At 44.8% G+C, this 72,089-nt stretch overlaps 1 protein-coding gene across 3 annotated transcripts; it reads left to right on the top strand.

Annotated features, from left to right (window-relative positions):
• Positions 1–20,495: 20,495 nt before the first annotated feature.
• Positions 20,496–49,431, top strand: LOC311232689 (apoptosis-associated speck-like protein containing a CARD). Of its 3 annotated transcripts, XM_084319559.1 has the most exons (5): positions 20,502–20,648; positions 26,272–26,293; positions 40,177–40,479; positions 47,220–47,285; positions 48,886–49,380. In XM_084319559.1, the coding sequence occupies exons 3-5, from the start codon at positions 40,209–40,211 to the stop codon at positions 49,143–49,145; spliced, it is 597 nt and encodes a 198-aa protein (XP_084175685.1). In that variant the 5' UTR covers positions 20,502–20,648; positions 26,272–26,293; positions 40,177–40,208; the 3' UTR covers positions 49,146–49,380. The 3 variants fall into 3 exon arrangements, with proteins under 3 accessions (XP_084175686.1, XP_084175685.1, XP_084175687.1); XM_084319560.1 differs by lacking the exon at positions 26,272–26,293 and having other exon boundaries at positions 20,496–20,674; positions 48,886–49,431; XM_084319561.1 differs by lacking the exons at positions 20,502–20,648; positions 26,272–26,293 and adding an exon at positions 21,327–21,445 and having other exon boundaries at positions 48,886–49,431.
• The last annotated feature ends 22,658 nt before the right edge of the window (positions 49,432–72,089 follow it).

Genomic DNA, 72,089 nt, shown 5'->3' with positions numbered 1-72,089 from the left:
CTTGTCTTATACTGAACATTTTGTTAACTCAATTGTAATAAACAACAAACTTTACATACACCGTTTCCAACTATTACAAAATGCACCGTTTCCAACAACAAAAACAGTAATGGAGAACAGGACCCCTTCTTCTCGTCCCTGTTTTCATCTACCTCCTCTACACCACTTCCTGATCTCTACTTTCTCACCCACTTCTCCTCTTCCTTTCCTTCTGCATTTCTGATTAGTTTCACTATGATGTCTTGAACTGGGCAGAAACAGACATCCTTCTTGCCACATTTGGGCTGAACCTTTTCTGTTGAACCATGGGGATGCAAAAATTCCACTTTCACATCTTGTTGCTCATTATCCACATTGATGGTCTTGGCTAGCCACCAGTGGTCATCATATACTACTGCTAACCAGTCTCCATTACTAAGGCTGCTAACAGTCATTACTGTCACCGTACCCTCAGGACCTGTCAAAGGTTCTTCGTCCAACTCCTCCATTACATCTTCCATCTCCATACCCTCTTCCATCTCATTTTCCATCTCCTCCCACAACATGGCCAGAGGTCTCTTCTTCCTTGCCATCCGTGTATCACTCTGCTGTTCTCCTGGGTTGCCATGGTAATAGGAGGTAGCTGGGCAGAAGCACTGGCAATCCAACATCTCGCTGCAAAAGCAGGATAGTTGTCTGTTGTGGATCCTGTCCTTATGTGCGATGATCTGGTGTATTTGTCTTGTTGAGGGAACCGGTTTGAGAGGATTCATGAGAAGTGTGTCGTATCTTTGCATGTCTTCTTCCACAATGTGATACAGCTGAACACCATTCAGACTGTTTGAGACCTTTTTGAAGAATATGTGTCCATCCGTCACATAATTTCCTCTCAGGACCAGGTTGTCAGCTGTTCTTTTTACTGTTCCGCCAATGCCGTCTGGTGCGCCCTTACCATGAGAAGTGGGGAAGAAGTTCCACGTTGTCCTTTCAAACCCCAGTGTAGGTGGGATACCAGACAGAAGAAAAAAGTTCTTCTTGTTCTTGTTTGCTTGGACCATCAGACCAAAAGTGCACGGTGGTAACCTGTGGATATTTTGTCTTGATATCTTTTAGGACTGGATCCATTTGTGTCCAGATTGCCGCAGCATCCTGTCTCTTTGACTCTGACAGTGTGCAAAACCCTACCTTTCCACCCTTAGTGTAATACATTCCGGTATGGAGTGTTATCTGTGGCAGATTTTGTCCGAAATGGCAGGCCTGAACTTCAGCTTTATATTTGAATTTCCAGGATTCTGAAAAGTCAACGTGGACGATTGCTGTACTCTCATCACAGGACTCAATTGTGTTGCTGTATTCTTTTGACTGGTTTCTCACTGAACACACATGTGTTGTGGTTTCCTTTCTGAGTTTTTGGTCATAGAGTTTGATGAGATCTGAAAGGCTGCCTCGGTGTTCGACGAGCTTAGTGTTGATGTCGATTCCATTGCGTGTGTCTTCTTGTACTCTCTCCCACTGCCTCCATTGAATATTTTGTCTTGCTCTTGGGTTGTATCTGTACCTTTGTTTAGACGTCGTGAGCAGGCGCGAAGAAGGCAGGCCTCACTTGCTGGAGAGCAACAAACTAATTGAAAACTGTCATCCAGTTTGTTTGACTTCACAACACCAGACATTTTAAGGACCTCGAGCATTAAGCATGCATTTTCATGTATTTGACACAGACATGTCTTCCGATCAGATGCTTTTGGTGCTGTGACATAGAAGGGCCTCAGAGCACAGAATGAAGAATAGCTCAGCTTTACAGTGGGGTTCTTAATCGGGAATTCAGTGTGGAGGTTGAGCATGGAGTCTAGCAGGATCATTATGTGCCGCTTGATCTTGTTCCTGGTGATTGTGTCAGTCTTATCCGTCGTCACACGTGCAGAGTTCAGGAAGAAATCCTGAACAGTCTGCGTTATACCCTGTATTAATGTTGGCTTTTTCTGAGGCTGCTCATTTTCTCTCATTAACTTGTAGGTTAACCCAAACTCTTTCATTTGTTGAAGAAGACGATACTTTTTAAGAATCGTGCCTGATGACACACTCAGTGCTGGTTTTTGGCGCCGTGGGCCAGGAGTTTGTTTGTCTTCAGCTCTCTTCTGGGGATGTTGTGGAATAGAAGGGCCTTTTGGATTTTCGGATTTCCTTACTTTGCTTCCTGATAGCATCTTCTTTGTTTCCGTGCCTGGTGAGTCCAGTGGTGATGTATTTGTAGCCTTTTTTCTGCGCATTATTGTTTTTATCAGGTTGTTTCGTTGCTTTGTTACATTTGTAATATTCTTTCATCGTTTTTATTTCTCTTGAATGCCTTTTTCGCATTTTACTTCGTTGCTTTTTCCTGTCTGGGAGACTCCCTGCACTTTCTGGCATTGTTATCTAGAATATCCTGATCTGATTTTTATCTGATCCTGATTTTTCTTGAACTCTACACTTGTGACAACTGATAAGATTGAGACAACTGACTAGCAAAATATGATCCTGTTGATCACTCCATACCATAATGTATTACACTATGGATGGAAAGAGTCAGATAAAGGATGATGTAGCAATCTACAGTAGACACACATGGACCAGTCCTATATTAAGAATTATTTTAAAGATATTAAGATGAAATATCCACAGTTTACCACCGTTCACCTTTGCTCTGATGATCTAAGTAAACAGTATAATAACAAGAATAACTGTTTTCTTCTGTCTTGTATCCCTTCTGGGATATGAAAGGGCAACATGGAACTCCTTCCCTGCTCTATAAGAGGCAAGAGTGTAAATGTTTGGTAGTGAAAACTACACACTGCACCATTATGATTTTACATCAATCAATCAACCACGTAGACAAGTGATATATTTATATTTATGTATTAACACATGTGCTGGGAAAGTAAGACAATTATTCAATAAGCAGACCACAGCCTGCACATGCTCTAAAAGTCAGAAGTGTATTGTAATGCATGCTATTATATGCACACTTCTGTGCAGATACAACTCTGAAATAACATTTAAATCCTTTACCATGTTCAAAAATAGTATAATAATAGTATATTATGAGGTTATTGATGGATTTGTCAACTCCGTCAGCTTACACGTCAACTCCGTCAGACACACAATCTGATGGAGTTGACGTCTGACGGAGTTGACAAAAGGGCACACATTTTCCCTCCAAGCCTGTATTGTGCACTGCAGCTAGCTAGTTTTTTGGCAGTTGCTAGCTGTCTTAATAATCTCACTGAAACACTTGAATTCAATCCACTATTGTTTTTTAAAAGTATAATAACGGAGAGATGGTGTTGACATGTTCCAGCTGTGACCATAGGAATATTGACATTGTTTGTCTAAAATATCAAAAAGTATCAAATTTACCAGACCATGTGTGGTAGAGTTGCATTCACCACAGGCAGGAAAAGGAAAAGGGGTCCTCGGGGATAGAGCTGGCCATGCTATTGCCTGATTTAATTAGGTTTATGAAAAAGTCTGACGGAGTTGACATAAACTGAGGACACAACTTTGATAGGCAGATTTCTATGGAAAATATTATTTGAGTTTCATGGCATGCATTGTTTTATACATTTATAACCCTTATCCTTGATTTGATATGTATGTTTTCACAAGTGGAGAGGTTTTTCAAGCTTTTTTGGGCTGGTCAATAATGTGACCCTTGCTGAGGACAAGAAAATTAACATGGGAGCTTCTAACCACAGATTATACATTTAAACAAATATCCCCCAAAAAACAAATATATGTGCTAAAACATAACATCAGTATACACAATACCTTTAGATTGAACTTTGTGAGTATGTCAATCATTATTAATTTCTTTATTTTTTATATAAATTAGACTTTTCTATGTAGGACATGTTTTGTCCCGACTCTCAAGAATCAGTGATATATATTGTTTGGTAATTTTCAAAGACAAACACATCGCTGAGATCTGAGAACGTATTTGAACACACCTGACGACCGGCCGTATTGTTATGCAAAGTAGTACTTAGCGAGTTGGGGCATCAGTCGAGTGCAGCGCATTCCTGGGTGCACGCGCGTGCACGTCCGTGCATGTGCGTGCGCGTGCTTCTGCTCACAGAGTCGTGCACGGCGTGCAACCCCGTCCCATGAGCAGAGCAACGCATGCGAGTTCACAGCTACAAGATGTGTCAACTGGCATCTTTCCTGTGTTGAACCCAATTCACTGACCAAGAGAAAATGTAAGACAAGTTGCCTGTTGTACAAACATTCACACTGTGAGTTTGAGTGGAGTCACGGGTTCTTCTTTAATAACAAACAAGTAACAACAATTACAAATAAATCATGTGGAGAAGTAAGAAATGACAGATATACCACTGATATTACCAACATTCAATGACAATGTACACACACACACACACACACACACACACACACACACACACACACACACACACACACACACACACACACACACACGGAGGACCCTGATGTAAACAAGACTAAAGTATTTTTCTGGTCTGCATCCTCTTAGCAGTTGTTTGTATTGAGCTGTACTGTATTGTACCCATTCTGCAATATGTTAATAAAGTTTTCAATCAATCAATCAATCAATCAAACACTCGGTTTAGCCAGACTACAGGGGAATTGGTATAGCTACTATGGTAACAGGAGTTCAGCGGCCCGTGAGGTATACTATAATTCTAGGAGAGTACTCTGTGATGTTGTACATCTGTTACTGAGAGAAATTTGATTTTTCAATTGCCTCTTTGCTGTTTAGTTCAGCACCGTGGGTAGCGCCAAGCAAGCCACAGCGCCGCTGTCCCAGCTGAAATGTATAAAAGGGAACCTGTGTTGAAAAACCATTTGTGCCCCCCCCCCCCCCCCCCCGAGAACATTTTATGCCCCCCCACTCATTTGTTTCTGCAGCCTGGTCTGGACTTTGATAACTGGGGAAGTTTATTTCAGACACTCCTCTTCCCCGTATTCAGGCATGCAGTGGTGGTCAAACGCGGTTAAACGCCGTTTAGGCTACGTCACTGAGGCAGAAGTGCGCGCATCCTATTATTCTGCAAAGTCTAGGTGATAAGTGTCGGCCGGGGTATACGGCGCGACGACACAAAAATGACTCGTCGCGCCGTATACCCCGGCCGGCACTTATCACCTAGACTGTGTGTGTGTGTGTGTGTGTGTGTGTGTGTGTGTGTGTGTGTGTGTGTGTGTGTGTGTGTGTGTGTGTGTGTGTGTGTGTGTGTGTGTGTGTGTGTGTGTGTGTGTGTGTGTGTGTGTGTGTAGGTGTGTGTGTGTGTGTGTGTGTGTGTGTGTGTGTGCGTGTGTGTGTGTGTGTGTAGGTGTGTGTGTGTGTGTTATGTGACAAAAGACCGCCCGTCTCGTCCCCAGCTCCGCCTCATGAAAGAGGAGAGAGACATGTATGCGCGTGCACGTGGCGTTTGGCCTTGGCCCATATTACGACTGCACCACTGCCCGTATTAGAGGAGATTAATTTTATCCTGGTTAAAACAGTACACTTATCAATTCCACCATAGACATATATATTGTTTGGTAATTTTCAAAGACAAACACATCGCTTCTTTTATTATTGTTTGTACCTTCTATTATACCTGAAAAAGACTTTATCAGATTAATTACAATCATGTGGTTATTGTCATTTCTAATTCAAAACATAATCTACATAGGCTAAACAATTCTTGTATCGTTTGATCATCCTCATTACCTGTTCTTATAATCAGAGAGAACGTTATGTTTATTTATATGTACTTTACATTTTAGACTATAAATATTTAGTATCCTTTTAATCTTCTAAATGAATGCCAAATCATGCCATAGATATTGACTCGTTTGCCTATAATGCATAGATAATTTAAGACACTTTTCAGTAATTTAAGGAGTGCGGCCTCCTGTATGATTTTCATCCTGCTCCGTCTCAGTATATCTGTTTGAAAAGAGATAAGATCACCCTTCCTCCTTTAAACCGTGGTGCTGTGTGTAGTCATAAAATACCTTAACACTTACAAACACGTTTTTCTGCTGGTCTCAGCTTATTTGAAGGCTAGAGGGGGACATGTCCCCCGGCCCCGGGCCCCCCTGTCCCTCCCTCCCTATAGAGGAAAGTTCGCCCCTGCAGGAAGCATTATTAGTTCCGTATCTTAGCGTGTTTATGTAACTGTATGTCTGTCTGTGTAACTCACTTTCGTTTTGGACTCAACGAGACTGCGCTGTTGTATATTTCACGTTTGAACAGACATGGCCAAAACCGCCCATGCCTTTATAGTGGAGGCATTGGAAGACTTGAGCGACGGGGACCTGAAAAGATTTCGGGACAAACTGATCGATCGCAGAGAGGAACCACGCGTGAGTCGCAATGCGGTCCAGAACGCTGATTGCCTGGATCTCGCCTATAAACTGGTTCAAGTCTTCACTGAACCCCGTGCCATTCAAGAGACCGTCAAGCTACCGTCAACCTCTCTCAAGGGACACCTACGGGAGACTGCAATTCAACACTGGCCCCTGTAAATATCCTAACCCAACCCCCTCCAATGTACAGTCATTTACCTAGTATGGTTTTGTCAATAGTTCAATGTACAATTGTGTTTGTTTGTACAGTGTCTCCTCCCCCCCCCCCCCCTCAATGTACAGTGTTACTTGTTTATACAGTGTGCCCCCCGCCCCCCCCCCCCCCAACCACCTCCAATGTAAATTACCCAGTATGGTTGTCAATATCCCAATGTACCCAACCCCCCCCACCCAACCTCCTCCAATGTACAGTTTCTACGTCAAATGTATATACTCCCTTTTCTTGACTCCTTCTGTATCACAAACAGTACTGTATTTGCAAATCTGGTATGTCATAAATGTATAGATGTAGCAGTACTGACTATCTGTATGTCATGTATGTCATATATGTCTATATGAATTGAAAATGGGGGACCCTGATGGAAACAAGACAAACGTCTTTCTCAGGTCTGCATCCCCTTAACAATTGTATGTATTGAGCCGTACTGTATTGTACCCATTCTGCAATCTGTTAAATAAAGTTTTCATTCATTCATTCATGGCGGCGATCGGCTGCAACAACAATGCAAAGGAACTGGAGTCAAAGTTATCGACAGCAGGCAAGTTTTACTATATGAAAATAAATAATAGGTGGTGGCTATTTTTTTTGCCTCTACTCAAAGTTTATTAAACGAGCAGCAAAGCGCGCTCTTCACTATGAATTGAAAATGGGGGACCCTGATGTAAACAAGACAAACGTCTTTCTCTGGTCTGCATCCCCTTAACAATTGTGTGTATTGAGGTGTACTGTATTCATGTACCCATTCTGCAATCTGTCAAATAAAGTTTGCATTCATTCATTCATTCATTCAGCTATATGAGATAATTATTTAGAATTAGACCTATTTATTTTGCCTTGGAAATTATGTGACCAGGGCCGCAGGCACGATATGAAAAGTACAGGTTCATACATTTTGAATTAGACTCGGGAAATGTGGCTTCGGTCCAATAAGTGTAATAATGAGCCCCAAAATCAATCAAATCTCTCTCTCTCCTCTCCATCATTTAGGTTACTCGCGCTCAATTTTATTAAAGCTTTTTTGTCGATGCACAATGTTTAGATTTGTTTATTTGACAAATAGTACACCATAAACGAGTAAAAAAAGAAAAAGAAAAAAAAAAGGGAACTTGTTACTGGTTTGGCTCCTCGGCTTTGAAGCAGCGAAATCAATGAGACAGTTCCCACTTCCCCCCCACAATTTGCCTCATGCATGAGAATAGGCGTAGCCTACCTACATTGCATGTTATCTCTGGTGCAGTAGGCCTATGTAATTAGGCGCCGGTTACACCTTTCGTTTCATTGTCAGATGAGTTTCGCCGCAACGTGGCAGCCTCGAGTCACACTTTCGTTTTTGTCACCTAAGGTAGCCTACTTTAAAACGTGGGGCTTCTTCAGCCCTCTTCAGAATCATAAGTGTCAAATGTAAGTGTCAAATTTCCCACGGGATAATAAAAGTATTTCTAATAAAAGTATTTCTATAAAATTGGACTCTTTAGAAGAACGCGCCCACTTAATTCAGAATTGGGCTAAAGTAAGCTTAGTTTACTACTACAGCATGCAAATTAACTAACCTACACAGATATTATTTAACATTGACGTCATCATCATACCCTTGAATGGGCTTACGGTAACTGATTCTGTATAAAATGTACAAGGTATACAATTCTAAAATTAGACGTTTCAGGGAGTCAATAAGCCGAATGAGCTATAAAATGTTTTAAACATTAGTTAAAACAGTCACAAGTTGACACAGTGATTGGAAATCATACACTTAAATTCAGTAAATGTTGGAAGAACTTTAGAGTGTTACCAGCGAGTCGCTAGAACAAGTCAAACAAGTTCCAAGATTCCGAACTAACAACATTTTTTTCCCCCTCTTTTTCCCCGGACCTTTTTTGAGGGCACTCCATCCACCTTCCCCCGCTCTTCGGGGGACAACTTTATTATTTATTATACGTTTTAACTATTTACAGTACAAAATTAAATAAAAACTGTAGTAAAATAAGAAAAATATTAAAAAATATATATTTCAAGTACTGGGCTAAAAGGTATAGTAGGTATCAGGAGAATTTCCTCAATAGTAAAACCTGATACAGTATACCAAGAGAAACATTTAAAGGTGCTACAGATAACATTAATTTGTATGTAGATAAATCTTTTTTCTTCTTCTAAATAATACTCCCACAGAGCTTTTAGAAAGGTGCAGAATAAAAGTATTGCTTTTTCTCCAAATAAATGATTGATTTATGTATTTATCATTACAAAATAATTTGGCGGGTCCAAAATGAATGTTGTTTACATGTTGCGTGCATGTATCCCCTATTCCCCTCCCTACTTCCTCTTTCCCCACGTGGAATGCACCTGATCTGCAGATAAACATGCTTCTATAGTTGAGACATGCTGGAGCTCCAGTAGTGGGACATCTAGTGGCTCATTGTTATCTATAGCACCTTTAACAAGTCAGAGAAATAAAAAGGAAAGTCACTTGATTCTCTACATTTTTGACACAGAAAAAAAAAAGGGCATTCGTTATCCTGAATGCGGTCATTTGTTGTCAAAGCGAGTGGCGCTCTTCTTCGTATATGAAATTCAAGTTTAGTTCTCAGAATGGGAATCGGCTGCTTGGTGCATCCCTACTTCTTACAGATGATATTTAGCCTATAGACTCTGCAGGTCAGACAGGGCTGTTCTTTTTCCCCTCAAGAGTCATTTCATGTACCAGGCTCTATTTCTCTGTGGCAGAGGTTACACCTTTCGTATCATCTTCGTATTGTTTTCTTATGCGTATCGCCGCGACGTCGTGCGCCTGAGTCACACTTTCGTTTTTTTTTCGTTTTTGTCAGCCAAGCACACTGATGTAGTACACTGCCAAAGCAGTAGGTGGCAGTAGGTGGCAAACATGAAGGCAATTTCAACCAATCAGAACGAATGTGCCAATACACTTCCTGGTGGAAGCTCCAGCAAAGAAATGTCAATAAGGCAGGCGCCTATGCCGCGCCACCATCTTGCTTGCTCACTCAATGCAGCAATTCTTTTTTCAGCAAAGCCTAATAAAAGTGCAATAAACAAAACGGATACATTCACTGTGTGTTCTGCCTGTCATTTGTTGATGAAACAAAACTAACATCAACACAAGTGACCACCAAGAGCAGATAGTTTAGTCTAAAAACGATCGGTAGCATTGTTAGCTGCATGCTAACGTCAATGGAGTATGCCATTATAACTATAGCATTGTGGCTAGAAGCTAACGTTAGCTCACGCTACTTAGCCAGCACGAAACTGATGATATCGCGAGCTATCAGTAGTTAGATAACATTAGAGACAACGCTGTGTGTATTAAACAAAGGTGAATAGATGACTGGGCCATTTTGTTTAATGCTTGTTAAGTTGAAAGAGGAGCTTTGAGCTAACAGGGTCTGATAGCTAACGCTAGCTCATGTTAGCCAACCAATCGGTAATGCTAGCAGAATGAATGGATGTAAACTTTATTTAACATATTGCATATGGGTACAATACAATACGGCTCAATACAAACAATTGTTAAGGGAATGCAGACTGTTGTAGCTTGGACTGGGGTCCTTATAACAATAACTTGACAACACATGGTAGCTGAAGCTATTTGGGACACGGAGCTCTGTCCCAAACACACACACTGTTGTCACCGGAAGGGCACGCAGATGGTATCTACTGCGCATGGGCGTTTTCGCAACAACGGCTAGCGTGCTGACTACACGCTGTTGTCGACTCGTTTTTTTTGCGTATCTCCAAACGCAAACACAATTTTGCGTTTCAGCCGTATCCACAAAAAAACGCCAAAAAACGCGTTTCTGTGTAGATAGGACATGATACGTCGTCAAAAACGTATAAAAAAACGCCAGGAATACACTAGTCTAACCTCAGCCTGTGTCTGATGCCCCGTTTCTGTCCCTTCCCCTCCAGGTGGACAGGCAGCCGTGGGAGGAGGAGACGCCGGCTTCTCTTCTGCTCCTCGTCCTCCTGCTCCTCCCTCAATCTCTGCTCAGAATTGTGCAGTCGTCGCTGCTCATCACATGACTCGTCCTCCTGCTCCTCCCTCAATCTCTGCTCAGAATGGTGCAGTCGTCGTTGCTCATCAGATGACTGGCAACACTTTTAATGCACCGGTTAACTTCACTTCTGCAGCAGGACACCAGCCAAATCATTGATGCAAATGTAGTGTTGGCAAATTGTTAGAGAATAATAAGTAACTTACATTTTTTTCTTTTTTTTAATGATCTCAGATTTATTATAATGTAATACTTTTTTTCTACATATATGATACAGATTTTGGCCGTTTATCATGCACATCTCGTCTTTATCTGTTTTGAGCAGTTATTACGTACTTTCCTCTCATCTATTTAAAATAAAACCTTTTACTTATTAAACTTTAAAAAAAAAAAACAGTCTTATTAGTTTGTGTGACACAGCGAATCCAAACACAGTGTCTATACTTCATTAACTGAAGTCAATGGGGGGCAAAAGAAAAACAGCAAAACTATATTAGATTAGATTTAAATGTATTGCCATCATACAGCACAAGTACAGTACAACGAAAAGAAGTTGGCATCTAACTGCAGAGAGCAATATTATACAATGTACAAAGTGATTAAACTGGAATATATATAAATGAGTACTACTGAGTAATAGTGCTAATCTGATGCATGTGCAGTGTTACAGTATTATTATGTACAATGATTCAAGTATAAATACACTATGGTAGTAGCCATACTGGCCAGTGGTTAGGGCTAAATACAATGTTATCTATATAGCACCTTTAATTATGTAAAATGTTGTCATCATGTTTTCTCATGCATTTACCTCTAGCAGTTTTTTTGTATTGTATATTTTTAGGCATATATGTTTCAATGTTTGGGTATGCTTATTGCTTGTTTTTATGATACCTGGCCGTCGCCTCGTTTAAAACAAATAAAGCATTAACATTGGCATGGTGTACCTTTCTGTGCTTATTCATCCACAATCTATAGCTCAACATGAAAATATTCCCAATTAATCATACAAAAATATCGCGAAATTTTATTTCAACCAAATCTTTTTAAACAATAATGTTAGTGATAGAAGGGAACTCATTTTGTGCAAAAATGGAAAGCTTTTCAATTTCCATGCAGCAGAATTGTTACAATAGCCGATAATGCATTTTCCCAATGATAAATCCCTATATACGGGTGGAACAACCAGTGACGTCAGACTATACCTCCCTATTCAGAATGGCTTGTTTCAGTAGGGGGCGTTTCTGTCTCAGCTGAACTGCAGAAACGGGACGTGGTACAGATTTCACATTTTGTCAGTGTTGTTGGTACAAGTTAACCCACATAGCTGCTTTTTAAATGGTAAATGGCTGCTTTTTTATATAGCGCTTTTATCCAAAGCGCTTTACAATTTGTTCCTCACATTTACCCATTCATTAACACACTGACGGCGGAGGCAACCATGCAAGGTGCCAACCTGCTCATCGGGAGCAATTAGGGGTTAAATGTCTTGCTCAACTCAAGGACACATCGACATGCTGCCCGGGAGGAGCGGGAATCGAACCGGGAACCTCCGGATTGCCAGACGACTGCTCTCCAGTCCCGACCCACTGTCGCCCCCACATGATGATGATGAATATAGTTTTGATGATGGATAGTTTATTTTCAGTCTTTGTTTACAGATCAATCAAAAACACACTTGTGTGGACTTTCAAAAGAAAAGAAAAAATAATAATAATAAATAATCACAAATGTACATATTCAAAGTAAGCTCACACACCAAATCCAAACTCAATGACCGAAAAAAGGAATAGGCTGAAGATTGCTTGAAAACAATGCAAAACACTGGAAAAGGCAATTTTTTACAATATGGGACCTTTAAAAGAAAAGATAAAGTATAATATGATGGCCCTGTTTGTTTTGGGGAAATGAGAAGAGTGTGTCACAAATCATAATTAGTTTGAGATTTCAAAGTAAAAAGAAAAAAAATAAGGTGAATGGGATGAATGCCGTTTTGATTAACATTTCCCAGTAAGTGTAAGCTACTAACTTGACATGTACTGTATCTTTATTTGTAAACTATTGCTTCCCAATCCCAACCCATGCATGCCAGAGTATTGGCATTCCTTAATAAATGCATTTAATCTTCTTATATAGTTTAGGTCATGCATGATATATAGTCAACAGCTATGTTCTTGGTCATTAATATAGATGCTTTCCTGAATCCTACATCAAATTAGCCCAAATCAATGCAGCCTAAATATTGAAGGGGCATTTCACCAACAACAAATAAAGCAATGCTAACATTAATTTTGCACATAATCTCGCTCGCGCATATCCCAAAATTGTCTTCCATGAATGCATTTTGAACAAATTAGTTTGAACTTGTCCTCCGTGAAATGTCAACCGTGGGTGCTGAACGCTTAATTGTGTTGTATTAATTACAGTTCGATGAGCTGTTTGTGGGAGGATAGACCACTGCGTTACATTGAGCTCATGGGAGAGAGAGAGGGGAGAAGATAAATGAATGTGGATGAGACATCATGAGAGCCTTAGCATTAAGTGGTTGTTTGTATCTACGGCTGTGAGGGTGCTGCTGCACATGATCCAATAGACTTTGACACTATCGATCACTCGATTCTTCTAGGTCGGCTTGAGAATCATGTTGGCATTCGGGGTCTCGCACTAGCTTGGTTTAAATCCTATTTAACTGATAGAACACACTGCGTGGTCTATAATGATTTAACATCTGAGACCCTCCCAGTGCAATGTGGTGTCCCACAAGGCTCTGTCCTGGGCCCTTTGCTATTTTCGATTTACATGCTACCCCTCGGCGATATCATACGCAAATTTGGCATAAACTTTCATTTTTACGCTGATGACACCCAATTATATATACCTATTAAGCCAAATGATTCCTCCCAACTACAAAACCTTGAGGCCTGCTTGCTTGCCGTCAAAAAATGGATGTCTGTTCGAATCCAGCTCCCGGCGTTGCTATCAGCTTGGCTGTCCTCTCACACTGATACAATTGGCTGTATCAGGGGGTGGGAAAGCTGAAGGGTGGGTCCTGGGCGTTGTGGACAGCGACCCCTACAGTTCGGTCGGGGCGCCTGCTCAGCGAGGGTTGGAACTGAGGAGAGATAGTGTGGCCTCCCACACGCTACACTCTCCCCGGTGAGAACCTGCGCGGCCAGGTTGGCCTGCCCCAGGCTGCACATGCGTCGGAGGAAAGCATGTGACAGTCTCCGGTCTCCCGGATCAACAGTAGGGGAAAGTACGCAACAACCAGGAAGGGTGGGATGGGAGAAAAATCGGGAAAAAGGAGGGGAAGAAAGATATATAAAAAAAAAAAAAAAAAAAAATGGATGTCGCAAAACTTTCTACTCCTTAATGCAGATAAAACTGAGTTAATTGTTGGCCCCCCAAACCACAGAGGCCTGTTTCAGGACATCTCCCTCAACTTTGATACCTGTCATGTATCCCAGAGCTCCACCATAAAAAACCTCTGAGTCATTTTTGATTCCTCCCTCTCATTTAATGCACATATAAAAAATGTCACCAAAATTGCATTCTTCCATCTTCGTAATATCGCAAAAATACGCCCCATTTTAACTCTGGCTGATGCTGAAACCCTGATTCATGCTTTTGTCTCATCACGTCTGGACTACTGTAATGCACTTTTTTCAGGCCTACCTAATTCAAGCATCAAAAATCTTCAACTCGTGCAAAATGCGGCTGCACGGATACTAACTAGAACTAGAAAATTTGATCACATCACACCAGTTTTGTCCGCCCTACACTGGCTTCCTATCCAAGCCCGTTCTGACTTTAAAGTGCTACTCCTCACCTACAAAATTTTAAATGGGCTTGCACCGCTCTATCTATCCGATCTCATCTCCCGATACTCGCCCGCTCGTGCTCTGCGCTCACAAAATGCGGGGCTTCTATCGACCCCTAGGGTTAAAAAGAAATCCGCCGGCCACAGAGCCTTTGTCTACCGCGCTCCCTACCTGTGGAACAAATTACCTGCCGTCATCAGGGGCGCCTGCTCTGTCGAAGCTTTTAAATCCCTGCTTAAGACTCATCTTTTCTCTCTCTCCTTCAACCTACCGTGATCTCACCTGGTCGGGGACTGACCTTTAGATTAATCTGTCTAGTTTAGTTAGGGTACAGGGTACTACATGGTACCACAGAGTACTCCATGGTACTACATGGCACTACAGGGTACTACATGGCTCTACGTGGTACTACATGGCACTACATGGCACTACAGGGTACTACATGGTACTACAGGGCACTACAGGGTACTACATGGCACTACAGGGTACTACGGGGTACTACAGCGTACTACATGGCACTACGGGGTACTACAGGGTACTACATGGCACTACGGGGTACGACATGGTACTACATGGCACTACAGGGTACTACATGTCTGCTCTTTTGCAGCACCACAAACATGGGAACTCTCTAACTCTCCCCCCCCCCCTCCCCCTATCTCTCTGAGTGCCCGTCTCCTGGCGCTGACTAAGGTGATGGATGCCTCGGGGTCTTGGCCAAGATTGTAGTGACTGCTCTACATGCACCTCCGAGGCCTTGGATCAGTTATTCACCGTCGTCTGTCCGTGGTCCCGTCAACTGATTAACAGTATTAACAGACTGTTAACAGATTAACAGTCAACGCGGTTTCATTGCTGGGTTAAGTACTTCTATTCTATTCACATAATACGCTTACTTCATATATCTACTCCATTCACATATATGCTTACCACTTGTATCTATTGCTATGTCGGTACCTGGGGGTCCACATCTCAGAGGACCTGACATGGTCAACACACATAGACACAGTAGTAAAGAAGGCGAAACAGCGTCTCTACCACCTGAGACAGTTAAGGAAGTTCAGAGTATCGGGAAAGATACTCCAGTCCTTCTACTCAGGAGCTGTAGAGAGCATCCTGACCGGAAACATCACTGCCTGGTATGGAAACAGCACGGCACAGGACAAGAAGGCCCTACAGAGAGTGGTGCGCTCAGCCGAGCGTACCACGGGTATTGCACTACCCCCCCTGCAGGTTCTATACAACAAGAGGTGCAAATCCAGAGCCTGCAGGATAATGAAAGACCCTCACCACCCCAATAACAGCCTGTTTCAGCTGCTGAGGTCAGGCAGACGCCTGCGAACCCCAGCTACTAGGACAGAGCGGCTTAGGCTCAGCTTCTTCCCCCAGGCCATCAGAGCCATGAACAATGAACATTGAGTGCTCAGAACATTGAACTGTCCACACACAAGCACACATGAACACACACACGACACGCACACTGTGCACGCTCACACACGAGCAGCCACTTAACACTTTAACATGAGCGGGCACACACTCATGTCGCACACACGCACACTTATGGCCAAAGGAAAGGACACTTTAAATTAGAATAACAGGAACAGTGTATTGCACTACCAAAGCTAACTAGCATGTCCCATATGCTCTGTAAATAACTATGTACAGATACCGAGATGTCACTCCATGTTACCTGCTACCTGTTACTGCACAATGTTGTTTCCTTCTTTTGATTCTATTATATGTACCACTGTATTGCACATCGTTGCGGGCAAGACCACCCGCATTTCATTGTATACCTGTATGCCGTGACAATTAAAACTCTTGACTTGACTTGACTTGAACATTCCCGTCATTCATGGAGTTTAAAGGCATTGCACTTGACTGATGTACTGAATCATGTAATTGTTTTTAATCCATCATTGTAGTAATTGTAATTCATTGTAATTATTAACTGTTATGATATTTGTGTCCTTTGTTAACTCGTCATCACTGTAAATGAGGGAAACCTCAGTGCTTTCACGAGTATAAATAAAGGTTTGAAATGAAATGAAATGTCCGTCCACTACAATCTCATGAGCTGTCTAACGCCTGTCCCGTCTCCCTGTCGCCCTATGACTTGCTGTCCTGGAGGCGTGTAACTGTTCCGCAACAGTAAGTGACTTCCGGGGTAGGCCTGATTGGCCCCGACAGGCACGTGACGCGCAACTTTCTCTGCCGCGCGGCACGCTCCGCGGAGCCGAGCGGCAGAGCTTACGGAATTACGTAACCGTCCAAATACGCCATGACTCTCATTCGGCGCTATAGCTCACCTGGCAGAGCCGCGTCCTGCGATCCTGCGGTCTGTTGTTGGTGAGTTCGAATCCCATCAAATCTTTTTTTTTTAACGTAATTTTTTTTTTAACGTGTATTCTTTCGCCGGTTAAGGTTAGGCATGGTTAAGGTTAAGGTTAAGGTTAGGCATTGTTTCGGAGTTGGTTAAGGTTAGAACGGTTAAGTTTAGGCGCTGTTAAGGAGCTGGTTAAGGTTAGAGTTTGTCTTAGAGAATGGCAATATTCTTTCTATGGTTAAGGTTAGGCATGGTTAAGGTTAAGGTTAAGGTTAGGCATTGTTTCGGAGTTGGTTAAGGTTAGAACGGTTAAGTTTAGGCGCTGTTAAGGAGCTGGTTAAGGTTAGAGTTTGTGTTAGAGAATGGCAATAGACAGCCTATTTCCGCGCGACAGCTCTCAGCAGCCTCGTTGCGCGTCCTGAGTTTGCCGCGTCACGTGCCTGTCGGGGCCAATCAGGCCTACCCCGGAAGTCACTTACTGTTGCGGAACAGGTACACGCGTCCTGGAGTGCTGACCGGAGTGTCGGACGTCCCGTGATGAAGGCCGGGAGGTTGCGACCCCCTCTGCGTGCCCCCCTGTCTCCGGAGGTCTCGTAGTGGTGACCGGAGTGCCGGATGTCCCGCGATGATGTCGGGGAGTTCGCGACCCTCTCTGCGCCGCCCCCTATCTCCCTGTCTCCGGCTGTCCCTGAGCAATGACCGGAGTGTTGAATGTCCCGTGACTAAGACGGGGAGGACGTGACCCTCTTTGCGCCGCCCCTGTGCCTCAAATAGATCCGCTATCAGCTCTATCTTTAATCTTTCAAAATGTTCAGTTGCTATCGCTATTAGCTCTATCTTTAATCTTTCAAAATGTTCAGTTGCTATTGCATGCACTCATCTGTGTTTCACTACACACATGAGTGCATGCTTACCAACTGTCCGTCTGCAACACTACTATCACCAACATCTAAGAAGGGAGATCCCCCCTTGAATGGCCCTTCTAAGGTTTCTCTCCTCCACACTGCCTGTGGAGCTTTTTTCCCTATTGTTAGGTTTTAGTGAGTTTTTCCTTACCTTCGCGTGGGGTATGTCTGGGAGTGCTTGCATTCTTTCATTTATTTGCATTAATCTAAAAATGTTTGGACCTTATGGTGTTCTTGTTCTGTTCTTGACTTATTGTTATGTTTTCTTCTTGACTTGTTTAAAGAAGACCTGTACGGCCCATGGGGACATTAACGTGTGTTGTCGGGCCTTATAAATAAATTTTGATTTGATTTGTATACTGTGGTATATTTTTGAAGGCTATTAGACAAATAACACCAGTTATTATGGCACATATTAATTTCTATAAGTCTCCTGAATGCGGAGAGACCAGTCCATCGGCACGCGCAGATTGCGCACAGAGTCTCTCTGGATTGTCAATCTTCCACATTTCTCCAATAGTATGCAACTGCAGAGCCTCAGAGCGAAGACCGGCGGCGTCAATACTTTTACCAACGGATTTCCAGTTCCGCGTGCGCGTTCTGCGATCTGATTGGCCACTGACGTTTCTGGTCGTGTGACATGTGCGGCCAATCGTGTGACGCCTGTTTCTTTCACCGGTTAAGCTTAGGCACTCTTTCGAAGTTGGTTAAGGTTAGAGTTTGTCTTGGAGCAGGGCGATAGAACACCAGCCCTGATTCCAAACTCTAACCTTAACCAACTTCGAAAGAGTCGCCTAAGCTTAACCAGTGATAAACTAGGCGTTAGGTAGTTTGCATGCCGTTCGAGGCGGAAATGGGCAAAGACACAGGCGTCACGCGATTGGGCGCACATGTCACATGACCAGAAACGTCAGTGTCCAATCAGATCGCACCAGAAACGTCAGTGGCCAATCAGATCGCAGAACGCGAACGCGGAACTGGAAATCCGTTGGTAAAAAAATAGACGCAGACCGGCGGTCTAGCGACCGCTCAGCAGCGCCTCCCACCCAATGGCTGAATTGGAGTATTGCACTTCGTCGCACTGTGAGCTGTATGAGTAAATTAACTATACTTTTGCTCACACAATATCTTGACTGTACTGTACCCATTCTGCAACCTGTTAAATAAAGTTTTCAATCAATCAATCCTATATTTATATTCATTTGGCGCTAAGATGGCGGCGGTCTCGTGACCCAATTCAGCCATTGGGTGGTCTACAAGATACACTACACGACCAAGGTACCCATGTACATGTCAAAATACTTCCCAAAGGTCAGTGAATACCACGATCACAACACCAGAGGGAGCTCCACAAATCATGTTAAACCCAGATTCGGCTCAAACAAGGGACTAAACACGTTTCGTAATTATGCCACATCAATGTGGAACGCCCTACCCAAAGCTGTAAAGGAATGTGAATCACTACCCACTTTCAAAAACACTGCAATTCGAAACTGGCCCCTACAAATGTCCTAACCCAGTTGTACAGTAAATTACCAAGTATGGCTTTGTCAGTATTCCAATGTACAGTGTACAGTGTGTCCCCCCTACCCCCCCCCCCCCCCACCCAACCCCACCTACCCAACTTCCCCCAATGTCCAGTTTCTACGTCAAATGTATCACTCTTTTTCTGGACACTTTTTGTATCACAAACAGTACTGTATTTGCAAATCTGGTATGTCATAAATGTATAGATGTAGCAGTACTGTCTATCTGTATGTCGTGTATATGTCATATATGTTGATGAATTGAAAATGGGGGACCCTGATGTAAACAAGACGAAAGTCTTTCTCTGGTCTGCATCCCCTTAACAATTGTGTGTATTGAGCCGTACTGTACTGTACCCATTCTGCAATCTGTTAATAAACTTTTCAATCAATCAATCAATCAATTAATCAATCAAGAAGTCGGACTCTCCCTAGCACACTGCTGTCTGGCCAGGCGCGCGATCCCGCTAGGAACCCGTGCGTGAAATTCGTGCGCGTTCAATGTGCCCGAGCCGTCAGACCGCCGGTCCTGAGAGCGCCGCTCTGCGTCTCTGCAGTTGCATACTTCTCCATTTCTGTCAAGAAGTTTTCCGGAAACTTTAAATCGAAACTAACATCTGAATGAATGAATGAATGAAAACTTTATTAACAGATTGCAGAATGGGTACAGTACAGTACTGGGGTGGGGGTGGGTAGGAGTGGGGTGGGGGTGGGTAGGAGTGGGGGGGGGGGGGGGGGGTGGGTAGGAGGGGGGGGGGGGACTGTACATTGGAGGTGGTTGGGTGGGTGGGGGGGGGGGGGCATTTACATTTTACATTTTACATAGCATTTACATTTTAGTAATTTAGCTTGACTCTTTTATCCAAAGCGACTTACAAGTTGTGTACAAGTCAGCAGGAATTCGGGTGCAACTCTGGACTTTCAGAGTAAAATTAACAGTAAAATTGTTCTTCGAACTTGGGTGCTACAGTCTTGAGTGCATAGTAGTTTAGACATAATTAGCATATAGTTAGTAATATAGGCAAGGGAGATCACTATAGCAGAGTACTAGTAAAAGACGGTACAGCGGTTAAGTTGTTCTTTTCACACCAAACTCAATTCCGATTCGTGTCATATAGGCTATTTGTTGTATTGTGTTGTTTGTATTTGTTGTTGTAAGTCTTATTAGCGCATTCAGTTTGTCAGTCACACACACACACACACACACACACACACACACACACACACACACACACCAGGACACAGAGAGAAGTCCGATGAGGAAGCAGTGGGTGGAGTTTTCGACCAAACGTGTGGAATTCAGTCACGCCTATTAGTCCCCTGAAGGCGGAGAGAACAGTACGCCATCGGCACTTTTACGCACCTACTCCCAACCTCCGCACGCGCAGATTGCGCACAGAGTCTCTCTGCATTTCAGTCAAGAAGTTTCCCGGAAACTTTAAATCGAAACTAACATCTACTCGCTGCAGTTGTGCGTCTGCGTCATCCTCTGGAGATTGTGGTAGTAGCGTCGTGTACTTTTAACAAGTAAGTATATTTTCCCCTCAAACTGCTCTAATATTAGTAGTGCTTTATTGTGAATGAATGAATGAATGAAAACTTTATTTAACAGATTGCAGAATGGGTACAATACAGTACGGCTCAATACATACAATTGTTAAGGGGATGCAGACCTGAGAAAGACGTTTGTCTTGTTTCCATCAGGGTCCCCCATGTGGTAATGGCGGCACTATAATAGGCACTTTACGCAGCGCGCGTAAGAGAGCGCGTTGGAGAGCCCTTGATTGGAGACTTTTTTTATTGTTGTGTAGCCATATTGTATTTTTCAAGGATTTTCATAGTGTGTTTTGTTCTAAAACAAGCTTAGATCTAGCCTAATTAGCATATAGTTAGTAATATAGGCAAGGGAGATCACTATAGCAGAGTACTAGTAAAAGACGGTACAACGGTTAAGTTGTTCTTTTCACACCAAACTCAATTCCGATTCGTGTCATATAGGCTATTTGTTGTATTGTGTTGTTTGTATTTGTTGTTGTAAGTCTTATTAGCGCATTCAGTTTGTCAGTCACACACACACACACACACACACACCAGGACACAGAGAGAAGTCCGATGAGGAAGCAGTGGGTGGAGTTTTCGACCAATTTGGTCATTTGCAATGGATAGTTTTCCTATAGACTACCTTTAACACGTATCCGTGTGTTTGTTGGCTGGTTTACTTTACTATCTACTCGCTGCAGTTGTGCGTCTGCGTCATCATCTGGAGATTGTGGTAGTAGCGTCGTGTACTTTTAACAAGTAAGTATATTTCCCCCTCAAACTGCTCTAATATTAGTAGTGCTCTATTGTGGTAATGGATGCACTATAATAATACTTTACGCAGCGCGCGTAAGAGAGCGCGTTGGAGAGCCCGTGATTGGAGGCTTTTTTTTAATTGTTGTGTAGCCAAATTGGATTTTCATAGTGTGTTTTGTTCTAAAACAAGCTTAGATCTAGCCGTATGCGCATTTTAAATGTTATTATGACTCTTTATGAGTTCTGTGTTGCCTGACCTGTCTAGCTATAGGTACTACTAACAGTACACTGATCTACCCATTTCCTTGGCCAGCCTATATTTTGTATTCAACCATATATCTGTGTAATAACCATTCTTACACCAGGCTGTTGATTGATTAATTGAAAACTTTATTAACAGATTGCAGAATGGCTGGGTACAATACAGTACAGCTCAATACACACAATTGTTAAGGGGTTGCAGACCAGAGAAAGACTTTCGTCTTGTTTACATCAGGGTCCCCCATTTTTAATTCATCAGGACATATATGACATACATGACATACAGATAGACAGTACTGCTACATCTATACATTTATGACATACCAGATTTGCAAATACAGTACTGTTTGTGATACAAAAAGAGTCCAGAAAAGAGAGTATATACACATTTGACGTACAAACAGTACATTGGAGGAGGTTGGGTAGGTGGGGTGGGGGGGGGGGGGCTGTACATTGGAGGTGGTTGGGGGGGGGGGGGGGGTTGGGTAGGAGGGGTGGGTGGGGAACACTGTACAACTGTACAAGCAAAACTGTACATTGGAATATTTACAAAACCATACTTGGTCATTTACTGTACATTGGAGGGGGTTGGGTTAGGACATTTACAGGGGCCAGTTTAGAATTGCAGTCTCCCATAGGTGTTCTTTGAGAGTGGTTTTGAAAGTGGGCAGTGATTCACATTCCTTTACAGCTGTGGGTAGGGCGTTCCACATTGATGTGGCATAATTGCTAAACGTGTTTAGTCCCTTGTTTGAGCCGAATCTGGGTTTAACATGATTTGTGGAGCTCCCTCTGGTGTTGTGATCGTGGTATTCACTGACCTTTGGGAAGTATTTTGACATGTACATGGGTACCTTGGTCGTGTAGTGTATCTTGTACACCAGGCCCATTGCAAGTTGCTGTACTCTGTCGTCTACTCTAAGCCATCCTAGGTTGTCAAAGTGGGCAGGGGTGAGGTGGGTTCTAGGAGTCAGGTCAAGCAGTAGTCTGACCAGTTTGTTCTGAGATGTTTGTAATTTTGTTTTTAGCGCCTTTGAGGTGCTTTGGTACCATGAGGTGCAAGCATAGTCGTAGTACCCTTGAATGAGTGCTCCTGCCAGAGTCTTCAGGGTATTCTTGTTTACCAGAGAGGAGATCCGGTACAAGAATCGAGTTTGTTGGTTGACTTTTTTTATTACATTGGTTGCCATTTTGTCACAGGAAAGATTAGCCTCTAGGATGGAACCCAGGTAGGTAATTTCATCTTTCCTTGTGACAATATTGTCACCCACTGTAACTGAGAAGCCGTCGGTCTTGTTGAGTTTGTTATTTGAACCGAAGAGTTCAACTATCTCATTTAGACATTCCCCTCCCCCTTCTCCCAAATCCTGTGACCCCTCCCCCTCTCCCCAATCCTGTACCCCCCCCCCCCCCCTGTGAACTGGAATGTTGTTGGGAGGAGTCTTAGAGTCATATAGTTCACAGGGGGGGGATACAGGATTGGGGAGAGGGGGGGGGGGCACAGGATTGGGGAGAAGGGGGAGGGGAATGTCTAAATGAGATAGTTGGGGAATGAATCATTATATTATTCCACAGTACCCATTCTGCAATCTGTTAATAAACGTTTCAATCAATCAATCAATCAATGGGTACAGTACAGTACAGCTCAATACACAATTGTTAAGGGGATGCAGACCAGAGAAAGACTTTCGTCTTGTTTACAAATATGCATATGGCTCGCTGATAACAAACTATCATTACACATGGGCAAAACAGAGTCCATTCTCTTCGGTTCAAATAACAAACTCAGCAAGACCGACGGCTTCTCAGTTACAGTGGGTGACAATATTGTCACAAGGAAAGACGAAATTAGCTACCTGGGTTCCATCCTAGAGGAAAATCTTTCCTGTGACAAAATGGCATCCAATGTAATAAAAAAAGTCAACCAACGAACTAGATTCTTGTACCGGATCTCCTCTCTGGTAAACAAGAATACCCTGAAGACTCTGGCAGGAGCACTCATTCAAGGGTACTATGAATATGCGTGCACCTCATGGTACCAAAGCACCTCAAAGGCGCTTAAAACAAAATTACAAACATCACAAAACAAACTGGTCAGACTACTACTTGACCTGAACCTAGGGTTGGGCATCGTTTGGATTTGAACGATTCCGGTTCCGATTCCGATTCTCCATATCGATTCCTGTTCTAAACGATTCTCGATTCCGATTCTTTGAGGTGCAGGTCAAAACAGGTCACAGCTTATTTCGAAGGAGATTTTTTATTTTTTTTTTATTTCAAAAAGAAAATCATACTATTCACATTTTCAGTTGACTTGATACAGTTTAATTTGGTTGCTGTACTGTAACTAGGGTATTAAAGTAAAAAAAAAAAAAAAAAACGAAATTTAGAATCGAAATTCAAATATGTTACTTCCGGTTCCAGAACCGGAAGTTAGGAACCGGTTCCTATTAGAACCGGTTTTCGGTGCCCAACCCTACCTGAACCCCAGAACCCACCTCACCCCTGCCCACTTTGACTACCTAGGATGGCTTAGAGTAGACGACAGAGTACAGCAACTTGCAATGGGCCTGGTCTACAAGATACACTATACGACCGGGGTGCCCATGTACATGTCAAAATACTTCCCAAAGGTCAGTGAATACCACAACCACTACACCAGAGGAAGCTCAACAAATCATGTTAAACCCAGATTCGGCTCAAACAAGGGACTAAACACGTTTCGCAATTATGCCACAACAATGTGGAACGCCCTACCCAAAGCTGTAAAGGAAAGTGAATCCCTGCCCACATTCAAAACCGCTCTTAAAGAGCACCTACGGGAGGCTGCAATTCGAAACTGGCCACCGTAAATGCCCAAAACCCCCACCACCTCCTAATAGACAGTCTCCTCCCCACAACATGTATATATTCCCTCCCCGCCGTATGTATATTTCCCTCCCACCCACCCACCCCCTCCTAATGTACAGTCCCCTCCCCATCATATGTATATACTCTGTCAGGATCTAGGGGTAACAGTACTGTATATTTGAATACCGCTTATGTCACAAATGTATCAGTACTAAATACCTATATGTCCCTATGCCATAAATGTCATGTATGTTGTGTATGTCATAAATGTCTATATGAATTGAAAATGGGGGACCCTGATGGAAACAGGACAAACGTCTTTCTCAGGTCTGCATCCCCTTAACAATTGTATGTATTGAGCCGTACTGTATTGTACCCATTCTGCAATCTGTTAAATAAAGTTTTCATTCATTCATTCATTCACATCAGGGTCCCCCATTTTCAATTCATCATATGACATACAGATAGACAGTACCGCTACATCTATACATTTATGACATACCAGATCTACAAATACAGTACTGTTTGTGATACAAAAAGGGTCTAAAAAAGAGAGTATACATTTGAGGGGGAAGAAACTGTACATTGGAGGAGGTTGGGTAGGTTGGATGGGGAAACTGTACATTGGAGGATGTTGGGGGGGGCATGTGGTAAACATGTTTATCTTTTAATTTAGTTTTGAATGACCAATTGAAGCTCTGACTTACCTGCGGTGCAGCAAGGGGCGAGGGCGAGGGATCCAGATGCGGACGGCCGTGTTACTATTGGCTCAAAGGGAAGCGTCTTATACTCTGTGTGGCACTGCCACTCGGGACAATAATACGGTCCGGTCGTGGAGTCACTCCACAAGTCTCCAATACAGCGCTTGCAGAACCGATGGTCGCACTTCAATGTGATCGGGTCGCGATATGTAGACTTACACAAAGGACACGCCGCCGCAGGGGTGTTGAAAGATGCGCCCATTTTGTTTATAAACTTTATATCTGTTAGTGTTCTTCTTCACTTAGTTTCACGTAATGTTTTGGTTGCACAAATCACGTGACCCAAATCAGCCAATGGAAGCGAGCGGCCGGAGGACCTCAGCCATTGGGTCCCCAAATCAGCCAATGGAAGCGAGGGGTATCTAAGCGCGGGGGACCTCAGCCATTGGGTGGGACCCAAATCACGTGACCAAAATCAGCCAATGGAAGCGAGGGGTCGCTATGTGCGGGGCTTGTAAGCGCGGGGCTTGTAAGCGCTGCGGTCTGATGTGCTGCAGCTGGAAGCATCTCAGAGAGAGAGGGAGAGAGAGAGAGAGAGAGGGGGAGAGAGAGAGAGAGAGAGAGAGAGAGAGAGAGAGAGAGAGAGAAGGGGAGAGAGAGAGAGAGAGAGAGAGAGAGAGAGAGAGAGAGGAGGGAGGGAGAGGGAGGGAGAGAGAGAGCTCGTGCTGCTGCTAGTTCTATCAGGTCTCCGCGCTGCAGCGCGCTGAGAAGTCGGACTCTCCCTAGCACACTGCTGTCTGGCCAGGCGCGCGATCCCGCTAGGAACCCGTGCGTGAAATTCATGCGCGTTCAATGTGCCCGAGTCGTCAGACCGCCGGTCCTGAGAGCGCCGCTCTGCGTCTCTGCAGTTGCATACTTCTCCATTTCTGTCAAGAAGTTTTCCGGAAACTTTAAATCGAAACTAACATCTACTCGCTGCAGTTGTGCGTCTGCGTCATCATCTGGAGATTGTAGTAGTAGCGTCGTGTACTTTTAACAAGTAAGTATATTTCCCCCTCAAACTGCTCTAATATTAGTAGTGCTCTATTGTGGTAATGGATGCACTATAATAATACTTTACGCAGCGCGCGTAAGAGAGCGCGTTGGAGAGCCCGTGATTGGAGGCTTTTTTTAATTGTTGTGTAGCCATATTGTATTTGTCAAGGATTTTCATAGTGTGTTTTGTTCTAAAACAAGCTTAGATCTAGCCTTATGCGCATTTTAAATGTTATTATGACTCTTTATGAGTTCTGTGTTGCCTGACCTGTCTAGCCTATAGGTACTAACAGTACACTGATCTACCCATTTCCTTGGCCAGCCTATATTTTGTATTCAACCATATATCTGTGTAATAACCATTCTTACACCAGGCTGTTGATTGATTGATTGAAAACTTTATTAACAGATTGCAGAATGGCTGGGTACAATACAGTACAGCTCAATACACACAATTGTTAAGGGGTTGCAGACCAGAGAAAGACTTTCGTCTTGTTTACATCAGGGTCCCCCATTTTTTATTCATCAGGACATATATGACATACATGACATACAGATAGACAGTACTGCTACATCTATACATTTATGACGTACCAGATTTGCAAATACAGTACTGTTTGTGATACAAAAAGAGTCCAGAAAAGAGAGTATATACACATTTGACGTACAAACAGTACATTGGAGGAGGTTGGGTAGGTGGGGGGGGGGGGGGGGCTGTACATTGGAGGTGGTTGGGGGGGGGGGGGGGTTGGGTAGGAGGGGTGGGTGGGGAACACTGTACAACTGTACAAGCAAAACTGTACATTGGAATATTTACAAAACAATACTTGGTCATTTACTGTACATTGGAGGGGGTTGGGTTAGGACATTTACAGGGGCCAGTTTAGAATTGCAGTCTCCCATAGGTGTTCTTTGAGAGTGGTTTTGAAAGTGGGCAGTGATTCACATTCCTTTACAGCTGTGGGTAGGGCGTTCCACATTGATGTGGCATAATTGCTAAACGTGTTTAGTCCCTTGTTTGAGCCGAATCTGGGTTTAACATGATTTGTGGAGCTCCCTCTGGTGTTGTGATCGTGGTATTCACTGACCTTTGGGAAGTATTTTGACATGTACATGGGTACCTTGGTCGTGTAGTGTATCTTGTACACCAGGCCCATTGCAAGTTGCTGTACTCTGTCGTCTACTCTAAGCCATCCTAGGTTGTCAAAGTGGGCAGGGGTGAGGTGGGTTCTAGGAGTCAGGTCAAGCAGTAGTCTGACCAGTTTGTTTTGAGATGTTTGTAATTTTGTTTTTAGCGCCTTTGAGGTGCTTTGGTACCATGAGGTGCAAGCATAGTCGTAGTACCCTTGAATGAGTGCTCCTGCCAGAGTCTTCAGGGTATTCTTGTTTACCAGAGAGGAGATCCGGTACAAGAATCGAGTTTGTTGGTTGACTTTTTTTATTACATTGGTTGCCATTTTGTCACAGGAAAGATTAGCCTCTAGGATGGAACCCAGGTAGGTAATTTCATCTTTCCTTGTGACAATATTGTCACCCACTGTAACTGAGAAGCCGTCGGTCTTGTTGAGTTTGTTATTTGAACCGAAGAGAATGGACTCTGTTTTGCCCATGTGTAATGATAGTTTGTTGTCGGCGAGCCATATGCAGATTTTGCCTAGTTCTGAGCTGAGGGTTTTTTCAACCTGTAACTTGTTCTTGTCAGAGACCAGCAGGGCTGAGTCGTCCGCAAACAGGAACAAGTTGCAGTCACAAGCTGACGACATGTCATTTGCATAAATTAGGAAATTAGATTAATAGGAAACAGGCACTGGAGGAAATCAGAATGTTGATGCGACATTCTGATCTCCTCCAGTGCCTGTTTCCTATAAATGTTGTGCTCAGTCAGGGGGGTTAGATCATTGGTCTCTCTCTAAGACAGTGGTTCTCAAACCTGTTCTGTCAGGCCCCCCTTTGGAGGACCAAAATGTTTTGGGCCCCCCCTCGCCCCAACAAAATAGTCATGAAATGGACCAAGTTTAAATTGATTGAAATAACATCAATATCATTAGCTTTCAAATTGTGCGACCACTTAACAATAACATTCAGTAACAATAACCAAAAACTGAGGGGAAAAAATTATGAAATGTGTAATCCCTTTGTTCGAATAATAACATATATAACATACGGTTATCCTATAACTATAGTTATATGAGTATAGCGAGCGCTCTGCACTCTAGTGGAACTATCCCTTTATCAATCTAATACTGAATAATTTTTCTACACATGTACACACCCATCCGCCTGGCCACACCCACATCCGCTCCTCTACATAAGCGGGGTCGTGGCCATACTAACAGCTCCTTCCCTATTTTCACCACCGTAGAAGTGACTGTATACACCACTTTGAGTTTAGTGCCGAAATAGTTGTTGGAAAGGAGCTACGTTGACATTGTATCTTTGTTTTTCTCTCTCTCGCAATTTTACGAGAAAAACTAAAGAGATAATGTTTAGACCTTCGGAGGGTTTAGACGCTCGCAACGTCACCCTTCACCAGCGCTTCACCATCGCCGCCTCCTACGTGTGTCGTGGGGCGTCTCTGGCTCCGCGGTCGTGGCAGCCAGATATGCCTGGGCGGCGCCCGGTGGTGAGTTTGCCTCGCCGAGGGGCTTTTGAGCCTCCATCTCCTGTGAGATGGCCTGGTTCCGGCCCTGGTTCCCCCGCCAGTGGACAGTCGGCCGACAGGCCGACAGCTCCTCTGGTGGCAGGGGATTTGCGACGCAGACTCTTCGCCTCGGGGTCGTGGCCAGCCATACTAACAGCTCCTTCCCAAGTCTTTCACCACAGAAGGCGAAGACCACAGGGTCCTCAGTGAGTCAGTGCAGAGCGCTCGCTATACTCATATAACTATGGTTATAGGATAACCGTATGTTATATTATCGTATAGCTTACGCTCTGCACTCTAGTGGAACACAGGAGTTGAGCAGAGCGGAAGCTCGACAAATGTACCCACTGAGGCCCCCCACAACCATCAGAACTGGGGAGGACCCCAGCCCCCGGACCCCCCTAGAGGGGGACGGGAGGGAATCGGATCCGACTGTGTGAAGAGGGGTTAGCACCTCAACGCACAGGGTGAGCAGATCGTGGGACTTACCTTCACACAGAAGGACCCGCGACCACTCAGGCGCGCATCCCACATGCCACTAGGGAACGAACGGGAAGGGAAAAAAACCTGTTACAGCCCCTAACATCACGGGGTCAAAGGTCAAGAACCCAACCCTGTGGCAAGGCCATAGCAGCGGAGCGCGGAGGAGGACCCAGCCCCAGGAACAGCCTGAGGGCCAGGACCCCCCGGAAAGGGGGCCTGGTGAGGCCAACGATGCTGTAGCATCGAGACCCCACCAGACGGTCACTAGTAGTGACACCACCCCCCACATCGCCAGTGTATCGGACAGGGCCCAATCCAAGAGCAGGCCCTTCCCCCCTACAGCACGCCGCCCTGAAGCACTCCACAGAGGCTACACCCCCACAACACTGTGGGGCCAGTCGGCGCACTGGGGAGACAACCCCCAAGAGGTTGATCCCTCAATCCCGGCAACAGGCCAAGAGCATAACTTGACCTGCGCCCGGAGCACTGCGGACTAGACAGGCGCCTAAGGGGTCTACTGTGAAACAGTACCCCGGCGGAAGGGGCGTTCGGTATGCTGTGCACCATGTCACAGCCTCCACAAAACCCGACCCCCTAGAGAGGTCGAGGTCCAAGAGAAGGCTGACACGATTGGCAGACGTCATGAAAAGTGCGGGGGCACACTCGCAGGCAGACAGGGTTAAACCCGGCCTAAACCCGAGAGTCGACTCTGCTACCAACACACCGGGGAATCAACCACCCCCCTATGTTTGAAAAAAATTACCATTGATGTGTTTTGGGTCTCGACGTGTACATGGCGCTGGCCCTGGGTGCTTACAGTGTGGAACCACGCATGGGCTGGCACGCCTTGGTTGCTCATTATAAAAACTGCGTTTCGAACAGGCGAATCCAGCTCACAGCTCCGGGGTTGGTGACGAACGCAATCTCCGCTACGGCACCTAACCGCCCTATCAATGGTAATTCTAACAAGAAACCAGATAACGTTCCCTCCAACGCCGCCTGGGACGAGCGGCAGGAAGCTGGCCAAAAGACACAGATATGGGTCCCATATGACACGTCTGAGGGAAAAAACCCTGTCAACACTGCTCTGTATAAAAGAGAGGAGACCGGGAACCCCCAGAGAGACCTCCCACGTGAGTACAATTGAAAAGATATATGTAAACATTGAGCCACGTGACCAAAAGCTCAACACATATGCAATAGAGAGCAGAGCAGAAAACAACAGTTTTCAACGCACCGCATAACTCAATCTTGACAATGACAGTGGTCCACAACATGGAGCCTGAAAAGAACTCACGGAAGTCTCATGACCAATAGAAACGCGCCCAGTGACGTATTCTATGGCCGGGGAAATTCCGTGACCCACCTGCCCAAATATGGCGTGGGACCAGGGAACTCCCTCCCCCCCCCCTCTCCCCACCCTGTGACTCGCTGACCCGACAGCGTGACAGGAAAACCGAAGAACAGGAGGTCCAACCCCCTGGCCAATCAGTAAAAAGGGGGGGAGGGGTTTATCAGTTCACCCCCTCATGACCCCATACCCCGGATACGATGAGCGCATGATACCAGTTATCTAGCATGCTACATGAAAAAGCGTATATCCTCTGGGATAAGCTCAACCATTACACGCCAGCCACAAACGATAAACTCGTTTGTGAAAAAACGGGTTTTTATACAAGGCTTTAGGCTCATGTGCGAAAACGTCACCCGTGTTTTCATACTTCACCAAGTAAAGAGAAACAACAGACGTTTAAAGAGAGGGTCAAAGACCTCGGTACAAGCTACATATGTGATTACTTCTGTAGGCTAACACTCTAACCTAGTTGTGGACTCAATGCCATGTTTCCCAAACGTAACAGAATACACACAACCCCCTCAGATAAAAAAGGTAAAGTTCACTCTTACTACTGCAAGAAGAACGCCGTCTTCTTCATGATGAGGCAAGACAAGTCTTTCGACCGAGTGCTAGCCACAGGCCTTGCTAAGCACACATGTATAGCGACCAGAACAGAATTTTCAAGAAAACTGTCCTACTCCCTAAGCCAGGGGTCAGCAACCTTTTTGACATGAAGTGCCAGTTTGAAATATAGTTGTAACTAGTGTGCCACCAAAAAACTAACCGGGAGGTTTAGACAGACAAACACACAAATCCGTGACAAACAAGGACGACTGCTCACCACCAAGGAAGAACAACACCAAAGGTGGACTGAGCACTTTAGGGAGCTCCTCAACAGAGAGCCCCCTGTCCAAGAGGTGGAGATTCCGCCAGCTGCACACATGCTGGAGATCAACTGTGCCCCCCCAACAAGATATGAGGTGAAAAAGGCTATCAATGCATTGCGACGTGACAAGGCAGCAGGGCCAGATGACATTCCAGCAGAAGCTTTAAAGCAGGGGTGTACAGTGCGACATATATATCGCACGTGCTACAGCAACAGCTGTCTGTGCGATGGATGGATTTACTTCAGTAGCACTGGTGCGATAGGGATTCGGTTCATATAGATACTCTTATTTTGAAAATCCTGTAGCGGGTCTCATTTCTGCCCACGCGCAGCTCCAGCTAGGCTCCGAAAGCTAGCAACGTTCAGGTGCATATGATACTCTTATTTTGAAAAAACTCTTGTGACAACTCAACGAGTCGTATCCGCCCTATCCGTGCTTCTGCAAGGAGCAGCGCGTTGGTCGGTTGGTGCGCACTGCTGCGTTAACACAGCAGTGCGCCTACACGTCCCGAAATAAGTCTGTGGTGTTTTTTCTTTCTCGCAACGGGTCAAATGCATCTACATGTTTTGCACCGTCGCCATTCCTTTATGCGCACATCGCCCGAAATTAACGTTTATGTACCATTACAATCACTACAACGTTAGCAAGCTAACAAGCTAATCCTGATCAGAGGCGCAGAGCCAGCAGACACAGTGTGGAAAGGGAAATGGGGGGGCACTCTCTCCCCTTCCCTGTGTGTGTGTGTTCGTGCGTGCGTTTGGAAAGACGATGAAGTCACTAGTCAGGACTCAGGACAGGAGTATATTATAGTAAACTGAGGATGGACAGATAATGATGATATTCAAATATAAACAAGTTTCGAGAGGAGTGGAAGTTTGAAGACAGACTAGACTACAATATGATGCGGGGGTGGTGAGTTGAAACAGTGTGTGTGAATGAATGAATGAAAACTTTATTTAACAGATTGCAGAATGGGTACAGTACGGCTCAATACACACAATTGTTAAGGGGATGCAGACCAGAGAAAGACGTTTGTCTTGTTTACATCAGGGTCCCCCATTGTGTGTGTGTGTGTCCCAACCGACCCCACTTCTATGTTTCAATAAATTATTTGCATTTAAAACTATTAACGCTGACTCATTCCTTCAGTCCACTCAAAATTATGCTAATATTCCTTATGTTGTTTATGATATTAATTGAAAATAGCATATGAGAGTATCATAGTAATAATAACACATGGCGATATACTAAATGACAGCCAAACATGGCACTGCAACTAAATAACACAAATACAATAGGCACATTTGTGACTGTTACAAATATAACACGTTTTATACTTGTGCTACAAGATTTTGGCCTGTGCTACAAAACTATCAACCTCTGTAGCACCAGTGCTATGTGCAAAAAAAGTTAACGTACAGCCCTGCTTTAAAGGCAGACGTTGAAACCTCAGCCACCATGCTACACCAGCTGATCAAAAGGATCTGGGAGAAAGAAGGAAATGTACCAACAGACTGGAAGGACGGGCTCATTGCTATTATACCCAAGAAAGGAGACCTTAAGAACTGCAACAACTATCGTGGGATTATGTTGCTCTCAACACCAGGCAAAGTTTTCAACCGCATTATCTTGGACAGACTGCGAAAAGGGGTCGATGATGAACTGAGAGAAAACCAAGCCGGTTTCAGGAACGGTAGATCGTGCACTGACCAAATTGCCACCCTCAGGATCATCATCGAGCAATCCATAGAATGGCACGCACCTGTCTATGTCAATTTCATAGATTTTGAAAAGGCATTCGATAGTGTAGACCGCGAGCTGCTTTGGAAACTCATGGCACACTATGGAATCCCTAAAAAATACATCAGCATAATCAAGAACATGTATCAGGACATGAAATGCCAAGTGTTACATAACGGATGTGCACAAGAACACTTCAAAGTGCTCACCGGCGTGAAACAGGGCTGCCTACTTTCCCCCTTCCTCTTCCTCCTATGCATCGACTGGATCATGAGGCAAACCACAACCAATAAAAAGACTGGCATCCAGTGGAGTCTAACGGAGCACCTCGAAGACCAGGGCCCTCATGCATCAACGTGTTCTACGCACAGATCTGTGCTTACCCTGTGCGTACGATCATTTCTAAGCAAAGAGTGGGATTCATCAACTTCAACTTGAACTTGACTTCGTGCTTAGATCTACGCACAGGTCAGACCTGGCGTACCTAGCTCCCAGTGGTAGAATATATTATTACAACAAGGAAATGAGCTTCTGTGCATAATAACACCGGCATGTTCTGTACGAACCGTAGTTCATTATAGTTCATTGTAGAATAGCAACAGTAGTGTAATTATGGTCAAAACCCTATAAATAGCATTTGGAATAATAGATCTTTCTCTCAGAATGAATGCAGCATGGTTTATATAGCGTTATCGGAATATACGGGGTGTAGGCTACTGACTGACTGCGCTCCGCGTAGCTTGATTGATTGATTGATTGAAAAGTTTATTAACAGATTGCAGAATGGGTACAGTACAGTACAGCTCAGTACATACAATTGTTAATTGGGGATGCAGACCAACTTTCGTCTTGTTTACATCAGGGTCCCCCATTTTCAATTCATCATAAATCATAAAGCTCAACTCGTTATTATTCTGCGCAGACCGCAGAAACACGGGGACGTTTTGATTATATTTAAAAGGCTTTACGTTAAACGAAACAAGTGGAACTTCGAAGCTGTAAGCAGAATACAAGTCATATTAATATAGTGTTCTTCCCCCTTTTTACTGTATAAGAAAGAATAGAAAACGCATTGCAATGTCACTATAGTGGACAGACTATGTATATGATGGGATTCAAGTTCATGTATTGAAAGGCAGGCTATCATACATGCAGTGAGATTCATTGTTCTTGTATATGCTCTCGTATTATATTGTTTATATAGGCTACCCAATACTCAAAATAGATTGTAGTATGCCTCTAGAAATCATATGCAGCAGGTAGAAAATTGACGGGAGATCCATCGCGATTTGGAATAAAATTGAGGAGAACTTTAATCCCTGGGGTATTAATCAAACAACACGGGAAAAGGCAGTCATATTCCAGCGCGGTCTTTATTAGCCGACAACAAAATAGATGCATCTAAAAATCATATAGCCAATCGAACACAACTAATAAAGGCATTCATATTACAAGCACGGTTATAATGACACACAACCAACGCCAAACAGTGGTCAACGAACGGTCTTTATTAGTATTTTGAGCTGTCCAGGCAGAATTGCAGCAATGGTCTTAGGGAGCCGTTGATATCTGACATCACCGTTTACAAATCCGCCTTTTATTAATCCCACAATACGCGATAGTGTCTTCTTGGTTCGACAGCAGTGAACAATCTTCGTGGAGTTTCTCAGGGTTCCGCTCGGGTCCGTCCATTATTTCACATCCCATGGGGGGTGTTTCCTCATTTTCATGACCATATATGGATAATCATGCACGAGCATTGACGGTAGAACAAAGTGGTATTCATCAACACGGAGGACCATAGAGCCTGCGTACGCACGTGTGATGAATGCCGACTTCCCTGTGCGTGCGCTAGTTCTACATTCCGTGCTTACGTGTGGAAGTAGGTCAAGTTCTACGTCCACATTGATGCATGAGGGCCCTGGACTTTGCGGATGACATTGCACTACTCTCACACAACCATCAACAGATGCAAGACAAAACCCAGCTGCTAGAAACAACTGCAGCTGGACTTGGGCTCAAAATAAATGGACAAAAAACTCAAGTAATCAGAGTCAATAATAAAAGCACAAACCCCATAACCATCGGGGGCCAGACACTGGAAGAGGTTGACAAATTCACATACTTGGGTAGTGTTATAGCTGTTGATGGCGGGACTGAGGAAGACGTAAGGGCAAGAATAGGAAAAGCAAGAGCAACATTCAACATGTTAAACAAGATATGGAAAACCCGAAACATCAAACTCAACACCAAGCTCAAAATCTTCAACTCCAATGTCAAATCCATTCTGCTATATGGCTCTGAAACCTGGAAAACCACCACTAACATCAACAATAAACTGCAGACCTTCATCAACCATTGTCTGAGACGTATCCTCAGGATCTTCTGGCCAAACACAATCACCAACATCAAGCTGTGGGAATGCACCAAGCAAGAATCAGTGGAGGTCCAGCTGACCAGGAGAAAATGGAGCTGGATTGGGCACACACTTCGAAGACACAAAACCGCAATAACCAAACAGGCATTAACCTGGAACCCACAAGGCAAGCGAGGCAGAGGAAGACCCAAAAACACCTGGAGAAGAGACACTGAGCAGGAACTCAAGACAAGGGGGCTGACGTGGAAACAGCTGGAGAGGATGGCGCAAGACAGACGGGGGTGGAAACTTTTCATCAATGGCCTATGTTCCGAAAGGAATAAAAAGGCCTAAGTAAGTAAAGTAAAGTAAGTGTGCCTGTGCCATATCAACAATATTCCATGCATCGTAATTTTTTCTCATAATCAGGTATTTTTTATGATAATTTTTACATTATTACATCATTATTGTTATTGTTATTATTAACAATATTATTATGATGGTTGTATCAACCCTAAATCTGAGTTGGGGCGGGGGTGCAATGCAGACAAACAGTTTTGCTTTACTGAGCTCCGTTATCTGGGGGCTGTAGTTGGTCACTTTAAGATGCACACCGGAGCATCTTTTAATCCAGCTGTTTGCTGTTCTCTGATATTTCGTTGATGCGTCGCTCGACACTTCGAGCTGACATGGGGATATCTTTTATCCTTGATTTGATTGTCTCTTTGTTTGGCAAGCCTTCAAACAAAACATCTGAGCTACAGAGAAAAGCCTCCTTGATATACTCGCCATCAGTGAATGGCTTTCCACATTTCGCAATGCAATGACCAATGCGATAGCTTGCTTCAGTTGCGTGGTTTTTAGCAGTCGTGAATACTTTGAGGGTGCTGGCTTGCTTTCCATACCTGGCCACGGCACGTTTAATCGATTCTGCCTTAACTTTTTTGATGCTTCGTCTCAAAATGGCGTTTCACACCTGACGTTCTGCAAACTACATTTTCTAAACATAAAGTACACACAGCACGGTCCTTCTGACACACAAACCCGTAGTCGTCTGTCCACGAGGGCTGGAATGCCTGAATTTCCTTTGCTTTAACTTTCTTAGCGGGGGTTGCCATCATGAAAGACAGCACATACAGAATGCAACCGCAGCACTGTGTGATTACCTGGGAACTGCGCGCGGGAGGCCAGCTGACTGCTGACAGCTGAGCACCATGGGAACAGCTGTATAGCTGTCATAGGGGTGTGCAAAACAGTCGACTTACAAAAAAGAACCTGTGGGAGGATTTCAACAAGATAAATGCGACAACAGTGCAAAATATTTCACTATAATATTTCAAAGTAAAAAAAAAAAAAAAAAAGTATATATATATATATTTTTTTATGCTGCCCCCTGTGCCAATGAAAATGCCCCCGCGTGCCTATGCGGGCACGCGTGCCTAGGGTTGCCTACCCCTGCCCTAAGCAAACACACAACCCCACAGCTAGCTGAGGGTTATACATCGTATCCCCAATATATAGTGAATAAACACACATTTTGTAACAAAAACCAGTCCCTCACCAGGAGGGACTTTTTTATTTAATAACAAAATCATATGTTGGTGGGGGGGGAAGAGGATAGGGGTAAACAGGGGAGTCACTAGCGGCGCCTGCCGCGTGCAGAGCGCTGCTTTCCCCCACGGGGAGCCGGCCCGGAGGAACGGTTCTGGGGAGCCTGGTCACGACGATCCCTACCGTTACCTCCGGGCGTGAGGCGGCTGGCTGCAGCAGACGAGGCACTCCCTCCACTCCTGGCCTTCTTCGCCGAAGGTCCAGCAGTGGTGGCGGAGGCAACGGTCGCTGTCCTCTGCCGGCGTTGCTTCTTCCGGACATCACCGGTGGCATCGGGTCGGGGGAAATGGGGCTGGAGCACGGAGCGCTCCTCCTCCATCTCCCTGCAGGCTGCCGTCATCTGTTGCATGGCCAACCCGAATAGCCCAGCATCGGAGAGGGGGGCCGTGAGCAGCGGAATCCTCCTCTGGTCCGGCACTCGCGCCTGCTCTAGCCAAAGATGGCGCTGGCGGCTATCGCCTGCAGCTGGGTTAGGTGCAGGATGGCTCCAGCCGCCTAGGCGTGAAGGTATCGTTGATGGTCATCCAATACCGACCCGCCCGCCATCAGCCCCGACATGTAGCGCGCTAGCTCTGAGTCGCGGCGATGTACACCTGGTCACTCCAATTAGCCAACTGCCTAGCCGATTTCTTAACGGCTCCCACACCATTTCGGGAGAAAGTATGGATGCCATCGGGCTATCAAGTCGAGGCACCCCGTCCTTTAGCCCCTGGACCAAACCCACCACCCGCGTGACTGGCACGTAGGCGGGGGTAAGGCCAACAATGAGGGAGATTACCTGTCCCTGTGTCACGGCCTCCATCGCTGGGAAGAATGGGCAGACAATGCCTGTCTCTCTCACAGGACGACGTTGCGATAGATGACCTATCATGTCATCAGGAACAGGTGCCGGCAGTGGCTGCGGCAACGCCACGCCATTAGCGGCTGCGGCGGCCGCCATGAGCTCGGGGAACAAGGCAAGCAACTTCCCTTGCGTACCTCCCTCCACGTCCCTCACGTACGGGAGGCTGCCTCGGGCGTCACCATCCGACGCGGCAGATAGCTGGGCATCTTGTCTCGGGGTCGGAGGTTCTAACTAACCCTGGAGTACAAGGGACCCCAAGGAGACGCAACACTCCCTGCCACTCCCCGAGGGGGAGAGTGATACGCCTCTACCGGGGCTTCGAACAAGAGAGCTCTTGCCCCCTCCATGTAATCCTCAGTCTCCATCGGAAATGGAGACGAGGCAAGAGAACTCTTGTCCGGCTCCAACACAACATCAAAGCCAGGCCGTTCGCCCCTGCAGCTTGCCGCCCTACGACGAGAGCAAGCTGAGGCAAAGAGTCTGCATCGCAAATCCCCTGCCACCAGAGGAGCTGTCGGCCTGTCGGCCGACTGTCCACTGGCGGGGGAACCAGGGCCGGAACCAGGCCATCTCACAGGAGATGGAGGCTCAACAGCCCCTCGGCGAGGCAAACTCACCACCGGGCGCCGCCCAGGCATATCTGGCTGCCACGACCGCGGAGCCAGAGACGCCCCACGACGCACGGAGGACGCGGCGATGGTGAAGCGCTGGTGAAGGGTGACGTTGCGAGCGTCTAAACCCTCCGAAGGTCTAAACATTATCTCTTCGTTTTTCTTGTAAAATTGCGAAAGAGAGAAAAACAAAGATACAATGTCAACGTAGCGCCTTTCCAACAACTATTTCGGCACTAAACTCAAAGTGGTGTATACAGTCACTTCTACGGTGGTGAAAATAGGGAAGGAGCTGTTAGTATGGCCACGACCCCGCTTATGTAGAGGAGCGGATGTGGGTGTGGCCAGGCGTGTGTACATGTGGAGAAAAATTATTCAGTATTAGATTGATAAAGGGATAGTTCCACTAGAGTGCAGAGCGTAAGCTATACGATAATATAACAAAACAGTTCAATAGACACTCGAACTGTGTGTTTTTATTTTATTGAGAGAAATCTTGCCAAGAATGAGATAAGCTTCATCGTATTTTCTTGACTTGAAAAAAGATTATATATACTATGTAAATCAATATCTTCCTTTTGAAGAAATCAGGATTGTTAAAGCTAATTAGTAATTATTAGCCTAATCCATGTAAAAAAGATAGCCTATAGTAAATGTACACACACACAGACACACACACACACACACACACACACACACACACACACACAAAACACTAAATTAAATTCAAATAATTGGACGTACAGAGAGTGAGAGGGAGAGAAAGAGAGAGAGAGAGACAAAAGTTATCAAATGCGACTAGTGAAGCACGCACTGTCGAGTCCTGGCTTTAAAAAATTAAATGTATTTAGTAGGGATGGGTACCTTTCACATTTGAACCGATACGGTACCGGTACCGGTACCTGTGAATCGATACCGGTACCCAACGGTACCTTTTTTCGGTACTTTAGTCTCAAGAAATGTAATTTACCTACCTGTCGTGAAAAAAAATCCAAACTTCAAATAACTACAATTTCTACAGTTTTCGGCTTGCCATCAAGTCAAATCCTAGGTAAGCATATATTGTGCGTGTGAACGTTGACATGAAAAGAAAAAAGGTAAAAAAAAAAATTATTTTTTATTTTTTTCTGTATCTCACTTGAATCGATACTCGGTAGTACCGACGTGTTTCGGTTCGGTACCTCAAAAGTACCGAATTCGGTACCCATCCCTAGTATTTAGGCAGAATCACAAACAGTGGTGGAGAAGTTATTTATATTTTGAACGTGATTTATTCATTTCGCACTAGTTAGATGACATGTTGCGCATTTCCACAGCAAGACCTATATACGCTGTCATGTATCTGTATTCTCCCATAACATGTGGCTTGACATTACAGATTGGTTTCCCATCCGTGGCCAGTGATCTACGATGACCGAACAGCGGCTCCTGCGTATACTGGAGGGTATGGTTGATGACGACGTGGAGACGTTCCAATGGTACCTCACTCTGGACATATTGGAGGGTTTTGAACCCATTCCCAAGGGCCTAATTGATGGAGCGAAACGGCGCAACACAGTGACTGCAATGGTGGACAGATACCTCGAAGAGGGGGCTGTGTCTATCACTATTGCGATTCTGAAGAAGATGAACAACCACAATGCTGCAGATAAATTAAAGAAGGAAACCAGAGTGACCAGAGGTACAAATGTTCTCTATAGATTTAGTATTATAGCAGTACAATTATCTTCTTATGAGGGATGCACCGATATCGGTGTCGGATATAGGGCCAATACTAGGCTAAAAGGTATAGTGGGTATCAGGAGAATTTCCTCAATAGTAAAACCTGATACAGTATACCAAGAGAAACATTTAAAGGTGCTATAGATAACATTAATTTGTATAATCATTTTTCTTTTCTAAATAATACTTCCACAGAGCTTTTAGAAAGGTGCAGAATAAAAGTATTGCTCCTCCTCCAATTAAATTATTGATTTATGTATTTATCATTAAAAATAATTTGGCGGGGCGGTCAGGTGGCGTAGCGGAGATTGCGTTCGTCACCAACGCCGGAGATGCTGGGTTCGAGCCCAGCTCCCGGCGCTGTCACCAGCTTGGCTGGCCGTTCACACTAATACAATTGGCAGTATTAGGGGGTGGGAAAGCTGGCGGGTGGGTCCTGGGCGTTGTGGACAGCGACCCCCACAGTTCGGTCGGGGCGCCTGCTCAGCGAGGGTAGGATCTGGAGAGAGGTAGTGCGACCTTCCACACGTTACACTCTCCCAGCCATCACTGATATAGAGTGTCTGGTCAGTAACATGGGTCTCCCAGTCCCTCCGCTCTGCAGTAAACAGCCATCACTGATATAGAGTGTCTGGTCAGTAACATGGGTCTCCCAGTCCCTCCACTCTGCAGTAAACAGCCATCACTGATATAGAGTGTCTGGTCAGTAACATGGGTCTCTCAGTCCCTCCGCTCTGCAGTAAACAGCCATCACTGATATAGAGTGTCTGGTCAGTAACATGGGTCTCCCAGTCCCTCCGCTCTGCAGTAAACAGCCATCACTGATATAGAGTGTCTGGTCAGTAACATGGGTCTCCCAGTCCCTCCGCTCTGCAGTAAACAGCCATCACTGATATAGAGTGTCTGGTCAGTAACATGGGTCTCCCAGTCCCTCCGCTCTGCAGTAAACAGCCATCACTGATATAGAGTGTCTGGTCAGTAACATGGGTCTCCCAGTCCCTCCACTCTGCAGTAAACAGCCATCACTGATATAGAGTGTCTGGTCAGTAACATGGGTCTCCCAGTCCCTCCACTCTGCAGTAAACAGCCATCACTGATATAGAGTGTCTGGTCAGTAACATGGGTCTCCCAGTCCCTCCGCTCTGCAGTAAACAGCCATCACTGATATAGAGTGTCTGGTCAGTAACATGGGTCTCCCAGTCCCTCCGCTCTGCAGTAAACAGCCATCACTGATATAGAGTGTCTGGTCAGTAACATGGGTCTCCCAGTCCCTCCACTCTGCACTAAACACAAAATACATTTTCTGGAATCTTGTTCTCACTTTATCCAATCAGGAGGGAGAACCCTAGATATTTTTACATTCAATAAATCTTGCCAAGCCAAATTGTCGGACCATCTTTGCAGTGTGGAGCTCTCTTTCCTGATTGGATAAAGTGAGAACGAGATACCAGGAAATGTATGTTCTGTTTGCTGCAGAGCTGAGGGACTGGGAGACCCATGTTACTGACCAGACGCTCTGTATCAGTGATGGCTGTTTACTGCAGAGCTGAGGGACTGGGAGACCCATGTTACTGACCAGACGCTCTGTATCGGTGATGGCTGTCAGAATGTAGAGCTACCGCAGTCTCAGGTCCACGTCCAACTGAACACTGAGCAGCTACTTCCACCGGGCGAACAGACTACTGACGGATAGACTCTGAATTATCACATGAGCAGACACACACAAAAGCACCTCCAGTGACTTACACAAGCACACTTATTACACGCAGGGCCACCGCTAGGGGCGTGCGAGCAGTGCGGTCGCACAGGGCCTTGCGAGAAAGAAGGGGGGCCTCGCAAAAAAAAATATAAATTAATTTTTTTTTTAAATAAAAATAAATAGAATGTTAACACTTTAACCGCCGAAAACGCCGGACTCGTCATTCCCCGCCATGCTCATTCCGCCGAGGACGCCTTAACTCGTCTTTGATGTCAATATTTCAAAAATCTGTCATCGAAATCATATTTCCTTTCCGGGGCCCTGAGACACAAGTGTGATCTCCTCTCAACTCTCTAGCGGTTCAAGAGCGCCATCTGGTGGCCGATCGGCAGATTGCCAACCGGATATTAACCTTTGAACCAGTAGTACTCATGCAAATGTGGTCCGGCCACTCTCTATAGCTCCCGCGACTCCATCTTGAAACACTGGATAATAGATCGCTCGCCCTAACTCAATAAACAACGTTATTTGGACGTATATACTATTATACAACCTGGAAATGGATCGGGCATTTCTACATCCCATAATCGAAAACGGTCTACTCCACGCTGATCGTCCAACGGCGCGAGGAACATACGGTAAGATTCAGCGTTATATTCTAACGTGTTCAATATAAACTGCTATGATGAACATATGACCCACTCTGGATGAATCATCTAATGTTGCCCACGGAATTATAAACGATCCCCCGCCCATCCGGTCATCATCAGATCATACGTAGATCATTCTAGAAGTACGTCCAGTTGAAATTTTTCATCTCGCGCCGATCGCTACCAAACTGTATTTCATCATCAATATAATGCATTTAGGGCTATAAATCACGTTCTGAAGAAAGCTGCAGAAAACGATAAAAACATACTTATACTTTAGACCATATTTTAGTATGAATATGTGAATGAAAAAGTTTAACGTTGCTACACCCTGAACAATACATATAGGACATTGAATGGGCCATAATAATGGCAATGTAGCAATAGAATTTAACCCATGGCGATCAAAGTGTTAACAATCATTTTCCATCACAGACCTAAAATCTAGTTTTGCTTACATGCTTATATCTCTCTCTCTCTCTCTCTCTCTCTCTCTCTCTCTCTCTCTCTCTCTCTCTCTCTCTCACGCTCTTGCTCTCTTTCGCTCTCTCTCGCGCTCTCTCTCGCGCTCTCTCTCTTGCTCTCGCTCTCTCTCTCTTGCTCTCTCTCTTGCTCTCGCTCTCTCTCTCTTGCTCTCTCTCTCGCTCTCTCGTGCGCTCTCGCGCGTTCTCTCTCTCTCTTGCTCTCTCTCTCTCTCGCTCTCTCTCTCTTGCTCTCTCTCTCGCTCTCTCGTGCGCTCTCGCGCGTTCTCTCTCTCTCGCACGCTCTCTCTGTCTCTCTCTCTCTCTCTCTCTCTCACTCTCACTCGGTGTGTTGCATCGTGCAGTTTGTGACGTGTGTACTAAGCTTATAGAGTTTGATTCAAATAAGGCAAAACTGCAAATCTGCATGTCGTGCTTGAAAAATTAACCTGGCTTTAAGCTTGTTTAGCAGGTTCCAGGGGTGTTTTATGCATTTTCCCTGTTACTGCCAGGTGTACGACTGTAAAGGTGCATTGCCACTAAGCCTCGGGCAGCGCTATTATTTAAGAATACGTTGACTGTATCAAATCAAATGTATTTATAAGGCCCGACAACACACGTCAATGTCCCCATGGGCCGTACACGTCCTCCCCAAACAAGTCAAGAAGAAACATCAAATCAAGAACAAAACAAAAACACCACAAGGTCCAAAAAAAATAAAGAATCATGTATCATATGCCCAGCCTCGGGCAGCGCTATTATTTTTTTTTTGATCAAATTTTTTTATTATTAATTACATGAAACAGGACAACACAATAACCACAGTAACAAAAAACATAACTTTCACAGGAGAATAACAAACAATAATAATACAGAATAATAAATTATAAAGACAAAAAGAAAAAGAAACAGCGTCCAACCTATCAAATATAGATGGCTACTTCAATAACAAAAAGGGTCTTCAAAACATGGCAACCTTTCCCCACCTTTACAAAGTGGAGTGACTTAAAAGATTGTTTATGAGAGTGTTGCCGCAGATTTACTGTAGATAGCCTAGGTCCCTTACACATGTTCAAGACTGCCAAACTTGCAGACGGTAAAGTGTAAGAAGAAAGAAATTCTTCCTCCAAGTTGGTTGACAGGTCAATCAGTCTGTCAATATTAGTCTCTTGGGGAGATGGCATGTGAGTTGACATATAGCGCAGAATAGCTAAATACCAACCCCCCCTAAAATCCCCCCAGTCAAAGTTAAGAAGGACAAGACAAAAACCAAGACAGACAAGACATTTCCTCCTCCCCCTCCCCAGAGACCGCCGGACCCCCCCGATCAAGCGCCCCAACCCCGCTCAGCCGCACACTGCGGTCTTTACCTTCTCAGCTGCTGCGAACCACAGGTCAATTCCAGCCTGCCCTACCCCGATCACCCGGGCCGTGGATATCTCAAGATAAATCACATCCAATAGAGTTAGGGACCAGTTAATCATTGTAAGCTTCTCAGGCTCCTTCCATCTCATTGCTATTAGCTTCTTCGCTGCTGTGACGCCCGCTAGGACAACCCTTTTCAGTTGTACGGACGCGGGTAGTGTCGTTATATCGTTCAGGAGTAGCGTAACAGCTGTGAATGGGATAGTTAAGCCACACAGATCTGAAAGTTTGTCCGTTATTGACCTCCAGAAGCGGGCCACTGGTGGGCAATCCCAATACATATGCATATAAGTGCCAGTGGCCTTTTGAGAGCACAAAGTGCACCGAGAGTCGGTTATCAGTCCCATAGCAAATAGCTTCCTAGGTGTAAGATAGGTCCTATGAATATAATTAAAATTAATTTGCTGGTGATTGGGGTTGCGGGAAGATAATGCCACATTTGCCCAAACATCATCCCAGTCAAACTCGGGGTCCAACTCAGGTATATCCACACGCCAGATTGTATCCAATGATAAATTTTTATACGTGGATTGAATTAAGAGCGTATAAAAGTCGGAGACAAACCCTCTGGATGTCGTCCTGTCCACTATGAGCCTGAGGAAGGGGTGTGGGTGCAAGGCTTGAGCCCACGGTACGCCATGCGCCCTCAGTGCTGACCTTAGTTGAAGGTAAAGAAAGAAGGACTCGCCGGGTAGATCATAAAATTCTCTTAAGTCCTGAAACGCACGGAGGCCGTTCTTATCATAAATATCCTCCAGAGTATGCACTCCCCTCCTTTGCCATTGAGGAATATTAACCGGCTTGTGTCCAACAAGTAATTGCTGGTTATTAAAAATTGGAGAGTCCAGGTGCCAAGGGCATTTAACCCCACACGACCTCTGTACATTACGCCACGTTTGGATCACGTGAGTTATGATCGGTCCATACCTCAGCCGGCATTTCGCAATAGAGACAGTGGAGTACACTACATCCTGTAATCTTAGCGGAGACACCGCCGCCGCTTCTAAGGAGCGCCACGATACAGCCTCTACAGGGTCTAGCCAGCACATCAAAGGTCTCAGTGAAAAGGACCAGAAATACAGTTTAAAATCAGGGATTGCGAGGCCCCCATCTTGTTTCCTACGTTGAGTAGTAGCCCTTTTGATTCTCGGGCGTTTGTTATTCCAGACAAACTTAGATACCATCGATTGTACCTTGCGCCAGTGGTCTATTGGAGGGGGCAGGGGGAGCATTGAGCTAATAAAATTTATCCTAGGCAGGATGTTCATTTTGATTATGGAAGCCCGGGCTTGTAAGGAGTTAGGAAGGGACGACCACCTGTCTAGATCCTGGCGTATTTTATCATAAGTACCCGTGAAGTTGTACTTAGTAGTTTGGTTCAGCGTGGGGAATATCTCTATGCCCAGGTATTTGAAATGTTCTACTATGGGGATATCAGCTGGTAGTCGTACCGCCTTGGCCAGTTCATTAAGAGGTAGGCAGGCTGATTTGTTCCAGTTAATCTTAAAACCTGACAATTTACCAAAGTCGTCGATTATCCTCAATAATTTTGTGGCCGACCGGGAGGGGTCGTCCATGAAAATCAGCAGGTCATCCGCATAGAGAGCAATTTTGTGTGGAGTATTGTTGACCATTATGGGGACGATGTCCTCCGATTGCCTAATAAATTGGGCCAAAGGTTCGAGGGAAAGCGCGAACAGTCCCGGGCTCAGAGGGCAACCCTGTCTAGAAGATCTGGAGACTGGAAAGAGTGTGGAACAGTTTTTGCCTGTCAGTATCATCGCAGACGGCGAGGCATACAGGACTTTAATCATATGAATAAAACTCTTTCCAAGACCCATGACCTCAAGTACCTTCCACAGATATGACCACTCAAGTCTGTCAAACGCCTTCATGGCATCCAAAGACAGAACTGTGGATGGAGTTGTATTGTCTTTACTGTTATCGATTACATGCAACAGCCTCCTAAGATTATCTGCAGCCAGACGCCCCGGGATAAAACCAAATGCATACTTTTTTGCACGTTCGTTTGAGTTATTATTATATAGATTTTTTTTTACTATTTAGATTTTTAAATTATTTCCCGCCTGTTAAACCACATTTATAACAAACAATAAACAATATCAAACAAGGAAAACAAAAATGAAACTAAAGCGTGAATCGACAATCTCAACACACAAGCAGTTGTACATTTATACCACATGATTTATCAGTAGTACACGGACAGTTTACAGTTTAGGTTATTCATTTTTGCAAACTAATGACTTTTGGTTCCGACTACATAATAGATTGAACAACACCTGTTACCAACCAAAGTTTAGCTATTTTGTAATTGTAAATATATGCTGTTTTTTTATAGAGAAACGTGTTGAACTTAGCCTACATTTTCTATAGGCCTAACTATACCCTAAATAAGAATACAACATGGTTGCGCAATCTTACATAATCTCTCACTGTTCTTCAGCCACAGCAACCTCGGCTTCAGCCACAGGATCCTCGCGTGCAGGAGCACCGCCTGCAGCCAGGGGAGGTATGTGAGGTATTCTACGGTCAAATGTGTGGGTTTTGATATTCCTCTTCAGAATCATGCATTAAACTATATTGTAGCATTCCCCCCCCCCCCCCCCCCCCAACTAAGTGCCCTTGAACCGCCTGCCTTGTTAATTGCTGAAACTCAATTCAGAATTGGGTTCATGTCTAGTTTACTACTACAGCATGCAAGTCAACTACACAGAAAAGTTAGATTATTTAACATTGACATCATACCCTTGAATAGGCTTAATATTTATGTATGGCATTTGTGAGGAGCAATGACAGGGTATTAAATTCATAAATAACAAACAATGACTTTTCAGGAAGTCAGTATGCATGCAGAGTATAATGTTTTAAAATGTGTAAACATTATGTAAACCATGCTATAGAATTTTTCAGATGTACCCTTACAAAAAAGTATCATCATAGTTTGATGGTAATTTCAGTTTTACCATAGTACTGACCATGTAATTTACCATGGTATGCCATCACCATGGTGCCGCTTTTGTGCTTAAATAATACTGTAGCGTTGCTGTGTTTTACTCCCTGTACGGCAGGGGTGCGTTGGTGATTTCAAAGCTGGTTGCACAGTGTTTTAATGACGCCACGTGCACGCACGCTCCCGCACATGCGCATAAATGTTCCCTCGCGTACGCACAGACTAAAGACAATGCCTAATTGCCTCTACGAATGGAATGTAACACATTTCATTCACAAGTTTTGTGTGAATGTACCTTAGAACGTATTTGAACACACCTGACGACCTGTGCTATTGTTATGCAAAGTAGCCAGGTGGGACTTAGCGAGTTGGTGCATCAGTCGAGTGCAGCGCATTCCTGTGTGCAGTGCACGCGCAAAGTCGCGCATGCACATCCGTGCATGTGTGTGCGCGTGCTTCTGCTCACAGAGCCGGTTGCACGGCATGCAACCCCGTCCCATGAGCAACGCACCCCTGCTGTATGGCTAACCCTGGGGTTGAAATGTTGTATTCCCTGTCGTACGGCTAACCCTGGGGGTTGAAACGTTTTATTCGCTGTCATACGGCTAACCCCAGGGTTTAAATGTGGTATTCCCTGTCGTATGGCTAACCATGGGGGTTGAAACGTTTTATTCCCTGTCGTACGGCTAACCCCAGGGTTTAAACGTTGTATTCCCGGTCTTAGCCATAAGTTATGGCTAACCTGGGGGTTGATATTTTCACCCAAACAAAAACAAGCTGGCCAAGCCAACAGACTGCTCCAATTTTACCCTATGTTCTTCACTTCTTATGACCCCCCCCCCCATTAAGAACACCTGCAACCCAAAACAGAACAACCCCCAAGCCAATAAACTACCCCCACCCTTGCTTTAGTCCAGAAGACCCCGGAAATGTAACCACATGTCTCCTTCCACCCCCCCCCCCCCCCCCCCCCACCCCCCATAATATCCCCGTAGTATGGTGGTAGTGACAAAAGAATTATGGAAATACCATGAAGCCTTTTTGGAAATACATGATACTTTTTCGTAAGGGTATGCTATTCTGTTAAAGCTTCAAAACATGATGACTGCAGCATGATAGATGAAATAGGTCACCAACAAGTGTGTTTTCATTTCCTTAGCCTCCTTTGTGGATACGCACCGGGCCACCCTGATCCAGCGGGTGAACATGGTGGCATCCATCTTGGATGAACTCCTTGCCCGGGGTGTCATCACCCAGGAAGGCTACAATCTGGTGATGTCTAAGAGCACCAGTCAAGACCAGATGAGGGCGCTCTATAGCGGTCCCCTGAACGCCAGTGGGCCAAGCGGCAAGGACCTCTTCTATGAGATTCTGGTGGAGAAGGAACGATATCTCGTCGATGACCTGAATAGACCTTGATGTCTATTTAGATATCATAAATGTGTCTGATTTTACCAGTTGGGAGGACGACGGGATGGATCAAGCGCAGAGACTAAATTGAATCTGCGACCCAATTTATTTTTTTGCATGTGTGTGTTACTGTGTGTGCCACCCATTGCATGTGTGTGTCACTGCATGATGAATAAAGACTTCTTCAAAAGTACAGTTTATTATTAATTATTATTACATAATATACTGGTTCATATATTTTTTTATTCAGCACAAAATCAAGACAGTACATATATGCAGATATACTTTACAACTCGTTCTCAACTAACATCATGTCTGTACCGTGTCATTAAGAGACAGCTATGCTTGGGGAAGGGGAAGGGGCGTAAAATAAAAAAAAATAAAAAATAGGTAAACCAGAATATACTACATGTGTGGATCAAACCATTTAAAAAAGAAAATGAAATGTCCTGAATTTCTTTAACTTTGTTTAGCCATTGGTTATGTGTTGGGGGACTGGGTTTTAACCAATTAATTGTGATCATTTTCTTGGCAGCAGTTAACAGTATTTGAAGAAGATACACACTTTTCCTTCCCTCAATGCCCTCTGGTATATGACTCCTAGTATGGCAGTTTTGAAATCTTGTGGGATGTCCATGTCGAATACTTTTTTTTACATCCCTGAATACATCATCCCAGAAGTGACATAATTTTGGGCATGTCCAGAAAATGTGTATTTGTTCACCACATCCCCTCCAGCATTCGCTTGTGGGAGTCGTACCTGCTTTAGCAGTCAATAAGGGGGTCTTGAAAAACCTAATGACTTTCCATTTATATTCTCTCCAGGAATTAGAATTAGTCACCTTATGTGCTTCAGTACAAACATCGAACCACTCCTCTTGTGAGATCTCCTGTTGGAGCTCAGCCTCCCACTTCAACTTAATGTATAGCGAGTCGTTGGGGTTCATTGATATTAGGTTTTGATATAATTTAGAAAGAATTTTTTGTATTGAAGCATCGATTTGGATATTAGCTATAATATTGCAGAAGGGTGTCGAATTTTGTCCCAATCTTCCTGGTTTTCAAAAAAAATACTTAATTGGAGACATCTGAAAAAGTCAGTACTAGGCTAAACTCCACTCTGAGTTGTTCGAAAGATTTAAGCTGGCCGGAGTGAATAAGTTGGTGAACAAATTTCAGACCCTTTGTCCTCCATCCACTGAATCCTGCATCCAAAGTTGATGGTGTAAAGTCCCCAATGAAACCAATTGAGGTCAGGCCCGATGTTAAAGGCAACCTGAACTCTTTCTGGACCTCTCTCCATATTTGTATCGTAAATCTGGACCACACACCTATTGAGTCCTCCCTTATCTTATGTCCAGAGAATAATAAGGTAGTAAGTTGTTTCTGTGTAGATAAGTCTTTTTTTCCATTTTTAACCATCTTGATGACAAATCATCTGTAATCCAGGTGTGCAAGGGTCTAAATTGAGCAGCCCAAAAATAATATTTGAGGTTAGGGAGGGCCAAACCGCCAGCAGTTTTGGCCAGCTGTAATGTTTTGAAACGCACTCTACACTGTAAGAAAAAAAGCTGCAAGAAAACGGTAAATTTTACTCTGTGGAATTTACTGTACTTTTAGCCCAAGCAAGAAATGTATGGATATGTAATAGATAGTTCACAAAATATTACTGTTTCCATGCGTAAGGCAAATCATGTATGGACTGTATTAACTCGTAAAAACGCGGGAGAGCCGTGGGACTGGTGTGCGCATCCCTTACGACATATTTGACCCTATATAGACTAATCCACAATAAGAGGTAATTGGTGAATGCCACGTATGCACAATTCAAATATTATATACGCGCAGTTCTCGCATGATGTCCATTCCAAGTCCAGTCCATCCACGGTGAATAAAGCCCGTTATGTAAACATACATATACACATTCCAATGAATGCATATATTTAGAATACATTGACATCGTGCTACGCTGCATCTCAACATTCTCTATAGCAGTGGTCACCAACCTTTTTAAGCCCAAGATCACCTTTTTTTTTTTTTGGTGAAGGCAAGATCTACCTATTGAAGCGTTGAGAGAAAAAGACAGCCAAGATTGTACTTTAAACTAAATTACTTTTATCTGCCTGTATTCTAATTACATGCAATGCTTTGGTCCAACATTAAAACGTCAAAGTAGAACTGTAATATGTACTTTCTCAGTCAGTGCTAAGTGCAGTCATCTTATGCATCATCACTTTTCACATCAAAACAAAAGTAGAACTGTAATGTGGACTCTCATATTATTAACATTGACAAACATATTTACAATTAGCATTTTATAAAGTAGAACTGTAATGTGTACTTTCTCAGTCAGTGCTAAGTGCAGTCATCTTATGCAGCATCACTTTTCACATCAAAACAAAAGTAGAACTGTAATGTGGACTCTCAGGGAAAGATTAAAAAAAAAAAAAATTAAAAAAAAAAAATTTCATGGAAAGATCTACAGGGAAGGTCTCAAAGATCGACCAGTCGATCAAGATCGACGGGTTGGTGACCACTGCTTTAGACCATATTTTAGTATGAATATGTGAATGAAAAAGTTTAACGTTGCTACACCCTGAACAATACATATAGGACATTGAATGGGCCATAATAATGGCAATGTAGCAATAGAATTTAAAAAGTTATAGCCCTGCAAAGAAGGGGAACTTCTCCATAGACAAATAGAGCTGGCGAGGGATGGTAAATTATGAATTTAACCCATGGCGATCAAAGTGTTAACAATCATTTTCCATCACAGACCTAAAATCTAGTTTTGCTTACATGCTTATATATCTCTCTCTCTCTCTCTCTCTCTCTCTCTCTCTCTCTCTCTCTCTCTCTCACGCTCTTGCTCTCTTTCGCTCTCTCTCTCTTGCTCTCTCTCGCTCTCTCTCTCGCGCTCTCTCTCTTGCTCTCGCTCTCTCTCTCTTGCTCTCTCTCTTGCTCTCGCTCTCTCTCTCTTGCTCTCTCTCTCGCTCTCTCGTGCGCTCTCGCGCGTTCTCTCTCTCTCTCGCTCTCTCTCTCTTGCTCTCTCTCTCGCTCTCTCGTGCGCTCTCGCGCGTTCTCTCTCTCTCGCACGCTCTCTCTGTCTCTCTCTCTCTCTCTCTCTCACTCTCACTCGGTGTGTTGCATCGTGCAGTTTGTGACGTGTGTACTAAGCTTATAGAGTTTGATTCAAATAAGGCAAAACTGCAAATCTGCATGTCGTGCTTGAAAAATTAACCTGGCTTTAAGCTTGTTTAGCAGGTTCCAGGGGTGTTTTATGCATTTTCCCTGTTACTGCCAGGTGTACGACTGTAAAGGTGCATTGCCACTAAGCCTCGGGCAGCGCTATTATTTAAGAATACGTTGACTGTATCAAATCAAATGTATTTATAAGGCCCGACAACACACGTCAATGTCCCCATGGGCCGTACACGTTCTCCCCAAACAAGTCAAGAAGAAACATCACATCAAATCAAGAACAAAACAAGAACACCACAAGGTCCAAAAAAAATAAAGAATCATGTATCATATGCCCAGCCTCGGGCAGCGCTATTATTTAAGAATACGTTGACTGTATGCCCAGCCTCGTGCAGCGCTATTGTAGCTGAGGGGCTACAAAACCCGGACTGTATTAAAGATTGTTTAGATTAAACCACTACTAAATATTATTACTTGCCAGACAGTACAGTTAGGTAAATATGGCAGACACTCAATTGACGGCACGGGGACAAGGATATCAAGTTTACAGTATTTTAATAGTAATATCAATATACAACTGAATTATTACGTTGCTCTTTAATAGTAGAATGATAGTAGAATGTCAGAGTATCAAAGTCAAGGGGAATGAATAATTCCTAGGTTAAGAATACTCGACCGGAGCTCTGCATGGAGTGAGAGAAGGCGATACAGGGCAAAGCGAGGGGGATAGCTGGAGACGATGATTTCCCCCATGGAGTTGTAAGCTCCAGAGGAATTGAAGAATAGTCGGATACTCCTGTGGTCACTGAAGAAAAGGGGGTCTCGTACGGATCCAGTCCTTGTAATCCAAGTGCCCGATGGCAGGGTTAATAGCTCTTAATCCAAAGCCCGATGGCAGGGATGGTAGCTAGCTAGCTTCGTTTGTACTAGAAGCTAGCCCGATGATGGTCTTCAGGGAGTAGTTAGATCCAAACGCTGATGGTCTTAACTATGCGCTTCTCCACGTTACTTCGCTTACACAAGTCACTATACTGCGCCAATAATGGTTCTACAATATTATGGTCGTATCTAAGTAGCTACTAGCTATCCGTAACGATACACCGCGGGTGGGTCTGTGTACAACGGTACCGAACGTATTACAATCTCGCTCGGCTGCTTCTCCTGTTCTGCTACTGCCGACTCATTACTTCCACTGCTCACATGTTCACTCGTTCTGCTGTTAGGTTAGGTTACTTCTCGTTTCTCTGCTTTCACTTCCCACGGCTGCTTGCGCCTTCTACAATATATATACTCAGAGTGATTTCTAGAGCGCAACCGAATTACTTGTCCGGAATCAATGCGCCTGCTAAGGGCATGTCTGAACTTGCCCGGACACGTCTTTGAACTTGTCTGAGGGGCGCGTCTGCTGGCGCCTCCAATGTCAAGGGCGGTGCCCAATGCGGCGAGCGAATAATACTATGATTCAAACGGAAGCTTAAAGGTATATAGCTTATATATATAAACAATATACAAGTTATACAAAATAATAAACGTAGATTCTCAGTGTTAATCTGGCCCTTCAGAACAGCTATTATTTAAGAATACGTTGACTGTATGCACAAAAAAACTATTTATCATTTAATTTTTTTATTATATTATTATTTTTATTTTTTTACCTTTTAGGGGGGGGGGGGGGGGGGGGGCTCGCGTTTAAATCTCGCACAGGGCCTCGCATTTCTCCCAGACAGCACTGATTACACGCACACACTGCTGCTACTTACACGGTAGAATAGTCTTTAAATACCCATATTATTGTATAGTTTGTATAGATCGTTGTGTATTGTTGTCTACAAAACTACTACGGTTGAGGAGCCAGGAAAAACAAGCATCTCACGTTTTTCTGAATATATGTACATTTAACCCTTTCACTACCACAGCGCAGGTGTTTAACCTGTAGTGTGGTAGTGAAAGGGTTAACCTTCTGTAGTGTGGTAGTGGAAGGGTTAACATTTTGTAGTAAAGGGGTTAACCCTTTGTAGTGTAGTAGTGAAAGGGTCAACCTTCTGTAGTGAAAGGGTTAACATTTTGTAGTGAAGGGGTTAACCCTTTGTAGTGTGGTAGTGAAAGGGTTACCGTTCTGTAGTGTGGTAGTGAAAGGGTTAGCCCTTTGTGGTAGTGAAAGGGTTAACCTTCTGTAGTGCGGTAGTGAAAGGGTTAGCGTTAGCCCTTTGTGGTGTGGTAGTGAAAGCGTTAAAAAAGCTGTGACAATAAAATGATGTGAGTCTGAGGCAGAGGTTACACCTTTCGTATCATCTTCGTATTGTTTTCTTATGCGTATCGCCGCGACGTCGTGCGCCTGAGTCACACTTTCGTTTTTTTTTCGTTTTTGTCAGCCAAGCACACTGATGTAGTACACTGCCAAAGCAGTAGGTGGCAGTAGGTGGCAAACATGAAGGCAATTTCAACCAATCAGAACGAATGTGCCAATACACTTCCTGGTGGAAGCTCCAGGAAAGAAATGTCAATAAGGCAGGCGCCTATGCCGCGCCACCATCTTGCTTGCTCACTCAATGCAGCAATTCTTTTTTCAGCAAAGCCTAATAAAAGTGCAATAAACAAAACGGATACATTCACTGTGTGTTCTGCCTGTCATTTGTTGATGAAACAAAACTAACATCAACACAAGTGACCACCAAGAGCAGATAGTTTAGTCTAAAAACGATCGGTAGCATTGTTAGCTGCATGCTAACGTCAATGGAGTATGCCATTATAACTATAGCATTGTGGCTAGAAGCTAACGTTAGCTCACGCTACTTAGCCAGCACGAAACTGATGATATCGCGAGCTATCAGTAGTTAGATAACATTAGAGACAACGCTGTGTGTATTAAACAAAGGTGAATAGATGACTGGGCCATTTTGTTTAATGCTTGTTAAGTTGAAAGAGGAACTCTGAGCTAACAGGGTCTGAATCCTGATAGCTCACGTTAGCCAGCTGCTCATGCTATCGGTAATGCTAGCAGAATGAATGGATGTAAACTTTATTTAACATATTGCATATGGGTACAATACAATACGGCTCAATACAAACAATTGTTAAGGGAATGCAGACTGTTGTAGCTTGGACTGGGGTCCTTATAACAATAACTTGACAACACATGGTAGCTGAAGCTATTGGGACACGGAGCTCTGTCCCAAACACACACACACACACACACTGTTGTCACCGGAAGGGCACGCAGATGGTATCTACTGCGCATGGGCGTTTTCGCAACAACGGCTAGCGTGCTGACTACACGCTGTTGTCGACTCGTTTTTTTTGCGTATCTCCAAACGCAAACACAATTTTGCGTTTCAGCCGTATCCACAAAAAAACGCCAAAAAACGCGTTTCTGTGTAGATAGGACATGATACGTCGTCAAAAACGTATAAAAAAACGCCAGGAATACACTAGTCTAACCTCAGCCTGAGCCGGCTCTGTTTCTCCGTGTCTGATGCCCCGTTTCTGTCCCTTCCCCTCCAGGTGGACAGGCAGCCGTGGGAGGAGGAGACGCCGGCTCCTCCTCTGCTCCTCGTTTTCCTGCTCCTCCCTCAATCTCTGCTCAGACTGGTGCAGTCGTCGTTGCTCATCACATGACTGGCAACACTTTTCATGGAACGGTTAACATCACTTCTGCAGCAGGACACCAGCCAAATCATTGATGCAAATGTAACTTATCTTGTCATGCACAGTCTCTGGAGCGCAACAGTAAGAAGCATTTTGTACAAAAGTATTCTGTACTTCTGTATGACAACTATTAAAGAAACTTGAAACTTGAACTTGAAGTGTTGGCAAATTGTTAGAGAATATAACTTAAAAAAAAAAAATCTCGATGTTTTTGAGTTTGCAGTGAACCCACAACTAAAAAGATTGGTTTTATCGGGTATCACAGTAGCTAAAAAACTGATTGCATCACGTTGGTTTCAACCGGAAAAAATGTGCCGGAAAGTGTGGTTTCTTACATATCTTGATGTGATATATCAAGAAATATCAACAGCAAGAATTCTAGGTCTCAATGAATCCAAAATGTTAATGTGGTTAGAAGTGGTGGAGAGAATAAAAGCTAGCCTATAATGGTGATGTCTGGTTAGGAGTGAGGGATAATGGAGGTACTATCCAAGAGGGGGTCCGGGAGGGGGGGATTTGAGCTGGAGCATATGTGTGTAGGGTTTTAGAAAATAGGTATTCGGGGTATATTATATACTAACATTTATATAATTGTAACTTCGCTAGATATACACGGTATACGGTTAAAATGTTATTATTGACTATTTTTGTTTTATCCTGTTTCTGTACTTGCATATATTTTAACCACCTTTACTGAAAGTTCCATTATACATTGTGTGTTAAGTACTGACTTTTAATAAGTTTTGTTTTGCAATAATAAAAAAAAATTTAAAAAAAAAAAAAAAAAAAAAAAAATCTCAGATGTATTATAATGTAATACTTTTTTCCTATCACATCATACAGATTTTGGCCGTTTATCATGCACATCTCGCCTTTATCTGTTTTGAGCAGTTCTTACGTACTTTCCTCTCATCTATTTCAAATCAAACCTTTTACTTATTAAACTTTTAAAAATAAAATCGTATTTGTTTGTGACACAGAGAATCCAAACACAGTATCTATACTTGATTGATTGAAGTCAATGGGGGGCAAAAGAAAAACAGCAAAACTATATTAGATTAGATTGAAATGTATTGCCATCATACAGCACAAGTACAGTACAACGAAAAGAAGTTGGCATCTAACCAGAGAGCAATAACTATACAATGTACAAGTGATTAAACTGGAATATATATAAATGAGTACTACTGAGTAATGGTGCTAATCTGATGCATGTACAGTGTTACAGTATTATTATGTACAATGATTCAAGTATAAATACACTATGGTAGTAGCCATACTGGCCAGTGGTTAGGGCTGACCTTCGACTAGTCGAATAGTCGACTCATCGATCGAAAGGAGCCGTAGTCGACTGCCAACCTCTCAGTCGAATGCCAGTCGACTATCTGCACATCATAGTCGACTATAGAAATCCTTAGTCGGGGACAGGCCTACCAGTGGTATAACTAGTAAGAGTAGGTAAAGGATATACAGATTTAGTATATACAGATATGTAAACAGGAATATATGCAGGTATATTGAGACAGGTGTGGATAAATATACAGTAAATATATATATAGTATTATTGAGTTATATTGGTAGTCTATAGTTAGAGGTAGGTAGTTAAGATTAAGGCAGTTGTAGACAGTGAAGGCAGTAGATCGGTATAAATCGAGTATAGGCAACAGAGTTCAGAGTTCATACAGTGTGCAACAGAGCCTAGAGTATAGGCAATGGAGTTCAGAGTTTATACGGTATGGGGATGGGGCTGTCATCATGGTACAGTGTTCAGAGAGATGACAGCTGAGGGGAAGAAGTTCATGAGCCTGCTTGACTTGGAAGAGGGATTTCTACAGCGCCTCCCAGAGGGTAGGAGGGCAAACAGTGATTGGGATCCTTGCCAATGCTGCATGCTTTCCTCAGACACAGCTTGTGATGAATAGTCTCAATTGCAGGGAGTGATGTAACAGTGATGCGTTGGCAATTTTATACTACCCTGTACTATGTACATGTCAAAATACTTCCCAAAGGTCAGTGAATACCACAACCACTACACCAGAGGAAGCTCAACAAATCATGTTAAACCCAGATTCGGCTCAAACAAGGGACTAAACACGTTTCGCAATTATGCCACATCAATGTGGAACGCCCTACCCACATTCAAAACCGCTCTTAAAGAGCACCTACGGGAGGCTGCAATTCAGGTCCACCTCCAACAGAACACTGAGCAGCTACTACAGTCTCAGGTCCACGTCCAAGAGAACACTGAGCAGCTACTACAGTCTCAGGTCCACATCATCCAAGAGAACACTGAGCAGCTACTACAGTCTCAGGTCCACGTCCAAGAGAACACTGAACAGCTACTACAGTCTCAGGTCCACATCCAAGAGAACACTGAACAGCTACTACAGTCTCAGGTCCACGTCCAAGAGAACACTGAACAGCTACTACAGTCTCAGGTCCACATCCAAGAGAACACTGAGCAGCTACTACAGTCTCAGGTCCACATCCAAGAGAACACTGAACAGCTACTACAGTCTCAGGTCCACATCCAAGAGAACACTGAGCAGCTACTACAGTCTTAGGTCCAACAGAACACTGAGCAGCTACTACAGTCTCGGGTCCAACAGAACACTGAGCAGCTACTACAGTCTCAGGTCCAACAGAACACTGAGCAGCTACTACAGTCTCAGGTCCAACAGAACACTGAGCAGCTACTACAGTCTCAGGTCCAACAGAACACTGAGCAGCTACTTCCACCGGGCAAACAGACTACTGACGGATAGACTCTGAATTATCACATGAGCTACACACACAAAAGCACTGTAACCTTTTCACTGCCGCACTGCCAAACGGTTAACCCTTTCACTGCGACAATACACAGAAGGTTAACCCTTTCACTGCCACACAACAGCCGGTTAACCCTTTCACTGCCACACTACAGAAGGTTAACCCTCGGTAGTGTGATAGTAAAGGGTTAACCTGTATTGTGGCAGTGAAAGGGTTAAGTGACTTAGACACCACAAGCACACTTATTACACGTACTGCTGCTACAGTACTTACACTGTAGAATATCTTTATTTTTTATATATATTTTATCCATTGTTTTTTTACCCTGTATTATTGTATAGATCGTTGTGTATTGTCTACAAAACTACTACGGTTGAGGAGCCAGGAAAGACAAGCATCTCACGTTTTTTTTTTTTATATATGTACTTTTAACCCTTTCACTACCACAGCACAGGTGGTTAACCTGTAGTGTGGTCGTGAAAGGGTCAACCTTCTGTAGTGTGGTAGTGAAAGGGTTAACCTTTTGTAGTGAATGTGTTAACCCTTTGTAGTGTGGTAGTGAAAGGGTTAACCTTCTGTAGTGTGGTAGTGAAAGGGTTAACCTTTGTGGTAGTGAAAGGGTTAACCTTCTGTAGTGTGGTAGTGAAGGGGTTAGCCCTTTGTGGTGTGGTAGTGAAAGGGTTAACCTTGTGTAGTGTGGTAGTGAAGGGGTTAGCCCTTTGTGGTGTGGTAGTGAAAGGGTTAACCTTCTGTAGTGTGGTAGTGAAGGGGTTAGCCCTTTGTGGTGTGGTAGTGAAAGGGTTAACCTTGTGTAGTGTGGTAGTGAAAGGGTTAACCTTGTGTAGTGTGGTAGTTAAAGGGTTAACCTTATGTAGTGTGGTAGTGAAAGGTTAAAAAAGCTGTGACAATAAAATAATCTGAATCTGGTTACTTAATAAACGTCTTTGTCTAACTGGTTACTTAATAAACGTCTTTGTCTAACTGGTTACTTAATAAACGTCTTTGTCTAACTGGTTACTTAATAAAAGTCTTTGTCTAACTGGTTACTTAATAAACGTCTTTGTCTAACTGGTTACTTAATAAACGTCTTTGTCTAACTGGTTACTTAATAAACGTCTTTGTCTAACTGGTTACTTAATAAAAGTCTTTGTCTAACTGGTTACTTAATAAACGTCTTTGTCTAACTGGTTACTTAATAAACGTCTTTGTCTAACTGGTTACTTAATAAAAGTCTTTGTCTAACTGGTTACTTAATAAACGTCTTATCTTCCAGATCATGATGTAGGTCCCGGTCCAAGTGGAACCCAGGTGCCGTCCCAAGTGCGTTTTCCTTAATGCCAAGCAAGCAGTGCAAAAATGCTTCCGCATTCGTCACCGCACGCCAGTGCGGTAAAGCGCCCTTCTTTTCAGACAAATGCTACCGTGCGTGCACCGTCGGCGGCGTGCTCGCTCAGGTGCGTGCGTGCGCCGGCGTGCTCGCGCGAGGTGCCCGCGCATGCGCATGAGATCCCGCCTTGGTTCGACACGAGCGGAGCTCAATATATATAAGTCACCGCCCCTTATTCAGTATCTAGCAATAGCTCAATTGGCAAGGCCACATGGCTGTGGATCCTATGGCTCGTTTGCTGGCGAGTTCGAATCCCATCGAAAATATTTTTTAACGTGATTTTTTTTTAACGTGTATTCTTTCGCCGGTTAAGGTTAGGCATGGTTAAGGTTAAGGTTAAGGTTAGGCATTGTTTCGGAGTTGGTTAAGGTTAGAACGGTTAAGTTTAGGCGCTGTTAAGGAGCTGGTTAAGGTTAGAGTTTGTCAAAGAGAATGGCAATATAATTTCTATGGTTAAGGTTAGGCATGGTTAAGGTTAAGGTTAAGGTTAGGCATTGTTTCGGAGTTGGTTAAGGTTAGAACGGTTAAGTTTAGGCGTTGTTAAGGAGCTGGTTAAGGTTAGAGTTTGTCAAAGAGAATGGCAATAGACAGCCTATTTCCGCGCGACCTGGGCGCTGGGCGGCGGAAAATGAAAGGCGCATTACTGCACGCCACTACGGTAAATTTTTGCACTGCTTGCTTGGCATAAAGCTACACGCGTCCCAAGTGGAGGAAAGGCTGCTCTCAGGTCGAACACAATTTATCAAGAGAGCGTCTGACGATCTTTTGGACACGTTGTTGGGTGAACTTCTGAGACAGGGGGTCATAAACGATGGTGAAATGGAGGCAGCCATGGACACGAGAGGCAGGGCGTCCAAAGCACGGTACACCATTGATGAGGTGCGACGAAAGGGAAGAGAAGCCTGTTCAAAGTTTGAAACCATCATTCACGACCAAGACCCTAACCTTTTCAGACAGCTTATGCTAAGCTGAGAGAGAGAGAGAGAGAGAGAGAGAGAGAGAGAGACCATATGCCACCTTGTGGCTTTACTTTTTGTATATACAACGAACTCGATTCTTGTACCGGATCTCCTCACTGGTAAACAAGAATACCCTGAAGACTCTGGCAGGAGCACTCATTCAAGGGTACTACGACTATGCTTGCACCTCATGGTACCAAAGCACCTCAAAGGCGCTAAAAACAAAATTACAAACATCTCAAAACAAACTGGTCAGACTACTGCTTGACCTTACTCCTAGAACCCACCTCACCCCTGCCCACTTTGACAACCTAGGATGGCTTAGAGTAGACGACAGAGTACAGCAACTTGCAATGGGCCTGGTCTACAAGATACACTACACGACCAAGGTACCCATGTACATGTCAAAATACTTCCCAAAGGTCAGTGAATACCACGATCACAACATCAGAGGGAGCTCCACAAATCATGTTAAACCCAGATTCGGCTCAAACAAGGGACTAAACACATTTCGCAATTATGCCACATCAATGTGGAACGCCCTACCCAAAGCTGTAAAGGAATGTGAATCACTACCCACTTTCAAAAACACTCTAAAAAAACACCTACGGGAGACTGCAATTCGAAACTGGCCCCTGCAAATGTCCTAACACAACCCCCTCCAATGTACAGTAAATCACCAAGTATGGTCTTGTCAATATTCCAATGTACAGTTTTGCTTGTATAGTTGTACAGTGTCCCCCACTCACCCCTCCTACCAACCCCCCCACCCAACCAACTCCAATGCACAGTCCCCCCCACCTACCAAACCTCCTCCAATGTACAGTTTCTACGTCAAATGTATATACTCTTTTTTTTCTGGACTCTTTTCGTATCACAAACAGTACTGTATTTGCAAATCTGGTATGTCATAAATGTATAGATGTAGCAGTACTGTCGATGAATTGAAAATGGGGGACCCTGATGTAAACAAGACAAACGTCTTTCTCTGGTCTGCATCCCCTTAACAATTGTATGTATTGAGCTGTACTGTACTGTACCCATTCTGCAATCTGTTAATAAAGTTTTCAATCAATCAATCAAAAGCAATTATGAACACCGTGAGACCTAATGGAACATAGCACAATTTAAGAAAAAAAAAAAGTCTTACATTAGAAATAGCAGTTAGCCAAGCCAAGAGTAAGACTTCCTACCGAATCAGCTCCTAGAAAATGACAGAGTATATTGTCTTCCTCTGTCTGTCGATTGTTGCTGAATTGAGATATCAGGCTGATAAAGTTCCAAACTCTTTCACTCTGAGAGATTCTGAAATGATATATTTTTTTACCCTTAGCTGCCAGAGTTGTACCCTTCCTGCTGACTTGTTGTACACAAATTGTGAGTCGCTTTGGATAAAAGTGTTCAGCTAAATGTAAATGTTTCAATAAAAAGTGTATTTTTGCATTCATGTCAGCATGTGGACTGTGTTTCTGAGGATGGTGTGTGGCCGTCTACCTCTGACATATCTCCCAGAGAGTGGTGCGCTCAGCTGAGCGTACTACAGGTATTGCACTACCACCCCTGCAGGATTTATATAACAGGAGGTGCAAATCCAGAGTTAACATTGTAAATTGTATATTGCATAGTAGTGTATATAAGAACCAGTTTCTCAGGAACCTAGCATGTCTTTTTTTTACCATGCATATCTTGTGTCTTATCTATTTTATTTTTTCTATGCCTATTTTATTATTGTATTTTGCACAATCAATGCGGGCAAGACCACCCACATTTCACTGTATGCCCTGGTATGTATGTGACAAATAAACCTCTTGATTCTTCTTGATTCTCTCTCTCTCTGTGTGTGTGGGGGGGTCTCTACCTCTGACTAGACCTTTTGGTGTGTGGGGGGGTCTCTACCTCTGACTAGACCTTTTGGTGTGTGGGGGGGTCTCTACCTCTGACTAGACCTTTTGGTGTGGGGGGGTCTCTACCTCTGACTAGACCTTTTGGTGTGTGGGGGTCTCTACCTCTGACTAGACCTTTTGGTGTGTGGGGGGTCTCTACCTCTGACTAGACCTTTTGGTGTGGGGGTCTCTACCTCTGACTAGACCTTTTGGTGTGTGGGGGTCTCTACCTCTGACTAGACCTTTTGGTGTGTGGGGGTCTCTACCTCTGACTAGACCTTTTGGTGTGTGGGGGTCTCTACCTCTGACTAGACCTTTTGGTGTGTGGGGGTCTCTACCTCTGACTAGACCTTTTGGTGTGTGGGGGGTCTCTACCTCTGACTAGACCTTTTGGTGTGGGGGGGTCTCTACCTCTGACTAGACCTTTTGGTGTGTGGGGGTCTCTACCTCTGACTAGACCTTTTGGTGTGTGGGGGGTCTCTACCTCTGACTAGACCTTTTGGTGTGTGGGGGTCTCTACCTCTGACTAGACCTTTTGGTGTGTGGGGGTCTCTACCTCTGACTAGACCTTTTGGTGTGTGGGGGTCTCTACCTCTGACTAGACCTTTTGGTGTGTGGGGGGTCTCTACCTCTGACTAGACCTTTTGGTGTGGGGGTCTCTACCTCTGACTAGACCTTTTGGTGTGTGGGGGTCTCTACCTCTGACTAGACCTTTTGGTGTGTGGGGGTCTCTACCTCTGACTAGACCTTTTGGTGTGTGGGGGTCTCTACCTCTGACTAGACCTTTTGGTGTGGGGGGGTCTCTACCTCTGACTAGACCTTTTGGTGTGTGGGGGTCTCTACCTCTGACTAGACCTTTTGGTGTGTGGGGGGGTCTCTACCTCTGACTAGACCTTTTGGTGTGTGGGGGGGTCTCTACCTCTGACTAGACCTTTTGGTGTGTGGGGGGTCTCTACCTCTGACTAGACCTTTTGGTGTGGGGGTCTCTACCTCTGACTAGACCTTTTGGTGTGTGGGGGTCTCTACCTCTGACTAGACCTTTTGGTGTGTGGGGGTCTCTACCTCTGACTAGACCTTTTGGTGTGTGGGGGTCTCTACCTCTGACTAGACCTTTTGGTGTGGGGGGGGGGTCCTGGTTTGAAAAGGGCCACCGGTGATGTCATCGGGGGACATCGAATCCTTGTCTTAATTACAGCTCCGTGAAATGTAGATGAAAGAAGTGACCTTGTCTTTACAGGGAACTGCTGCCTTATCATTTCACTGAGCTGTAATTAACACAAGGATTAAATGTCCCCGATGGCATCACTGGTGGCCATATTCAAACTAATTTGCTCTCAATAACTGTCAAACTAAATGAATGTGTGCAAACCGGTTTGGAGTTTTTGGATGTGTGAGATTAGGTGCAAAATAAACCAGTGTTTTCTGGTGAAGTGCCCCTTTAACATTCCATATAGCTCACCATTTTGTTATCAACTATGCGTTGGCTATTGATTAGGGGTGTAAAGGTATCCGTACCGTTTCAGTGTGTACCGTACCGAACGGTTGTGTAGTGTACCGAACGAATACAATGGTATATTAACGACTGCCCACCGGGGGCTGTTTTTTTCACAATCTAATATAATTATTATTTAAAAAAGAATTTACAACTCTATTATTAATTTCAATATAGAATATTCGTTGACAGCCCTATAGTTACTGCACACACTACATCACCCCTGAGTGGAACATGGAAAGCCAAACTTTCCCTCACTGTACCGAAAACCCGTACCGAACTTCGACTTCAAAACCGAGGTACGTACCGAACCGTGGTGTTTGTGTACCGTTACACCCCTACTATTGATACAAAACCCTAAAGAACACGTTCTTGGAATATTCTAGGGAATATTTTCAGGCTTGAGAATATTCAGTTGACATTGTGCTTATGTCATATATATATTATTTAATTGGGGACATTGACCCAAGTTAAATATTATTACGGTACAATCATTATCATATACCCAGGTCTTGCTCGAAAAAGAGATCGAAGGCCCGACAACACACGTTAACACTTTCTCTGCCACGCTTATATCCATCAATGTTTGATCACTGCCAGCACTGTAAGTCTATGGAGATGTTTACCTTCTTTGCAGGGCTATAACTTTTTAAATTGTATTGCTAAATTGACATTACTATGGCCCATTCAACATCGATTAGCTATCGTTCAGGATGTAGGAACGTTTTACTTTTTCATTCACACATTCATACGAAAATACCGTCTAGAGTATGAATATGTTTTTTTTTTTTTTTTTTTTTTTTTGATATTTTTCCCCCTCTATTTTCCTCCGATTTTTCTCCCATCCCAATGTTAGTCGTATGCCAATTCCCAATCCCCTTCCTGGTCGCTGCGCACTTACCCCCCACAGTCAGATCATCTGGGAGAGTGGAGGCTATCACGTGCTTCCTCCGACACACGTCCAGCCAATCAAGCGCTTCTTTTCACCTGGCAGCGCGGATCCTCCCTGAGAGGGCGTAGCGTGTGGAAGGATCACACTATCCCACTCAGGTCCTATCCGCGCTTAGCAGGCGCCCCGACCGAACTGTAGGAGTCGCTGTTTACAACGACCCGGACCCACCCCGCCAGCTTCTCCCACCCTCTAATGCAGTATTAGTGTGAGCGGCCAGCCAAGCTGGTGACAACCCCGGAGCTGTGAGCTGGATTCGAACAGGCGAATCCAGCTCACAGCTCCGGGGTTGGTGACGAACGCAATCTCCGCTACGCCACCTAACCGCCCTGTATGAATATGTTTTTATTGTTTTCTGCAGTATTTCCTAGAACGTGAGATATAGGCATAAATGCATATATTAGATTATCAAATGCCGTTTCGATACCGATCCACGCTATATTAAAAATTTCAACTGTACATGGTCCTAAACGTTATGACTGATCATGCGCCGGTGAACGGAGGGCGGGGGGGTCGTTTATAATTCCGTGATCGTCGTTAAATGATTTATGTAGTATGGGTGATATATAGATCAGAGCAGTTTGTATGGATAATAATAAATAAAAATGCTGAAACTCACGGCATCCTCCTCTTAGCGTTGGGCGATGATACTGGAGCAAACAGATCCCAGTTATGTGATGGGGATCGAGGCGATCCATTTCTGGTTTGTATAATACGAATACACGGCCAAATCATGACGACTATTGAGTTATGGCAACGATCCATATCCACGGTGTGTGTCTTGAGTCCCGCGACGATATACGAGTGGCCGGACGGATTTGGGAGACGCACCGAGCTCCAACGGGCATATCCGGTTTGGCAACTCGCCGATCAGCCACCAGGTGGCAGTATTGAAGCGTTGCAGAGTTGTGCCGGCTCACACAGCATCAGACAAGGCTCCGTGAGTGAAATATGAATACCATGGCGAAAATATGAAATATGAATAACGTTGTACGCCGTGATCTGGCAGAATTCGCATGAACTTGAAACCCGTTGTATGACGTTTCTGGCGGAGAAAGTGTTAATGTCCCCATGGGCCGGACACATCTTCTTTAAACAGGTCAAGAAGAAACATCACAATAAGTCAAGAACAAAACAAAAACACCATAAAGTCCAAAAATACATACCCCACGTGAAGGTAAGGAAAAACTCACTAAAACCTAGCAATAGGAAAAAATGCACCACGGGCAATGTGGAGGAGAGAAACCTTAGAAGGGCCAATTCAATTCAATTCAATAGTATTGATCGTACCTTCTGTCTCTTTCAAGGCCGCTGATCTCCTACCTGAGAAAGTTCTATTACTACGATGCGGAGGAGGAGATGTACCTGTCAATCAAGAGCGTCCGGCCTGCGGAGGCGGTGGTGGCGGAGCAGGAGGCGGGGTCTCAGACGTAGCACTGGACCTCCTCCTTCCGGCTCAAGTGAGGGAACTCCCCGGAACCATCTGGAGTCTTTGTCACATGTCTTTAGACTCCGTCCCGTGTCTTTACACTCCATCCCGTGTCTTTACACTCCATCCCGTGTCTTTACACTCCATCCCGTGTCTTTAGACTCCATCCTGTGTCTTTAGACTCCATCCCGTGTCTTTACACTCCATCCCATGTCTTTAGACTCCATCCCATGTCTTTACACTCCATCCCATGTCTTTAGACTCCATCCCGTGTCTTTAGACTCCATCCCGTGTCTTTACACTCCATCCCGTGTCTTTACACTCCATCCCGTGTCTTTAGACTCCATCCCATGTCTTTACACTCCATCCCTTGTCTTTAGACTCCATCCCGTGTCTTTAGACTCCATCCCATGTCTTTACACTCCATCCCATGTCTTTAGACTCCATCCCGTGTGTAACTGAGGGGTACAATTCCCTGACTGTATTACTAGATATGATACTTACTACCACTACCTTTGTACTTAATATTCGGCCACCCAGTACTTGGCATAAATATATTATGATGAACACTGTCACGTAGATGAAACGGATCCAACACAAATGTACGAATTAGAAATAGGTCTTTATTTCTACACAGCAATGGTGTGTAGAGCAAGCACTTAATCAAATCAATCACATTTATGAATGGGAATTAGTATGCACTTTTATGGCAAGAGTATTCGTCGGTATATCAATAGAGAATGTCCAATCTCTGAAGGCGCAGGTGGTACATATACGACCTGGAATAGTTAAGGAATAATAGCAATGATACGTTAATGATTATAGAACTGGATACACTAGGGGGGAATTCCGGTCGCTTGTAAGACAACTGGAGAAGGGGGGGGGGGGTAGAGTCTGGCTGTATCCGTCTGGCCGAGGGTATCCTGGGAGAACCCACGGTTGTGCGGCTCGGTGCGCCAGCGATCCTTGGACCACAGATGAAAGCAGGTGGACTCTCTGTGAGCCGGCTCTCTCCGGTCCACGGGGGAGAGACGTGAAGCGACCTCGTCTTGCAGAGCGTCTCCTCACCTTGCGTCCTCTCCAGGGGGGGGGGGTTCCAACACACGGCAGTGTCGGGGGTCTTTATCCATGGAATAATCACTGTACACAAAGCATAATCCGTGCCTGGGAAGGCGGGCTGTCGTCGGTAGAATAATCCGGTATACAGGTCCACTCGCTCGTCGGCTCTGGGGCTCCTCGGATGCAGTCTCACATGGGGTCGACCATCCTGGATAAGCAGCCAGTTCTCTGCCCGAAACGATGGGGTGCTGACTACGGTAGCATTCTCACCGTACGAAGCACTATATATTAACAGACTATTATTAGCTTAATAGACTACGTCCAACTCGACGATATAGTGCCAAATATGACTATTCAAATATTAATATACACGATGTCTCAATACCGATGGTAGGCCGAACTTGGCCTTACTCCCACACGTGGCGTCGCAGGGAGGCTTTACGTCTGTCACTCTATTGGAGGGTAAGAAACTGGACTGAAAAAGGAAGTCCTACTTTAGTAGCGCAGTATATATACGCACTATGAACAAATAGTACCGTTAGTGGTGCGGTAGCCAGATTCCTACGCGGGACTAGGACTTGTTCGTACATGTTGAGCGGTACGTTTGAACTGGGTCTGGGGGGTATGGCAGCCTGGCACCAAGGTCTCGACCAATAGTAGAATGGAGACTATTATGGGATGTTCAGTAGGCTAGAATGGATATTCAATGCATATTGTACAAGGAATATACAAGGGATATCAGGGAATATTAGAGAATATACAAATACAATTAAATATATATATATAAATAAATATATATATTCGGTTTAATCTGGCCCTTCACAACAGCCACCCCCTGATTGGTCCCAGACCTAATCAGTTAAGCAGAGACAGATTAATCGCGTTGTCTATTTACACATAAGGGTTTGCTGTAGGGGTCAGTCAACTTCACAAAGTCATATGGTTATAGGGTCATGGTCATCATCGATTGTGTCTGGGAGTCGGGGCAGTTCTATGAGCCTCGCCACGGGACGGGTGTAAGTGCGACCCTGGACAAGCACTTCAGCTGCTCGGACCTTGCCGTCGGCACCGGTGATCACTTTGCTTACGCGGCCGGCCGGCCACATAGCTCTGGGCAGTGATTGATCAATAATCATGACGACTGTTCCTTCTGTCAAATTGTCTCTCTCCTTTACCCACTTCTGGCGGGTCTGTAGAGACGGTAGGTAGTGCAGTAGGAATGTCCTTTGTTGTGCACTCTCTATGGTAGTGCAATCATCTAGGTTGGGGTCTGCGGAGATAACAGTGCTCAATCCACAGAACACAGGCTTCTTATTCTCAGCCTCCTCCTGACTGGCTTCCCTCGGGATAGGCGTGGGCCACTCTCCTTCCGGGAGCTTTAGGAATGCTGGGCCGTCACTGTAGACATTGCGACGGGTGAGGTCATCTAGGGGGATTCCCCGGGTGATGACGTCAGCTGGGTTCTGTTTTGTATCAACGTAGCGCCACTCTGTTTCTCCGGTTAACTCTTCGGTTAAGTCTTGAATCTCGGTGACTCTGACTCCCACAAAGACTTTGTACTTGCATGAGTCCGATTTGATCCAGGCGAGTACTGTCGTGGAATCTGACCACAGGATTGTTCTAGACACCAGTATGGTAAGCTCACGTTGGATGAGCGTGGCTAGGTGCGCTCCGGCTAGGGCTGCGCAGAGCTCTAGGCGTGGGATAGATTGTTGCTTGCGTGGGGCTATTCTCGAGCGGGCGAGAACAAATGCTGTGTAGATCTCTCCCCCCTCTTCTTGGGCCCGCAAGTAGGCTACTGATCCGTATGCGACCTCTGAGGCGTCACTGAAGACGTGTAAGTCCATTTTACATGTCTCTGGCCTCACCGTGGGTGGGAAGTAGCTTCGGCGCATATTAACGCCTGGGAGTGAGTGGAGCTCCATCTCCCACTCTCTCCAGGTGGATGCAAGGTGTGCGGGAATGGGGTCGTCCCAGCCCTGGTCCTTGTCCCACAATGCTCGTACAATCATTTTTGCCCTGGTGGTGTACGGTAGAATACATCCTAGCGGGTCATATTGTCGGGCGAGTGTTGTGTACACACTCCGTCTGGTGGTCGGCGCCGCCGCCGGCCTTCCCTGCTCCGTAGTCAGGGGCTTGTGTCTGTAGTGAAGCGAATCTGTTTTGAATCGCCACACCAATCCCAGGGTCATCTCCTGGGCTTCTCCCGGGATTGTAGCCATCCAGGTCTCGCTGCTGGCTGCCTTGTCCTCGGAGGAGAGGCTGCGCAGTACTTGCGGATCGCTGCTGGCCCACTGCCTGAGATCAAAGCCGCCTTTGATCAATGAGGCGCGGAGTTTAATCAGGAGAGCCTCGGCTTCTTCCTGGGTTGAAAGGCTTTGTAGACAGTTGTCTACGTAGAAGCTGTTCTTTACGCTGTGTCGGACCTCTTCGTCCGCTGCTGGGTCCTCTGCTACATGTTTCTGTAGTGCAAATGTAGCACAGCAGGGGCTGCACGTCGTTCCGAAGGGGAGGACTTCCCATTGGTAGATGGCTGGGTGCTCATCTCCTGGCTTCTCTCTCCATAGGAACCGTAACAGGGGCTTGTCCTCCTCTACTAATCTCACCTGCAGGAACATTCCTTTAATGTCCCCGCTGATGGCCACCTTTTCCTGGCGGAAGCGGAGTAGAACGCCGAGTAGGGAGGGGCCGAGTGTGGGACCGGGCAGTAACTCTTTATTCAGATTTTGGGATCCGATCTGGTAGCTGCAGTTAAATACTATGCGGTCTTTACCGTTGTGATGGACCTTGTGGTGAGGCACGTACCACGATTCAGTGGTCTGGTCAGCCTCTTTAATGTCCATCTTTGTGACGTGTCCCGCTGTGATGAGCTTCTCAATCTCAGCGCGGTATACACTCTCTTGGGCGGGGTTCTTGGCTAAGCGCCGCTCCGTGTTCAGCAGGTACCGTTCTGTGGCGTCTGTCTTGGCGTGGAAAGTAGGCATTCCTTCTCGCCGCAGGAGTGGCGTGGCGTATCTCAACACGCCGTTGACCGGGACTCTCTTGGTCCCTGTCTCGAGGAGGTGAATGGCGTAAATGTCATCTTTAGAGCGAATGTCTTTCTTTCCGTTCTTAAAGGGCATTTGTTCCAAGGTCCATAACCGCTCTACGTGTTGCAGGAGTGCGGTTTCTCCCTCTGTGACTCGGGAGTGGAGACATCTAGTGGCTGTACTTCGGTTGAGAGATTTGGCTAGCGGGCCTTGGAGAGTCCATCCCAAACGGGTCTCGACTGCTGCAGGACAGCCTCGGGGTCCGGTATGAACCCGGTCTATCGGGACAATGAGGTCTGCATGGTCGGAGCCTATCAACAGGGTCGGCATAGCATTGTCTATGAGCGGGATCGGTAACTTGCGCAGATGTGCATATTTCTCCATCAGCTTGGCGACGGGGTATGTGTACCGCGACAGTCCTATTTCTTGGCTGGTGAAAGCGTCTGTAATCTGGTACCGTCGCTCAGGCTGGCCGCTTGCTGCGATAGAGAATGAGACATTCTCGCCCTTTATCGTCTTCAAATCTCGTCTTATTGTCCGAATTGTCATTTGGGTTTCGCTTCCCCGCAGCCCTAGCTGGGCCGCAGCGGAGGCGAGCAGAAGGGTCTTCTCTGACCCGTCATCGAGGACGGCGTAAGTGTCCAGGACTTTATTCTGGTAGCTTAGTGTCACACGCACTACTTTTAGGAGTACTCGGGCTCCACTGCTGCTGGCGGGATCGATGTACATGACGCTCGCTTTGCTGCTGGATGGTGCGGGTGAAGGGCGCCGTCTGTTACTGTCGTGAAGTATGTCCAGATGGGCTCCATCGCACTTGGTGCACCTTTTCTTTAAGCGGCATTCGGCTGCCATGTGTGAGCGCGCACAGCGAAAACAGCGCTTGTTGGACTTTATCCATTGACTTGCTTCCTCCGCGTTCAGCTTGGGGAAGGAGTCACATTGCGCTAGCCAGTGTTCTTTCTCACAGTAGGGGCACACTATCTTCCACTTCTCCATTCTGGAGGGGGTACTGTGGCTCCTGCTGCTCGGTACTGACTCCGATTGGTGCATCACAGTCACCGATCTTCTTCCATCATTTAGTCGTCTGGTTCCTTCTCTGGAGCCAGGGGTGCTCCGTCCGAATGTATCTAGCCGTAGGCTGCTGACTT

The sequence above is a fragment of the Notolepis coatsorum genome, assembly GCF_963971535.1.
Source record: "Notolepis coatsorum genome assembly, chromosome: 7".
Taxonomy (NCBI): Eukaryota; Metazoa; Chordata; class Actinopteri; order Aulopiformes; family Paralepididae; genus Notolepis; species Notolepis coatsorum.
This window is presented reverse-complemented; position numbering and strand designations above follow the sequence as displayed.

Coding starts and splice junctions, on each gene's coding strand:
- LOC311232689 (XM_084319560.1), top strand. CDS start 40,209: ATGACCGAACAGCGGCTCCTGCGTATACTGGAGGGTATGGTTGATGAC. Junction 40,480..47,219: donor GGAAACCAGAGTGACCAGAG/GTACAAATGTTC, acceptor ACTGTTCTTCAG/CCACAGCAACCTCGGCTTCA. Junction 47,286..48,885: donor ACCGCCTGCAGCCAGGGGAG/GTATGTGAGGTA, acceptor TCATTTCCTTAG/CCTCCTTTGTGGATACGCAC.